Source organism: Ammodytes marinus (genome assembly GCF_949987685.1).
Source record: "Ammodytes marinus genome assembly, chromosome: 14".
NCBI classification, from domain to species: domain Eukaryota; kingdom Metazoa; phylum Chordata; class Actinopteri; order Uranoscopiformes; family Ammodytidae; genus Ammodytes; species Ammodytes marinus.
In genome coordinates this window covers 13,831,789-13,884,459 of record NC_137218.1, presented here as the reverse complement: position 1 = coordinate 13,884,459, position 52,671 = coordinate 13,831,789, and the positions used below count along the sequence as shown (strand labels likewise).

Genomic DNA, 52,671 nt, shown 5'->3' with positions numbered 1-52,671 from the left:
GCGCAACATAATGGCATGCGTCTGCTTGAATCAGACAGCCAACACATGGCATGTGGGTGGGTGTGAATAAGAGCTGAGAGTCCCTGCAGTCACTGGTTGAGGCTGTTTAGCCAGTTACAGTAACCTCAATGTGTTAATGGTGTAGGATTACTCAGGGCAGACACACCCCTTTTTACAGAAGAGGGAAACAAAGCTAAGCACAAACAGGAAGAATCCTGAACACAGGAACAGCCAGAAAGAGTACTCTTTGTTGGAGTGAAAGTTAGCTGAAAGTTTTGATTAGCAGATGTGTTTTCAAAAGATACATTTGAAGTAGCGCCGTCAAGCAGTTTAAAATCTGCTCCCACTGCTAGACACATTTTCATATACTGATGCATCTTACTGAGGGTTTGGTTGAAGCAAAACAAAGCAAAATAAAACCAAGAAAACACTGACAAATGCAAGGGAGGAATTGATGTCCATCATGATGTAAAATGGGTTAGCTAAAAGTCATTCTTCGTGGCAAAAAAGTTTGTAGGCCTTAAAACCCAAATGACCTCCCTACTCCTTATCTACAACAACAAATCTTAGAGGAAGTGCCGTGCAATGTTTTGGTCTAGCCCTAATTACGTGTGGTCCTGTAATACTGGCAAAGTCATCTTTACTCTCAAAGCTAAAATAATACAAGCACTCATTACCTAAACTCATTGCTATTTCGCTGAGCAAAAAGAATGCTTAACAAAAATTCTTGTCAACCTCTTACCGAGCATCTTTCCCTTATAAGCCCTTTTGCACAAGACAGACAAAAAATACACCAGTATTAATTCTTGAAGGTGAATCTTGACTTCCAATACTTATTAGTTCACCCTATCCTGCTCTCTTATCCTCATCGGTTTAGCATAGTTGCTATCTCTCAGGAGATACCGACCCTGAGGTGACTTCCTGCTGTTTATGCTACTATTGTCATGACATCAGCCCCATTAAGTGCCTCACCCGAGAGCTCATGTGTGAACGTGCAAGAACAACACAACTTTCATATCCTCTTTTAAGAGACCGCACACAAGTTTGAGTGAATATAATAAATAACAGGACCGTGTGTCTACATTTTCATCTGTGTACAACACAGAATGTTCTTCTTTTATAAAAACAATATCTGATTAAAATGTTAATCTATATTTTTCTTAAGACAGGTAGATATTAAATATTTTCCCCTTTATTCCAAGGCAGTTAAACCCGCTTAATAGAAACCGCTCTTAACACCGATTAACTTATCCTTGATGGATATATCATTAAACAAAAATCACATACTTTCTAACTTCTTGAGAGAAAGGTACAATCTGAAGTGATTTGTGTTTAAAATCTGCAGGTTTCTTGAAATATGCTTCGCCATCATCCGTCTGGGAAGGAAATAGTTAAGGGGTGGCAAATAAGCGTGGGCAGGCATGGTGCCAAAGTCAGTTAGAAAGGCGTGCCATCCCCTAGGGGAGTACAATAGCCAAATATTAAGTCTTACACACACACACACACACACACACACACACACAAACAGGAGATTGTTTTTTTGTCCTGTCATTAACAGACAACTCTGGCTAACCAATCAACCACAGGAATGTGTTGACAAAATAAATCAAAAGCAGGGAGTTCAATGAGATAATATACAGACTTATTCCACAAACATGTGCTATTTTTAAATCATTCTGTCTTTAGATTTATGTTGTATACTGTATGTTAGTCTACAATAAGCTTATGGGGGAAAACTGAACTTGAGCTACTGTTTGTTTACTGGCTGTGGCTGCACATTGGCAGATGGGTGATAAAAGACTCCATATAGAGGTTCTCTGACAAGCTACTCATGTGTGTCGCCCTCTTGTTTGCTATAGAGCTGATTAGTTGGTTATAAAAAAGTTATATGAGTAGACGGTTGATAACAACAATCCATGTAAGGTGCAGTAGGTGTGTTGCAGACAAGATAGGACAGAGCTTCTAATAAAAACCCTCCAACAAATGCATTTTAATTATTGAAATAACATGCAAAAAAAGAAAACCTGGAGTTGGATTCTTATGCCACATCCATAATCATAATTATTCCTTTTTTATTATCTTGACCTCATTTCTTCTCAGGTTAGTCAGCACATGAATCAGCCTGAATATGAATTATGAGCTAAGAATCACCTTCCACCCACTGTGCAAACATGCTTTGGTTGACTGAGACAACCAAACAATCCCAAAACACACACACACTCGTGAAAAACAGGGTCATAGACTGTTCTTAGCCTGAATAACTGTGTAAACAACAAGTCTGTCATAATAATTTTGTCGAAGCGCTCTTCCAGTCATGCATGTCTTTCCTTGTCTATCGCATTTGAATAACTTCTGTTTACAAACACCAATGTTCCTCTCATAACATTTAGTCGCTATTTTATCATGTGTGATGGTCTCCTTGTTTCTGTCAAACAAATAAAAAGATATCCCTGTTAACAGGGAGTACTGCCTACCAGCCAAACTGTCTGAAATATAAAACTATTTCTTCTCCTAAGCAGAAACGCTGGTAAAAAGGAAACTGCAAGGAATGTGCCATGATCACTTTTGGGGGCATATTATTATCATTAACAATCTCCTTTGCTTCTTTACTTCCTCTTCTGAACTATTCTACTACATTTCTCATTGTCGATTTAGTAAGAAGCATTAGATGTGTTACCTGTAAAAAAAAATGATACTGACCGTATATAAAAAAAAAATTTAAATAGTGCATCTAACTATATGTTTAATTGTGCCTTGAAACTTACTACACCAGATGCTACTAGCAGACACCACACACCTTTTTTGACTTTGTGGTCTCGGAGGCAAACCTCTCCCTGCTTCTCTGGTTATCATCCTTACACATGTGACTTAAATTGCACCCTCTGAGACCTCTGCTACCACGGAGAGCCTTTTATTTCTCCTGTCACTCAAAAATGTTGCCATGTTAACAGTAGCCCAGATCGCCCTCAGATGCTCAGCAACCCGGTCTAACAGGAGGCCTGAGGACATAAACAAGTTTACTTTGGGCTTACGCACTTTAGCGACACTCCAGCTCAGGGGTTCACTGGGCTGAAGGGTGAAATTAATGACAGGGAGTTGCCCCACGCGAGAATCATATGCCTTTGTGTCAAATAATGGAGCTTTGCATCACAAACTTTTGTCCAACTAGTTGAGATTTAAAAAGATTTATTTGAAATTTGTAGCACTTGTCAACACCAGCACCAGCAAAACAGGACTATTTTTAGTGGGACATGTGGGTGGTGTTGTCGGCCAAAGCAAAGACCAAGTAACAATGACTTAGACGCATTTTATTTAAAGCTCCAACAAGGAACTTTGAAATGTTTAAGAAACAGTCTGATTTTTTACTCTGATCATAATAAATGACCTGTAACAGAAAACAAAACCATCAGTGAAAAACAACGCTATTTTTATAGAGCTATTGTTAATGCTTTTGCACGGGTTCGTTTTATCCAAGGAACTTTGACAAAACGATTAATAGCATGTGTTTATGACCGGTACTAAATCAAAGTTTACTTTGATTCACCATTGTCATAGTATCATTATTTATCTTACATTGTCCTATATAAATACATTACATCATTGCAATGCATCCTGCGGTCTCTCTTTCACTCATAAATGAATGTGCCGCTAGCAAGCGCTTGGTCGCTGTTGTCGTTAAAACAATACTGTTTGGATGAAAGGTGTCGGTAGAATCAACAACAACTGAAAGTTCTTCATAGCTGCTTTAACATCCATTAAAAATATTATTACTGATGCTTATGACGTTATAGATTATGGATCTAGCATTGATGATTGGTAATGTAACATGCATTGGTGGAGTCCTAAAACTGGTTTAACAGCCTCATGCTCTCATATAGTGAATGTCAATGCATGCATTTTGCTGATTGACTTGTGCACTCAGGGCCCTGCTTCGCTTCTCTTGGCGGTGATTTCTTTAACATGATTGCAGCCTCCCTCTTGACATGCTTTGGAGCCTGCGGGTGCCTTTTAAAGCTGTGCGATTATCATTAACAAGGCAGTGGTAGCCTGATTGTTGACTAAATTGCCATTTCCTTTTTTACTTCCTTTGAATCTCTGAAGAAGCAGGAGTTGAGTGTGGGTGGCAGATCCTAGGTCTGACAGTAGGCAGCAGGGCAGCAAGGGTTTCAGCTCATACCAAAACAAAACATAATCTACTCAACAGAAAATGGTTTGGGTCTTTCGATTAAAAAATCTCAGAAGAAATGTTTCAAGTAAACTTGAGTTCTGGTTTAGTACATCTGTACAACATATTTGAGTCCTGCCACTGCCCTCACAGCTGATTGTAGTAGTACTACACTAGTGACAGTGGTTGTCCTCCACCTTTGTCTTTTCTCCTGTCATCATGAGGCCTACACACTAGCTCTACAATGGTGCCCCCTTGAGCCCATTACAGAAAAAATAAATCCACTTGTGCAATTAGTCAGAAATCTGGTTCAGAAAACACTTCCATAAATTATATTCTTACGATGTTTGCTTTTGGTCTCTGCGGTTCCTTGTAAGATAAAATCATCATTGTATTTGGCTAAACGCCCAAGGCTTGAGAATACATTCATTTGCATAGATATTAGCTCTGGAAGTGCACATACAAACACAGTGTACACAGCATGCCCATCAGCCTTTCCATACACATTTAGAATTGTGTTATGCAACACTGTCTCTGGGATATAAGATGCGGACTAAATTCATCAGCAAACAACCTCAGAGCTCAATCAAATATAACAGCAGTGATACAACATTATCTCAAGTCCAAACTCAAACACACAAAACACACATAAGTCAAAAGAATTAACTCTCCACCAAAACTCTATCATTATACAACACAAGGCTCAAACAGGCTTCTCAAAACACCTTGAGTAAATGGGTATTTATTCTGTTGTTTTCAAGAACCTGAGGCAAAGTCAGACAGGGTGTCTGTGTACCTATATCTGTGTGTGTGTGTGTGTGTGTGTGTGTGTGTGTGTGTGTGTGTGTGTGTGTGTGTGTGTGTGTGTGTGTGTGTGTGTGTGTGTGTGCGTGTGCGTGTGTGTGTGTGTGTGTGTGTCTGTCTGTCTGTCAGACAGGGTGTCTGTGTACCGATATCTGTGTGTGTGTGTGTGTGTGTGTGTGTGTGTGTGTGTGTGTGTGTGTGTGTGTGTGTGTGTGTGTGTGTGTGTGTGTGTGTGTGTGTGTGTGTGTGTGTGTGTGTGTGTGTGTGTGTGTCTAGCAGAAAACAGGTTATATAAGCCAGTGGGAGTGAGGTACTGTGTCGTATCTATGGAAACTTGCTTCACCAGAACTAAGTAATCACTGGCCAGTATACTTCACTTGAACAACAGAGCTAAAATACCACACTGTCTCACTGGGTAAAAAAACAAACCTGTTCATGCAAGAGACCATAACAATCAATTTGTGACAAACACTAGCAACATATGAAACCACAGTGTCCCTGCTTTGAACCAACAATATCTGTCACAATGTCATGTGCTACCTCCCCTCTATATCCATCCTGTTTCATGTCACCCTCTACTGTAAGCTTACCACTTAAGACAAAATGCAAAGAATATAAAAAGATAAATATAGTCTAGTAGGCATTATGTTCATGTCACCACCGATTAACTGGTAGGACAATTTGTTTCTTGCACAAAGACAGACTGGCACCGCTGCCACCACCACATTCTACCACCATAAATTAACTTCTAAAATAGGGTGTAGAATGTGTATTCATTATTCAATTTTATTACCCAATATGAAAATATATCTTTTGAAACTGACCGCACCAGCTATTCTCCCAGGTTGTCAAATACAAAGTATGCTGTTAAACAATTCACCGGACTGGTAAATGTCCAGTTATAGTACAACTGGAGACATAATTCTACAATTAAAGTAGATGGCCTTGCGTCTCTTCAATAAAAAAATATATGTAAATATATGTATGTATATTATATATGTCATCACACGTGTCAGGGAAGCGCCTTTACAGACATGACATGCTGTCTGTGTGTGTTACTTGTAGCGTAAGTCCAGACACAGACAGAACAATGGAGGTAACTGGGTCGCCGTTGCCGACTGGCTGTGTCTAACAGCTGGAGAGATGGAGAGGGTGTATGGGGAAGAAGAAAGTGGGGGGAGGAAGCGTGTGGAATAAGGAGTGGGCCTTTTAAACTACTCTACTAACTTACCTCACAATAAACTCCTACCTGGCTATTCATCGCAAGTTCACAACACAATATAACACAGTAAAAAAAAAACATAAATCAACATATAAGATGCTCCTATAGTGTGTGGTACTGTCTGCTATCTGGCTGTGTATAGCCTACTACTGTATGAGTGCATGTAAATAATACATGCTTCTACACTGGCTTCCTCTTTAAAAAATGTTCAAGATGACTCCTGAACATCTCAGCTGCAGAATAACAAAGTGCACAGCTAGCCTACTTTAAAGCAAGTCACTGGACCAATGTGAAGGCTGTGTTTTAATCCAAATGACATTGAGGACACACATCACGTCAGTGAGTGGACCAAAGGCTCAGACATGGTGTCAGACAGGGACAGTCTGCTACGTTACACTACGAGATATTAAGCTGTGTAGGCTATTATGCCTCCAAAATGTATTCATTAGCAACTAGCAAGGGTAACTTGGGTGGTTATTCATTAATGTAAGCTACCTAGCTGGTGGCTAACTCGTAAAGTAGCATGTTATCGCTCAGCGCCATCACGAAGTGTGTAGCCTATTTACAGTCTGTTGTCAACATAAATGCTGTTGCTTGGCTTGTCTGCCTCTCAAAGCAGCGCCGCTTTGTTCGTTGTATGAGGGCTACCAGGGAAACGTGGACGCCACATTTTATTTAATATAATGGGCGTCGACCACTATAACCAGCTATTTATGGAGCTAACTCGGTAGCCAACCAGCTAGTACAAGCCCCTGTCCCTGTGGTAGTTATATCGATGGTAGCCTATATCAAGACATTGGTCTGTTGCCTTTGTGGTCAACACAGACCCATTAAACACCACCCGACACAGTACCAGCGCAACATTAAACTGAACGCTACCTTTTCTGCGTCGACCTCGGCGACTATGGGATCATCTCCTGGCACAAATTCTTTGTTTATGTGATTTGGTGGGTTTTTTTCATCAATCCGTGTCGTCTCTCTCCTCCAGGAGTCGTGCCGCCCCGGCTGACAGTACTACAGCTCTGGATGACAGGGCCCCGCCCTTAGCAACCAATCAGATGCCGAGGTTCTGGAAACTGAGGCAAAGGACGTCTCCTATTGGTTGGCGGCGGTGTCCATCAACTTGTCGCTATGGGCGCACCTTGGTCCAAGGGCAGGACACCTGCCATGTCTGGATGCTGAACGCCGGAGGTGCGTTCAAATCAAGTGATGACAGAGCTGGAGGACAACTCTTTAAAGTCATGTTGCAGCAGCAATATGGAGGCGTTTACCACAGCCAGCCGCACAAAAAATCAACTGGTGTATTAGTAAAAATAAATAAAATTGCCTATTTAGGGGTGTAGCTGCCACGAAGTGAGATTATTGGGTCAGCGAGGTATGTTGAGTTTAATGAGTTTTTAATGTTTATAGTTCTCTTAGCAGGGAGTGTTCAGAGATCGAATCACACATGGCACATCTGTGCATTGCATGCAGGTACACAAAAGCTGCTGCATATTAGAATTGCACTTTTGTCAAAAATATTCACATGCATCAAACATTTCTAATTTGAGTCTATTGGTTATTTAGCACAGGTAAATTTCGATCATAAAACATTCTCTGAAGCATGTTTTTTTCTTTTCTAAATAAAATAGCCTATTTAGGCTACTGGGCTTAATATGCACACATCCAAATAAGGACCTCATGAATAGAACATTTTTTCAATCTTTAGTGTGTGCATATACCAAGAATAGTGTTTTTATGTCATGTTGCCTAAAATGTAGCCTACAATCATTCCTAACCCTTCAGCTACTGAAGCGATACATCTTTATTTATATATTAAATACAATTTAATTATATGGTTTTCCTATGTTCATATGCAGCAACGTTGGTTGGTTATTCATGGGAACATGTAGAACATGTAGGGCTAGATAATAATAGAATTTTAGAGATAACCTGCCTAAATGTCTGTGTCATGTACATTAGTAGACGATAACTTATCTTGGAATAGGAATAGAAATAAAACCATCACGTTTCAGCTCAGCAAAAGATGAACAAAATGTTGATTCATCTATCGGGTTCTTTAATTCATAGGGGAGAGTGGCCTAAATTGTGCCGGTGGGGAAGTTGTGCCACCCCTTGTTTCTAGAAAACCATAGAAGAAATTGGAAATGTGACCACATATTTAAGAAGAGCCATCCATTTAACTCATCCTGTAAAGAAGGGAGAAACATGGAATAAGATATAAGCACATTTAAGCTCAAAAAACAGTTTTTTGCCTCTAAAAGTAAAATTTCCATGATCAAGTTTTTTGATTATTGTGTCTGAACAATTATAGACACGTTTGAAAACATTTGACATATGTTTTAGTGCTTCAGTATGCTACACTTTGTGTCTAAATAGTTAGCACGATGTCAGCCCTAAACTGCTGCATCATGCTTATTATCCAACATTCTGGGGTTGGGGTGATTTGTGCCAGAGGGCCTAGGTGAGTTAAGGCCAGGACACACCGGCCCGATAATCGACGTCGTAGAGTCGGGAGGGGGCGGGGACACAAATCTGTTTGGTGTGTGCCGTGAAATCGGTCGTCGTAGATGTCGTCGGGCTTCTTTTGAGCCGATTGAACATGTTCAATAGGGGGCGGGCAGTCTTTCAGTTGGAGCAATTTGATTTGTGGAGGGCTAGCGAATCAGTGAAGCCCGGAAGTGAGGCGGGTTGCACAAACACCTAACAACAGTTAGCCATCGTTTTAATGTGTTTGTTTGTTTCGTTCAGCGAGTACTCACATGCATCAACCCTTGTTGACTGCTCAACACCATGCTCGACACTCTCTGCTAAAAATGGTGCTCTTTATGGTCCATAAATATAAATACGTATTTCTATCTATGTTTATGGTCTAGAGAGCAGTCCCATCATTTCCGGCTTCCGTATTTTTTCGGGCCACAATACAGATTAGCGCCGCCTGCTGTTATGGAGACATTACGTCCCGCGCAAGCGCAGAGCGTACGGAAAGTCAGCAGTCGGTTTGGTGTGTTCTTTGCACTTTTTCGGCCGCGACGGGAAGACTGGAGCTCCCTGGATCGGCAGTCGCGATTTTCGGGTAGTCGGATTGGTGTGTACTGGCCTTTAAAGGCAGAAATGTAGGGGGAATCGCATATGCCAGGTGGCAGTTGGTTCTACAAGGGCGGAGCAGCTAGTGCAAAGTACATTTCTGAGAGTTGTGCCATTGGCATGGCTGTTTACGCTGGTCACCAAAAGAAAGTTATTGTCTACAGTAGCTCAGAAGAGACTGACATCTCCATTCCACTTAACGACACCACTGATGAGAGTTCAGATGGCCAGAAAGATGATGATGGTGACTTTGTCATTGTGAGCTTTGCAGGTAAAACCATTAGATCTGCTAGGCCTTGTTTAAGAAAAGTGTCCTTCAATCTTTGTAAAATATTTACTTTATTTACTTTAAATAAACCTTAAATAAGTAATTGTCTTATGGATTTGTCTTGCATTACAGTTTATGAGATATATATCAATGGCACAATTCAGCCCATGGTATTCTCTCCAACGGCACAACTTACACCACACCGGGGGCAAGTTGTGCCACAAGACAACTTTTTTCCGAAATCTATATTTCTTCAACAGTTTATTCCAGATCCAAAGTTTTTATTGCGAGGGATGCACAACACCCTGAAATATATACATATTTGAGTTGAAGACTTTACTGTCAAGGCCTCACTTTAAAGTCACTTTGAGTAAAAAGTGGAACAACTTAGGCCACTCTCCCCTACAATAGAATGGCTAACTCAGCACAACGGAAGTGTGTGTGAGTGCATATGATTTGTATGCCTTGCTAGTTTAGGAGTAGACCCGTTCTTGTTTTGTTTTGGCTATAACCCCTTTAGGTTACATAGCCTTATCGGATAGCCTTATTATTGCTCAAACAAAAGGTCAAAAGTTCAAGAAGTTTGTTCCGACTTTTTAATATTTCAGTCAGAGAGCCATCTCTGTGGCAACAACCGATAGACTTGACTTACAAGACACACAACAAACACAATGAATATACAATACATACACAAAGAAGATGTTCTCCTGTACCAAAACAACAAAACAAGATATGTGCATATCTGCACAGCATAACAGGCAACAATAGTCCTTACTTCATCAGAGGGGGTTCCTCTGATTGAAATACAGTCATTAAACCACCTCTTTGTTTTGTTTCTCTTCCAGCATTGTTGATGATTGTCATTTGATTAGAGCAAGTGTCAAGGCAGCGTAAACATATGCATATTATAAAAAGTACAAGTAGAAACATGGACCAAAGTTGGACAGTAGAGGGGTGTAGCTACCACAAAGCGAGATTATTGGGAGTTTTCAATGTTTAAGGTTCTTTTTGTAGGGAGTGTTGAGAGATCGAATCACACATGGCACATGTGTGCATTGCATGCAGGTACACAAAAGCTGCTGCATATTAGAATTGCACTTTTGTCAAAAAATATCCACATGCAGCAAACATTTCGAAATTGATGAGTCTATTGGTTATTTAGCACAGGTAATATTCGATCATAAAAACATTTTAGTTTAGTTTAGCTTTTGGATTTAGCCAAAAACTAAAGTGATTTCCATGTGTCTATCAGGGGAAAGTGTCAAACATAAATGAAATGTTTGATTGTAGTGTGTTTAAATATTCTATATCAAGTTTAAAGTTGAAGGGACTGCAATGTACAGTTGTCACTTTTGAAATAAATAATAGGCACTGAAAGTTAACAAATATATTGTTTTACAGATTTAAACAATTAACAGCTTTTTGACAGAATTCCCCTCCTGCCCCCCTTGTAACAACACTCTTGCCTTTCGCTGAAAAATGTTTTAAATATATTTTTCATTGTTGTCAATGATAACTCCCTGTTCCTCTTGACTGAAGTAAATCGCATGCAATCGTCCATTATCTTTGATTTAAGTTTCATGTTGTATGGAGCCACCAAATGCGTAGAATAAAAGCCTGGCTATATCCAAGTTTCTACGTAATAGGCATACACCCCTCAGGCGACATTTGACAAGCAAACTGAATTGAACACATTCCTCTCTTAAATGTAACGTGGCATTATTTAACAAAGGATTAAAAATTGGGTCAATTGCACAATAAGGTTGAATTCAGATTACACACATAAAATCGTAACAACATAAATGAGCATCAGTTTACAGGAACGGTAAGTAAGCGGCTGCTACACATAACTGATACACGGCATTTAGTGATTGGCAATGGCTCAATCTCTTTCTGTCACTTTCTGTGTTTTTTTTCAATTGAATGGTTTCGCTCATAGTTAAGGTGCTTTGTACAGCTAATTATAGTCATTCCTTAGCCCATCAAAATCCACAATGGAAAATGTGTTTAATTTTCACATAATTCAAATGCTAAAGCCCAGTTTACATTGTCATTTTCTACATTCATTTAGAACAGGGGTGTCCAAACTACTGCCCGCGGCCCGCTTTTTATTGGCCCGCGGCCGATTTTAAAGATATAATGTAATATGGCCCTTTGAATTTTTTTTTTTTTTTTTTGCATTTCTTAGTTAACCCACTAGTGCAGGGTTGTCAACTGATTGATTGGCCCGTGGCACATTTTAAAAATATAATGTAATATGGCCCTTTTAATTTTTAAATAATTTAAATGCACTCATTGCATTTCATGTCCCATAAAAGAAAAAGAGCACCAAGCCCATCCCAGAGGACCCTGCATAATATTTTATTTTAAATTAATATTATTATGGAAAATCCATGTGTCCTTCTCCAATAGCTTCTAATTCATCTGGCACAGTGTCTCCATTTTTTTCATACAAAATTCTTCAGCTTTAGCCTCTTAATTTCCCTCTCAAAGTGCACCAGATTCATGCATTTCACTTTAAAAACTTTAAAAAATCTCCCGGGGGGGCATACCCCCGGACCCCCCTTGGAGGGGCGGGATCTCGGCAGGCTACTATTTTCACCCAGCTGGACATTGGACGCAAAAGCAGAAAACACTGGGTGTATCAATGGCATTTCACAAGAGGGGGGATGTATCTGTTTAATGTGCAAGTAAAGTGTTGCCGTGAAGAAGGATTACAATGTACGAAAACACTATGAAACTAAACATCAGAGCAGCTACATGTCCTGATAAATGTGTTATTTTTGCAAAGTGGCCCGGCCCTTCGTAGATTTTTCTGTATGTGGCCCTCAGTGAAAAAAGTTTGGACACCCCTGATTTAGAACGTTTTTAATTTCCTACTCCCCTTCAATAAAAACCTGTCAACATGTGTTTTTCATTTTTTTATTGGTAAATTTAGAGTAAAAAATAATCACTTCATGTCAATTTTAAAAAGAGACTTGTTTATAACTTATTATACATATTATATTAAATAACGTTCGTGGAACACAAAAATGTACTCCTCCCTTTCCATATCATTCTGTGTAGAGGAAGCCCTAGACAAAGGGCTAATACAAAGGGGAATGTAACCAGGAAATCACACCCAACAACTGTTGGAGCAAGAGAAGATTACCACAAAGAGAGTAGAAAAAAGCATAAGCAAATAACACAGAGGGCTGACGGACAAAGCATAAAATAAGTGTAAAACTTAAATCGTGTCATTCATTTGACTTTAAATGCTATAATAGAATAAATTCAAATGGAATGGTAAAATTGACTTGACTTTGGGTTTTAGTTGGTTTATAAAATAAAAATGTGAGCTGGGTTTTGGCATTAGAATCCTTTGTGCTAAAGAAAACTGCTGATTTGCATTATTATTTGAATCATGCCAGCACCATAATTCAATAATATAAGTTTGAGTGTTACATTTAATGCAGTCCAAGACTCCTCCCTTGTTTGTGTTAAGACTGAAACCATTTCTCCCAGACACCCATTTCACAGCTCAGCATCTGATGAACAGCACACCGACTGTTTATCCTGTGTTGTTGGTTTGATCGCTGGCTCCTCCAGCCCACGCGTCAAGAAGACTTTGAGCAAAACACTGAACCCTAAAGTGTTCCCTGTGTGTGTATATGTTTCGGATCAAAGTGTAAACTGCTTTTGGTAAAAGCGCATCAGTCTGTTTTTTTTTTTTTTTTTTTTTAAATGCGGAGCACGTCAGAGCATGATGAGACGACTCTGTGATTGTAAAGCTTGTTCCACTTGTTAAATGAGACTGCCTGTCCCATTAAAACGCATCAGTGCTGCTGTCATGTAGGAGCCATAAAGATAGGCTATATCCAGCTCTAAGGCCCCTCAACCCGTAGTTTACTAAATGCCATTGCCAGGGAAGTTGCTCCCTCCCTCAGGCGTAGCGGGGATCTGCAGAACCAGTCAGGGACACCTGCTGGACATAGGCTGGTGGCTGGTAGAAAGAAGCCCGGGCCGTCTCCATGAAGATGGTTGAGGAGGTGAGACTTTTGCGGTCCTTTTTCAAGCTGTGCCTTCTCTGCCAACGACATAGTAAGAGTTCCACCTGCTCCCTGAAGAAGCTGGTGGTCAAGGTGTACACGATGGGGTTCAAGGCGCTGTTGATGGGTAGGATGAAGATCACCACCCAGCTGCTGATGCTGCCTAAGAGGAGAAGACCAAAGTCTACATTTTAAGCAGTATACATAACACTTCATGTTTCTTATAAGTAAACCATTCAAACAGTAACAACACAGGATGCAGTTTTATTTCTTACCAGGTATCTCCATCTCAAGGAGTGACATGGTTTTCACCAAGAATATGGGAATCCAGCAGAGGGCATCAGAGAACACTATGAAGAAAAACCTGTTGGCCACGGCCACGTCTCTGTGCAGTCTGCTCCTCAGGTCTGTGGCATTGATGCCAGTTTTATAGATGGAGTAGAACATGCTGGAGTAGGAGAAGACGATCACCAGAAAGGCCACCAGGTTTAGACCTGAAGAACAATGCACACACTATTCATAAATGCAGTAGTGAAAGAGGCATTCACATAGTTTACTAAAGTAAAAACAGTATTAGTAGGGGAGAACGAGGTTATGTGTCACACGGGTTGGTTGTCACATTTGTTATATCTCGACACCAGAAGGCGCTGTCTGTGAAATTTTGGTATGGAAATATCTAGAATTGGAATAAGAGGTCACCTACATAGTCCTCCTTGGAGTTAGACAGCTGAATTTGAGGTGAGAGGAAGTTTTGTGTTTTTCATGTCAAATCAAAATCATTTAGCTCTTCAGTATTTTTCTTCTATGCTTTTACACAATGAGTTCATAACAAAACACGTGTTACCCTTAAACAGTGTTAAGGGAAAGCTATAGTTTAGATTGTTGTTAGCTATCTAACTAGTTGTTGGATGGTTGTAAGCCTTGATGCCAACAAGAAATTCCAGTTGGGATTGGTCGTTACATTTTTTGGGGGGTTGGTTGTCACATGTTATCCAAAGGCTGCAGCCAGAAAAGGAACCCAATAATGAAAGAGAATGTCAAGCTGCATCCTCACTGACACCCCCAAAGAAGTAAAGTATCGAGCAGGAAAAGGCAGCTAGCATGCAAAAGAAAAAAGGGCAACAAAATCAAAACAACCCAGTGCATCCCAAACTAGACCAGCTGCCAAGGCTACTGCACCCCAGTGCACTCCACCCCAGCTGGGGAAGAAGAAACAGAACAACAAGAGACAGTGGGACGAGTCTTCATCAGATGAAGAGGATAGTTTAAGTTTGGTTTGTATGGAAACGTTCTCCAACAGCCTTTCAGGGGAAGTATGGGAGAAGTGTTGGATGTGCAACCAGTGGGCACATAAGCTCTGCTCAGTTGGAGTGAGCAGACCCTACATTTGCCATCACTGTAACTCAGATAGTGAATGTGTGTAGCCTAGTTGAGTAGGCTATTATTGTTAGACCTATTTGGTTTGTTCTTTATGTTGTTACATAGGCTGGTCTTAATATCGGTTTCCTATTCGTTTAGTTCTTGCTCATTTTGTGTTACGATGCAATAAGTTATGTAGGCCTACTTGTCAACTTGACGATGACGATGCAATTAAACTTTCAAATTTAGTTCTGCTTTCTTGTCTTCTTCTTAAGATTTTTCCCATAAAGATAGCATTGTGACAAACAACCCCATAGTGTGTGACAACTGACCCCTTGATGGGGTTGGTTGTCACAATGTGTAAGGGTGTCTTTGATGATTAATTTCTTTATTACAATAAGTTGGAAACTGAGAGGGATAAACATTTCAAGCCAACACATTAAGCTTCAAATTAATGACTATTGAAAGACTTTTTGGTGATGAGCAATTCACACTAGAGTAAAAAGTGTGCCTACCATCCCTGTTCTCCCCTAACTGCCCTGCGTTTAAAATGATGCTGAATAATAAACACAGAAGTAATTTTAGCTATATGTACTAAAGTGGAATTATTGCTTGTTCTGCAGAAAACAGGCCACGTTTCTGATATATAATTATAGATGACACAATTAATTTTTTTAATACAGATGCATCAATCAGTGAGCAAGATTTTAATTTTGGTCAAAGCGGTGCAAGTTTTAATTACATCTTGTATAGTTGGATGGGTTTAGTTCAGTGGTTTTCACAATAGGGGTCGAGCCTCCTTGTGCAAAAGGACTCAAGATAAAACTGGGAGGTCGTGAGATGATTAATTTGTTAGGGAAAGAAGAAAAAAAACATTTAAACATTTAAAAAGTTTAGAGGACACATTTCTATTTGAAACATGACAAGAAGGCCCAACTAGACTTAAAGCTACTACGAGTAAGTCGGCACGTTGGCGACACCTTTGAACAAAAGCGGTAGTATTATTATGACGCCAGCTGTCGTGAAGCTGTTTTCTAGCTCGTGCGGGCGTGCAAGATTCAAATAATCAGGAAGCAATACGGTGCGTGTCCGTGTGTTGAAAGTGTGAGGGCACCGGACTCTTTTCGGCTCCGTGAGTCTATGGGTGACACAGCATCAACTAATGCCAGTAAGTGCTAAACACACCTGATTGCAATGAGTTGATACATTGTCACCTCTCACGGAGCTGAACGAGTCCCCGTGTCCTCACACAAAGCGAATGAACGAGAGATGGCAGTCAGTTAGTATGGATCACGATGAAGTAATGTGTTTATGTTGTAAATAATGACTATTTCAGATGAATAATGGTCATCTGATGATGCTGGTGAGGCAAAGTAAACTTTGTTTTAGTAGGCTACCGCTCATTCATTTAGGAGTAAACACTGCAGTCTAGGTTCGCTGCGTGAAATTGTGTATACGTTGCTTGGCAACGCCCTCCCGCCCGACTATCACTCTCCCTTTTAGCTTTTCTTCATTGCATTTTCTTTTTTTTCTTTTATGGTTCAGCCCCGTTATCAGTCATTATGACGACAAACAACTGTCTCAAACAAGGCTCCCGCTCCCCTTCCCTCACCTGGAGTGATAGGCTTCTCAATTCACGTTCCTGCGCCACACTGAAATCTGTGACCAATACGGATATGTGACCATAGAGCATGCACGCGTGAACCGAAAATCGGACTGAGTGTACGACCAGATCAAATGCAGTAATAAAAACTATATAAAAACGTCTTTCTTTGCACTGATGGTCTCGTTTGCTGTTAAAGGTAATTTATGATTATGAGAGGAAACATGAGGCTATTTAAAAGATATTTAAAAGTTACTCGTTGCCGCTTTAAGTAAAAAACTAGATATTTCTACTTTGTTACTTTCCACCACTGCAAACATCTGCAAACAACAGACTCAAGTATAGTAGATTCACTTAATTGTACATGCAGAAAGTAGTAGTTTAGCATGACAAACTGAGGCACCCGATGAATTATCCCACGGATCATTATTTTAACATAGTGATGCAAATGCTGGCACAAATTTAGAGCATGTTCCATGTTTCCTTCATTAGCATCTCCAGACATGCACAGATCCTCGAAGAGAACATTGAGTAATAACAACCCAGACTGATGATGCATTGTTAATGGGGCGCTTGTGTTTGCCGTGTAATATCCCAATCTAAGGTGCAATGCTGCTCCCTGTGTTGTTAGATGATTGGCACACAGTGTAACAATCACAACTTAAATGGGATCAGATTGCTCTATAATGATTACATTCAAAAAGTTTGATTTCTTAAAAACTTTCTGTACCTGATATATAAATAAATATTTAGTCTCCATGTCTCCATGATAAACCACACAAATCTCAATATTTCTATACACATATACGTGTATTCTTATTTAGACTACGGAGGTAACTTCAGGCACTTAAGAACACAGTCATCACAAAACAAATGTAACATCTTGTCTAAAAGGAGTATTTACAATGCCTTTGGGGTGGGGGAAAAACATTATTTTTTTTCTCCAAAATTACCCAGAAATATCCCTGTGGAATATCCTTTCGCAGTAGGTTTTTCTTGCCTGTCAGAGTGCAGGGGAAAGCAGACGCCATTACGTCCATAGTAGTTTCCAAACACATCCTCATTCATCAGGGGCACGGCGGCAATGATGAACCCCAGTAGCCAGATAGAGGCCAGGACCACCTTGCAATGGGATGACAAACGTGATGTTAATTATAATATTAGATGATGGGAGTACCCTTCAAAGCTTACTCCAAAGACAAGGCAAGGCAAGATTATTTATATATCACAATTCAGACAAAAGGCCATTCAAAGTGCCTTACAGGAGTATAAAATACATCAAGATAAGACATTAGAAATTGCATTTAAGTTAAGTTTTTAAGTTAGTTAAAACAAAGAAAATACATCAAATAAAGATTTGACAGCGTGTTTTTCATGGATCTTTATTAATCTTTTAATCTCGACTTCAATAAAGTCACGCTCGCACGCACACACACTGAGCACTCAGCAGAACACTAAAAAAACAAAATAGCCTGTTTACTGCTACTATAGAACAAGCAGATGCAACCTTCTCACATTATAGGGCTGTATGACCATTTTTACACACAAAGCAAGGCGAGCGAGCAGATGTTATAAAGATATTCCCATATCAAAAAAGCACAAACAACAAAAACGATCCAATCAAATCAATGTAAAAAAATATGACATTGAGCAGAATCATTTATTTGCTGTATGAGCAGCACATAGCTCACCCCAGTCTGAAGTTTGCCTGGGCGCAGATTGCTGAAGGGAAAGACAATGACCAGGAACTTCTCCAGAGTCAGGTAGGTCAGCAGGAGGACAGACACCTGAGGGAGAAAACACCCACTATTAATCTAAAAGGAACATGTTAAACTCATGAAGTACATATAGGGACAACTATTCCATATTCCGTAAAAGCACACCATAAACTCTTTCTTTACTAGTGGATATGTCGGTCACCTCTGCATGACACAAGTGAAACAGGGACATGCTCAATCACAGGTGCACTACGCAGTTTCAGGGGAGGGGGATTTGTTTACATTTGCAGGGCCAGCAGTTTGATAACAAAACATATTTACATATTGTAATTCTTAGTTTTGCATAATTCTATCATCATCATGAATCAAATAATTTTAAAGGAATCTGTAACCAAACGTAAGACGTAGTCTAGAGTAGGCCTATGTTTGTAAACCAAACTCTGGGCCCTGCTGCTGTAAACAACAGTGAAACAGATACTTTTCAGGAAGCTCTCTAACTTCAAACAGTGTTCCAGGGATCCAACTTTCCTATGAGGAAAGTATGTTTATTATGTTATGAGAATATACCTTAGAAAATGTTCACTTCTCTGACTCCCCCAAAGTTACATAGTGAACCTCCATTGCTCTGCTAGTGGGCAAAAACTTCACAGAGAAGAAACATGGTTATATGGTATATAAAGAGTTGAAATTGCCCAGAAAGTGTCACTCCTCCCTGTATACATCATAGCCTTGAGAATAAAACTATGTATCATCTGGATCTGGAGGATGGGGGCTGACAACATGCTGGACGCGGCGGCATCATCAGAATAAGAGTGTAAGAGCTCAAGAAGAATACAGATAAAGCTTGGATATGTATTGCAGCGAGTGAACACAGTGTATTGTCTGTACGTGTGATGAGGTACTGGGGTGTTAATCCGTATTGATTTTACCTCTGTGGAGAGCATGGCCAGGAATCCGATGGTCCGACACTCCACACTCTCCATCCAGAGCAAGGCGTTGCGATTGTACTGCCCGCGGAATTTCACATCGAACACGCCGACGAAGAACAGGTACACACCCATGAGGCAGTCTGCACCTGAACGATAAGAGACGGGGAGACACATGAGACCTTTGATGGAGAGAGAGAAAGAGAGAGAGAGAGAGAAAGAGAAAGAGAAAGAGAAAGAGAAAGAGAAAGAGAAAGAGAAAGAGAAAGAGAAAGAGAAAGAGAAAGAGAAAGAGAAAGAGAAAGAGAAAGAGAAAGAGAAAGAGAAAATAGGTGAGTCATTGGATCAATACACAACTTCAGGAAGCCACCATGACTCATTCGTTTAACCTTGAACATCATATGTGTTCTTCTTCTTTTGCTTGCGCCTGGCTGCTGCACTGGAAGGATGATAAGATACAACTCCTCGACTCCTTTTTTTCCCTTCTGAGGATCAAGCTTAAGTATTGTTTGAAAAGTTACAGTAAGGTTTGGCAGAGTGTGGAGGAACAATAAGAAGGGAAGGCGACCAAGTGGAGTACTGCTGACACAGGAGAACCGAGCAGAAGTGAGTTGAATGACAATTTAAAAAAACTGATTGAATACAAAACACGCATATGATGTGTGCACTGAGGGAGAGAAGTCAAAATGTCAATTAAAAGGCAGTGGGTCTAGGAGTTCTACAGCAAACCCTCTGTTCTATGTGTAGCCTCCTGTCTATCTGGTCTATTGTTTGTTGCAAGTACTGTTGTTTTGAATATAAGGTTTAGAAGAATGATTTTTCTGCACATCGTTACTGAGTGTGAGTATAGCAAGTGTTGGGTTTACTCACAGCATAGAACTTTGATGCAGACAGCATGCAGGTTGTTCTCAGCTCGTATCAGTGACCTCATGCCGATGACCAAGAGGTTACCAAAGCAGGTTATGAAAGCCATGACCCACACTGACACACGCAGCACCATGTTAGCCAGCAGGTCCTCAAAGGAGGAGATGCCATCTGTGTTGGGCTTACAGGACCTGACATGAGGTGCATAGGAGCAGTACTGGAACGTCTTGAAGTATCTGGTCGTGGAAAATACACTTAGATAAACAATGACAACAGCGAGAGATACAAAAAAAATACATCATGTTTGGTTATTTAGTGAGGACAGTCCCGTGTAAGGATTGTACGTACATGTGTGAGAGATTCTTCATAGGCAGAAACATCTTAGTCTGAATATGTGGGATTTCTATCCCCTCCAGGGCCCTGTGGAAAACGGAGTGTGTTATACCACCGCACACACTCTGCAGCCAAGCTCTTTATTTTGAGAGTGTGTGTATTTTGAGTCACTCACAGAGACTGAAGATGTGTCAGGTGGTTGAAGTGGCTGGGGTGAATGTGGAGATGGAGATTGTCGGAAATATTTCTGAAACAAGAAACAGATGGGGACCGACTCAAAACAACCTGCCTGATTGTACTGTAACTCGTTGCTTAATCATGGTCAAAGTTTTTTTGTCTTTTGTTTTAACTAAAAATAAAACAAATATTTTTGCATTTTTGCATATTAATTACATATTAAAACTGGAGTTACATACGTATCATTCTGTATACATACAGTTACCAACAATATACAGTATGTTTGGATATTTGTGGAGTGCATTGCAAGCCTATGATCAATTTAACTTATTTTAATAATAATAATTGATTGGATTTATATAGCGCTTTTCAAGGTACTCAAAGCGCTTTACAGGGTTCCAGGTTCAATTCGTTCACACACAGTCATACCGGTGGTGATAAACTACGATAGTAGCCACAGTTGCCCTGGGGCAGACTGACAGAAGCGAGGCTGCCATTCCGCGCCATCGCCCCCTCCGACCACCACCTCAAACATACAGCAGTCATACACAATCACACGAGGCAAGGTGGGTGAAGTGTCTTGCCCAGGGACACAACGACCATGACACAAGTGGCCGGGCGGGGATCGAAACGCCAACCCTAGGATCGTTGGCCAACCAGCTTAACCACCTGAGCCACAGTCGCCCCATTTTTTACTCATTTAATCACTATGCCCGACATCTATACAATGTAATTTAAAGCAGCACTTGAGTACGCTACACCTTATAGCAATAAATAACCCAAATGTTGTTAGGTACAGTCTTTACAAAACTATACAAATAGGTTATTGTTGTTTTGATTGTTAGTTTAAAGTCATTCAAACCACAACATTCTCATAGTATAACACAAAGACCTTGGCTCTCGATACACCAGTCTGTAAACTCTGAGCTTAAAGAGAAACTAACTGGATGCAGCATAGTGACAACCCACGCAAAAACTACAAAATATCACATCCAAATTTGGCACCCCACACGTTTAATTGGAGGTGCAGGCTGATCTATCTGATCATTGTATTTCTTTCCGTTTCATTTTGGACGATGGAAAATACTACACAGAAAGAACGTCATGACAGGAGTGAGTCACTATTTTAACGAGCAAAATGTCCGATTGATATCATTCTTCACTCCTGGGAAATCATTAGTACAGAACAGTGGTTAAATCTGAGCACCATCCAACCGGTAAATCACACCAGACAAGCAACCACCACCTACGCTTTAGCCCTGTAGCAGCTGGAGAGACCACACAAAGACACAATGACAAACTGCATTCTGTCAAGCTAGTTCAAACGTATCCTTTAAGGGAATTCAGACGTTTATTTTTGTGACAAGGTAACTACTAAACACATCACTACTAACAGGCACCTGTCTTAATCTTTACACCTAAAAGTAAAAGCACGGCAATGTTATGGTTAGTGATCTATTATTTTACAAAAAGGTGAAATAGTGTGCATCCATACAAAATTGTTCAGACAATCTCTAAAAGATGCAACTGTCCAATACATCTGAGAAGAAGCATCTCTTGTGGACAAATACACATTTTTTCTTCTTGTTTTACACTAAATACACTTTGACATGTCATAGCACAAGATGAATACACATACATGGACTGTACTAAGAGACACAGATACCAGGTTTGACTTTTCACTCACAGGTTTGACTTTTCACTCACAGTTTGAGGAGGGACTTGGAGAGGCTCTTAAAGGTGTTTTTCGGCAGCTCCCTTATCCTGTTGCTGGATAGATTTCTAAAGAAAATGAGAAGTGAAAAAAAAGAAGAAAAAAAAAGGAAAGCAAGATCTCATTCATTACCAAATATTTTCCCAACTTTTGATTTTCTTTGCAGAGCTATATCGGAACATCAAACATAAAAAAATAAAAAATCTAGGAGAACACAATGTTCTCTATCCCATTCAGTTCTTGCATACAACACACAATTCTTGGTAATTCTCTTCTCGTCTATTATTTATATACTCCATTCAAATTTTGTTTTATGGCATCATTTTGGGCCAAGGCAATACTGTTGTTATATCTCACTTACTGGAAATCACTACAGTCTCAGATCGTAAACACAGACACTGTTTTATGGTGTTCTTTTCTCTGTTCTTGCTTTTAAAAGAAATGTCTAGACGAGTATAAGTATTCCAGTGAAACACAGTAACTGATTACACCTTCCACCTCTCATTACTTCTTGCATTATGTGATAATGTGAACAGAATGATAAAGATAGAAAACAAAATGGGCTTATACTCACAATTCAGCCAGCTTCCACAGAGACTGGAAGGTGTTTTCGGGGACACTCCTGATCCTGTTGTCCATCAGTAACCTGAACAGGACAGAGCTTATTTTTTATTTTCTCTGTAGCCCTTTTAGATTCTAGTAATATAAAGTGCATAACAAATAAAAGGTATTATTATTATTATTATTATTATTATTATTATTATTATTATTATTATTATTATTATTATTATTATTATTATTATTATTGATGTGAGAATCCATGTGCAAAGTGATGCCTCAGCCCCCTGTTGCGGATTCCCTGCTGGGACTAACTGCGAGCTCATTTGTTGAATCACCTGAATCCCCCACAAAGCTCCCGTTAATACTCGGAAAAACAAACCTTCTCTTGCACATGCAAGTTCATACATCCAAGCTCAGATGCTGACCAGACAGGAGTGACATTGGATTGGATGGCGGTTAAATGTGGAGTCAGTGATTCTAGAGAATGCTTGTTGACAAAATCACTGAATAAAGCCACACGATCTGCTACCTGTGAGTGTGTGTGCGATGGAACAAAAATACAATGTTTATATAACAGCCTTTACAAGTTCTGTTAACTGGCATGTTACTAGCTACGATGGGCCCCTTTGTTTACATACCCTTTGTTTACATACCAGTTTACAGAGCCTAGGCTGTGCACCGCCACTGAATATTTTTTCACACACAGTACGGACAGGTAGCAGATGATGAGGACATATTCACTGATTCTGACAACAAGCTTTCTCCAGAATTGCTGACTTCACCTTAAAATGCCTTGCTCAAGGGACATCTTAACAGTGCCAGGGAAGGCCGAACAAACACTTGTCTACCGAAATTGAGTGACGAGATCAGTCTGCCCCCATCTATTTCATTACATCACAAAGTATTGTTAAGATTGACCATGGTAAAAAGAGAAAGGTCCCAAATGATCAGAAATGTCTTCAATAAAAAGTTAAGATGATATAAAAACAGAGAGGCATAGCATGGCAAGCAAAAATAGAAAAATAATAAATTAAAATTACATAATTAAAATATAACTTTTAGGCATTTCGATAAATAATTGAATTGTGTTCAATAACGTTGTAATCTTGCTCTAATCAAAAAGGATTGTCTCGATCCTTATTACTTTGATTGGCAGTAATGCACGGAATATCAAACTTAACAAACCAATTAAAAGAAATTGGATTTTTTATTTTTGTCTTGATTTTAGCCACAAAGCAGAACAGGATCCTAAAAAACAGATTGCGGTTCTGCACCACTGAGCACTTAAGACTCCACGATGCGCTGAGCAAGCAAAAGCTGTGCGGGGAAAATTGTATTTACATAAACTGTGAATTAAACAGTGTGGTTTAAAGTCCTCCTGATGTTTCTTTTATTAAAGCCGCAGTCCCAAGTCAGCTAGATTGTCCCAGATGCATAACGCCAGGGAGTAATTACTCGAATTACTGTGCATACACACATTAGTAAAAAAAAACATAAACCTCTTTCATCGTTTTGTTTGTAATCACAATATGATGATAATTAATGGCAGAAACACAGTTGCTGAATCAAGCATTGATTGATTGTGTGGTGCGTCTGATGGAGCTAGCGCCTAATCTGTAATAGTTTATTGTTTCCTAAAAACTTTAAAAGCTGGAATGGAACTTCTAAACTCCAAAAAATGTGTTTTAAGCGTTTGAGTTTTATTGAGTTTCAAAGTGTGGGATACTCACAAAACTTCAAGCTTGCTGCATGTCTTCAAGATAGAGTAGTTGAGAGTTTGAATCTGGTTTCCTTCAAGATCCCTGAAAGCAGAAAGAAAGGGGATGGGATGCGAGGCGTGTACACTTAGCAAGATGTAGAAGAACATCTGATTGCATTTAAAAGATAGTTAAAACAAAGATCAAGTATAGAATACATCAAGATTGGACATTAGAAAAGCGAATAAAAAACAAATACAAATTAAAAAAAAATTAAAAAGGAAACAGAAAAGTCTTCAGAATTGATTTAAAAGAGCTGAGAGTTGCAGCAGACCTGAAGTTTTCTGGGAGTGTGTTCCAGATATGCTGAAAGCTGCTTATGAAAGTAGTAACAGCATTATGTGTACAGTGTTTCCGTTCACGTAAAAATAAAACAGTGACAGACGTTGTTTGCTTTGGAATATACAGTCATATGAAAAAGTTTGGGAACCCCTCTCAGCCGGCATAATAATTGACTCTGCTTTCACAAAAAAAAAGATAAAAGTGGTATGTCTTTAATTTACCAGGAACAGCTAAGTACTGGGATGTTTTCCAAACAAAGATTTTTTGAAAAGCAGTATTTGGTTGTATGAAATAAAATAAAATGTGAAAAACTGGCTGTGCAAAAATATGGGTACCCTTGTGGTTTTGTTGATTTTAATGCCTGTAACAGCATGTAAAACTGATGACTTTAAACGCAAAGTTGGTTGGATTATGTTGTTAAGCCTTGAACCTCATAGAATTGTCTGTTTAATCATGAGAAAATGTATTTTAGGTGCCTAAATGCAAGTTGCACTTCTCTTTGACTCTCTGCTGAAGTGAAACAGAATGGGATCATCAAAACAGCTCCCAAAAGATCTGAAAAACAAAGATTGTTCATTGTCATGGTTTAGGGGAAGGCTACAAGAAGCTTTCCCAAAGGTTTCAATTGTCAATTTCGACTGTAGGGAACGTTGTCAGGAAATGGAAGGACACAAGCATAGTGGCAGTTAAACCCAGGCATAGCATACCAAGAAAAAAACAGGAGCGGCATAGGTGGAGGATTGTGAGAATGGTTGCACACAACCCACAGATCACCTCCAAAGACCTGCAAGAACATCTGGCTGCAGATTGTGTATCTGTACATCGTTCAACAATTCAGCGCAATTTGCACCAAAACATCTGCTTTTTATAAAGACCAAATAACTTAATTGTTGTCTCATCAGTCCAAAGCATTTTCTTCCAATATGAAGCTGGCTTGTCTAAATGAGCTTTTGCATACTCCATGCAACTGTATCTGTGGCGTGGGCGCAGAAAGGGCTTCCTTCTCATCACCCGGCCATACAGATGTTTTGGTGCAAATTGCACTGAATTGTAGAACCATGTACAGATACACAATCTGCAGCCAAATGTTCTTGCAGGTCTTTGGAGGTGATCTTTGGGTTGTGTGCAACCATTCTCACAATCCGCCGCATATGCCGCTCTTGTACTTTTCTTGGTCTGCTAGACCTGGGTTTAACTGCAACTGTGCCTGTGTCCTTCCATTCCCTGACAACGTTCCTTACAGTAGAAATTGACAATTGAAACCTTTGGGAAAGCTTCTTGTAGCCTTCCCCTAAACCATGACAATGAATAATCTTTGTTTTTCAGATCTTTTGGGAGCTGTTTTGATGATCCCATTCTGTCTCACTTCAGCAGAGAGTCAAAGAGAAGTGCAACTTGCATTTAGGCACCTAAAATACATTTTCTCATGATTAAACAGACAATTCTATGAGGTTCAAGGCTTAACAACATAATCCAACCAACTTTGCGTTTAAAGTCATCAGTTTTACATGCTGTTACAGGCATTAAAATCAACAAAACCACAAGGGTACCCATATTTTTGCACAGCCAGTTTTTCACATTTTATTTTATTTCATACAACCAAATACTGCTTTTCAAAAAATCTTTGTTTGGAAAACATCCCAGTACTTAGCTGTTCCTGGTAAATTAAAGACATACCACTTTTATCTTTTTTTTGTGAAAGCAGAGTCAATTATAATGCCGGCTGAGAGGGGTTCCCAAACTTTTTCATATGACTGTAAATAAGTGGATATGAGAGCTGTCATAAAAGCTGCAGATAGCATGAGGTCATTATAAAACCCATCCGGCGGGTGCTGTCCAGTCTGCACTCGCTGACCAAATAAATCGTTAATGGAGCTGACTCGCCACATTAGCTGAGGACAAGTCCAGAGGACCACTCGTCTGCCCCATCACCAGACTAATTTGTTATTACATATGCACGCATGCACGCACGCACGCAAGCACACACACGCACAAACAAAGTCTGTTTGGTGACTTCCTTAGAGCACAGACATTGACTCAATCAAACACATGTGACTACACACCCACCCACCCCCACACACCCACACACAAACAAGTACACTGTCAGAGCAGACTCACAGCCAGTCCAAGGCAGGCATGTGTTGACAGAAGCTCGGGTGAGGAAGCTGCTGCAGTGAGGTGCCCACCATTGATCTGAAGGAAAGGGAAGGAAAACATGTTATTGCACAACAGACATTAAACCCCGACATAGCACCACCACTGGAGAACACAGGTCCATCCCTGTCAACTCTCATTTACAGCTTGTATACCTGGAGGACAAAAGGTTAGGTGACTTGTTTTGAAACAGAAAGAAAAAACGGATAAGGCCAAAGGACCAAATATAGAACAGAAAATCTGTAACAGATATGTAAGAGATAAGGAAATTAAATTTCAGTTATGCAAAATAAGCTGATCTCACTGCATGGACATTTTGCACTGCTGTCTAATCCTATTAACTTCAAACAGTTACCCTGCAACTATAAATAAGTAAAGAACATTGTCTTGGAAAACAGAAACCCATGTCTGTGTATAATTACAGCAGCATCCAACAATCTAAAAACAGTAGTGCAGTGTGGTAGAACTAGAGAGAGTCAGTCCCAGAATCGACGGCATTTGCACTTGTTCTTGTTATGTCTAGGTCTCAGACAAAGCGGAATACAGTTTTATGTCAAGACTGGTCAAGATCAGATCTGCAGGAATTTCAGTTAATACACACATTTTTACAGCATATACCATATATATCATATACTGTATACAGCAATAAAATAAGTGAATACATGAATCTTTATTTGTATTTTTTGTGGGTGTTTTTATGGGAATGTGGCAAGCAATTCATCTTTGCATGACACAGTTTCCCAGTTTTGGGAGTTTTCATGTTGATTTCTCCAATGTCTGTTTGAAAGCTGAAAGCATTCAGCAAAACCCTCGAATGCACAAAAGAAAAAACTGAGCAAAATTGTTTTTTTTTTGGAAAGGCCAATCTTTTCTTTTTTCTTTTTAATTGAATATGACTTTTGTTGTCGTAGTGTTTTTGAATGCATACAACACAGAGCGATTATAATGAAAACTGCATTAACACCGATTATTGGAATAATGGATTAAACAAATTAAAACGATGTACCCCAGATCAATTTCAAATCTCTGTCTCAAGTCTCGGCAGGAACTGAGATAAGCATTAATGGTTGCCTGAAAGCATTTGGTTTGAGAAACTGTCTGCAACAAATCGCAAGCATATGATATGTAGCTAATGGGATAAAGATTAAAACTGTCTGATACGGTCTTTGAACTAAACGGAATGAAATCTCCATAGACAGTGATAAACTATGATAAAGCCTGAAGTCTGATCTCAGCTCCCACAGTTTTCACATTCAAAACAGACCTTTGAAAATTTGGGATGGCAGCATTTCAGACTGGTGTGTGAAGGGAGACGAAGCAGGGACAAGGGACAACAAACTCTCCTCTGATTGTGCAGAGGGACAGAGAAACCAAAAGGAGAAACATATGGTCACGCAGTCACTCCTGGGAGGTACAAACATTATTTGAAGCGGCAGACAAAGAGCAGATTTAAAGTGCTTTTATCCATCACGCATGAACTCTAAAGGGACATTTATAGACCTGGGTACTTCTTGTTGTGGACAAAGTTGAGAAAGAAAACACAGAGAGAGATGAACTGAGGGGCAGATAAGCATCCTAAAGAAGGACCGGGAGAAACAACATCTCACTAATTGTACAAAGAACAATCAGATAAAGAGACGAGACAGAAGCACAATGTCAGGATGGAAACAGACATGGCTGTAAGAAAAGAAAAAAAGCTTTTATTATTTTAATGGAAGGTCTACTGCTTTATTTTCAGTTTTAAATATGTTAATTTTAAATGTATCATCATACAGTTTCATGGTCATCACCTGTTCTAAATGTGTTGCATAAATACATTAGAATTGTCTTGACTTTCTGGTTCATGATAGACACATACAAATGGATATTTTTGACATCTAGACAACTCAACATCCATCATAATAGTCGGCTAAATCCCTCCATGCTTGATCGGAATCATTACATAGATGCAAGAATGAGCATGAAATGAGGTGTGAAATGTAGTCATAATGGCAGAGTAAAGCAGAGCAGACAAGCATAAAATATTTTGATCTCCTGTGGGTGTTTGGAGGTAGGAGTTTCGGCACACTTCACACCTTTAGAAACTCACACAACACACAATGATTTACATGAATTTCAACATTTTGATCAAATAAATAAACTAATTAAACAGGTAGAGTAAATGTGGTTCTCTCCTTTTCATTCATAAAGATATTAAAATATCATATATTTCTCTTTCAGAGAACTCATAACATATTAATTGGAATATTTTGAGAATAGATATAAGTCAACAATGTAATACAGAAGATTAATGAGAAAAACAATGTAACTTACAGGTACATAAGAGACTGGAGCCCAATGAAAGAATCCTGAGACATGATGCTCAGTGGGTTATGATCCAACATTCTGCAGAAAAAAACAAAACAGAATTAAATAATGCAATTATGTAACCAAACTCAATACATTTGTATACTGTTATTATAAGAATGGTTTTGGGAAGGTTTTGAGGCTTACTTGCTTTCTTACCAAGGTAAAGACGAGAAGATGTATATGCTCAATAGCTAAAGCCGGCAGGGGATTAGCTTAGTTTAGCATAAAGATTGGAAACAGGGGGAAAACAGCTAGCCAGGATCTGTTCAAAGTTTAAAGAAATGTCATTGGCCTTATTTGGGTATTCTGAACACTTCCAGTAATGTTAATGCAACATTTTGATTTACAGTTACGCGCTATAACTGTGACTTCCTGGAGTCTCCGCTGGTTGCCCCTGCTACTTTAACATTAACAAGATATAGCATGTGGATTTAAAAAATATATTTGCTGTGCTGGTATTATTTTAATTTTTTTTCTCACATAGACAGGCTAGCATTTTGCAAAGCTTAGCTAACTGTCCCTGACTAAAGCTAATTTTTTAGCAAATGAGACAACCTTTTGCCTTAAAATCTGAAGTGTTCTGTACTGAAATAAAACAGAGGTGCAGTAAAGCATACATACATACATAACCCTTTTATATATATATATATATATATTTTTTTTTTTGCTCAACTGTTTGACAGGAGGTTGAAATATTTGAGTTTCCCCTGAGTGGATTTGTTTTTGGGAGGACACAAAATCCCAAATTGATATCTGAAAAGGAGGTTCAAGATGATTAAAAAGACTCCCATGGAAAAGAGTCATGAGTATCGAACATGACTACACCATAAAGACTCATAATAATTACTGCTAGAACTATGTCTGTCTTTGAATGTGCTCTTGTATATTTTAATAGTCGCACCGTGTCCTTCCATTTACATTCATAAATAACCACAGTACACAACAGCTCCCATGTTTGTGTGTGTGTGTGTGTGTGTGTGTGTGTGTGTGTGTGTGTGTGTGTGTGTGTGTGTGTGTGTGTGTGTGTGTGTGTGTGTGTGTGTGTGTGTGTGTGTGTGTGTAACTCACAGCCACTCTAACTGATGGAGATCCCTGAACACACCAGGACTAAGGGAAGATATCAAGTTCTGACTGAGAAACCTTTGGGAAAGAGTGATAAGCAGAGGAAGAGAGGACGGATGAAAATTCATCTTCTAAAAGCAGTTTCTCTAGCTCCCAAAGACCCACACAGTACACATAACAAACAAACAATTATAATGTTTTAAAGTGATATATACCACACACTGTGTAGACAACAAGTAGTTGATACATTGACTAATTGATATTTGCAAATATTTTGATGACACATTAATTGTTTCAGTCATATTTCAAGCAATAAATGCTGAGCATATTCTAGTTTCAGCTTCTCAAATGTAAAATATTATACAGAGAGGCCACAGGTGACATAAAGGTAAAAAACATGAAGTGTGTAAGTAGGCTAAAGATATTCCCATTTGGTGTTTTGATGATGGTGCTGGAGAGGACTGTCCAAAAACCTCCCATAGGTGTCACTTAGGTTGAGATGCTGTGACTGCAAAGGCAATACATAATGTTCGTACTCATCAAAGCATTGAGTGCCCTCTTGTGCCCTAAAGATGGGTGATCACAAGAACGTTGTATTGATTTGCAGTGACCCTTCCCTCTGGAGGGACAAGTGGAGAGGACTAAAGAAGAACAAAATCCACATAGCTGTTACAGTAAAGATTGAAATATAGGAAAATGCTGTAAACTAGAGTACGCCATGTTTGTTGTTTATTTTATTTTATTTTATATTTTATTTTTGTATTCCTTATCTTAGTGTTTTTTATGTGTGTGTATGTTCATCAAAATAAATCTATAAATAATGTAGGGGAGAGTGGCCTAAGTTGTGCAACTTTTTACTCAAAGTGATTTTAAAGTGAGGCCTTGCCAGTTATGTCTCCAACTCAAATATGTACATATATTTCAGGATGTTGTGCATCCCTGGCAATAAAAACTTTGGATCTGGAATAAACTGTTTAAGAACTAAAGCTTTCGGAAAAAAAGTTATCTTGTGGCACAACTTGCCCCCGGTGTGGTGTAAGTTGTGCCACAAGAGAGAATACCATGGGGTAAATTGTGCCATTGATATATATCTCATAAACTGTAATGCAAGACAAATCCATAAGGCAATTACTTATTTAAGGTTTATTTAAAGTAAATAAAGTAAATATTTTACAAAGATTGAAGGTCAATTTTCTTAAACAAGGCCTAGCAGATCTAGGTGGTTTTGCCTGCAAAGCTCACAATGACAAAGTCATCATTATCATCTTTCTGGCCATCTGAACTCTCATCAGTGGTGTCGTTAAGTGGAATGGAGATGTCAGTCTCTTCTAAGCTACTGTAGACAATCACTTTCTTTTTGGTGACCAGCGTGTATACAGCCATGCCACTGGCACAACTCTCAGAAATGTACTTCGTACTAGTTGCTCCGTGCTTGTGACTGCCATCTAACAAATGTGATTCCCTTACATTTCTGCCTTTAAATCAAGGCTCAAAACCAATCTTTACACCCTGGTTTTTCCTGCCCATTAACTATCTTACCTCTGCACTACTATCTTTGTTTATATTTGTGGATGTATGGGCTTTATGTCTTTTGTTTTTGTTATTGTTATTTTACCTTCATTGTTTATCCACTGAATGCACTATGTACAGCACTTTGGACAGTGCAAACTGTCATAAATGTGCTTTTATAAATATATTTTACTTACTTACTTACTTATAACTCACATAGGCCGTTTGGCACAAATCACACCAACCCCAGAATTTTGGATAATAGGCATGATGCAGCAGTTTAGGGCTGACATTGTGCTAACTATATAGACACAAAGTGTAGCATACTAAAGCACTAAAAATGTGTCAAATGTTTTCAAATGTGTCTATAATTGTTCAGACACAATAATCAAAAAACCATGATCATGGAAATTTTACTTTGAAAGGCAAAAAACTGTTTTTAGAGCTTAAATGTGCTTATATCTTATTCCATGTTTCTCCCCTCTTTACAGGATGAGTCAAATGGATGGCTCTTCTTAAATTTGTGGTCACATTTCCAATTTCTTCTATGGTTTTCTAGAAACAAGGGATGGCACACTTCCCCAACCGCACAACTTAGGCCACTCTCCCCTATTTAAAAATAAATATTAGAAAATGTGAACAGGGTACTTACAACCTCTTTAGATTGTGCAGTCCGCTGAAGGCATGTTCGGATATGGACTGGAGGCTGTTGTTTTGTAGAAACCTGGAAACAAGAAAAACAAAATCATAATTCAGCTCTACCACTCTAGGCACTCAGCCCTCTCATAAATATTAAGTTTATACAGCTCATTAATGCAGACATACGCATCAAAGTAATTAATATAATACTTGACAAATATCCTCATTATCATCTTTGCTCTTCCACTTTTAAAACTTCAGTGAGAGTGACAGAGTGATTCTCTCATCAGCATATTCTCCACACATTAACATGGGCCGGAAAAATGTGTGCAAATTATCACACCTAAAAACACACTCCAGCAATTATGTGATTCAAAATTAGAAATGCGTAGCTTTGCACAAACTTGTGTCATAGTTGTTGTGTCCTTTGGCAAGACACTTCACCCACCTTGCCTCGTGTGAATGTCGATAGTTAGCCTGCTATCGGTGTATGAATGTGCGTGTGAATGGTAACGTGGGAAAGGAAAACAGGTCTCCCTTGCAAAAGAGTTTTCGGTCTCAATGGGATTAACCTGTAGAAAAAAAGGTTAAAAAAATGTTTTGTGTGATTGTGTGTGTGTGCTTGCCTATCAATCCGAAGCTAACATAAACACTTGCCTGTGTTTGCCTTAGGCTAAAAAATTACGACATTTCCCCCTGACCAGGATAATATATATAGTCTAGCCTCTATTAAATAACCTGCATACAGATCCAATCACCTGTCATTAAAAAGTCAAAGTAGAAATAATAAATATTTTAATACACAACAAGCTGATAAAGAGACAAACCAATTGAAACGTTTAGACAGCGTTTTAGAATGGCTGCAATTCAAATTAAATAGGTGAAAGTACAATATAGCCTAATTAAAACAGTTACAGGTAGAGTTCGGCAGATTTAAGATAATATGTCTAAATTTGTTAAAGGATCTGAAGGTATTTATTTTAATTTGTTGATGTAAATTGTTCCAGGAGTCAGGGGCACTGAAACTAAATAATGTCAGATATGAAAGCAGGAAAACACAACAACAACATTTGCTATGTTTTGCTGTTTTTTCTATTTCTGTTTCAGTTTTTTTAGAGGTTTTAACTAACCTTGATTTCCTAGACTTCAGTTTATCATTTTGTTAATCAATTATTATGTTGAATGTGTTTGTCAGTGATGGTGAGGATGACAGCTGTGGCTCTTTGCAGTTTGTCCCAATGATCTATGCTGCTTTTCTACAAGCATTTTAAAAAGACAAGATGATGCAAATGATAGGAAAAAGAGACACCAGAGATGATGAAGAGGTAATAATTGAACAGATTTGAATAGGCAGCTTATGTGGCATTTATACTGTTGTCATAACAATCACCTATATTTATACAATATCATTACATTCTTATTTAAGTATTACACCAACAGTTAATATAACTTGTAGATGGCAGAAACTGACCCTCAATAGCAGTTAACATTATGATATCATTAAGACTATAATAGCCAAGTTTGGATGTGCCTTTTGTTTTTTATGTGCCGCAATCTGTCTCACTCTCTGACAGGCTTACTGCACTGCAATGAAAACACGTCACAGAAAATTACCTGGTCAGGTCTGCAATCACTATTTTTGAAATAACACTAATCATGTTTAAAAAAAAACGTAACTCTAAAGCTAGATTAAAGCTAGTACATTAGGACTTATTTAGCTTTGTATTTACTACATTTTATTTAAGGTTTTTAAAGAGAAAAACAACTTCTTTACCTAATTATGTAGAACGTTGTAGTAAGGTGTTCCTCACACCTGGTGCTTATTGTAGTGTTATTGGATACGTCATTACCTATGTTAATTCATGCAACTCACTGCAGATGTGAGTGAAATAATTGGCATATTGTTATAAGAAGATCAAGTAGGAGAAAAATATATTACCATTAGTAGCTAATTGTGAAAATGAAAACTGCTGAATAAAAAGGATTTTTTTTGTGCTCACATAAATGTCAATTTAAATTGCTCAATGTCTATTCATCGTTTCATCAATGTCTGTACCTGCCTTTTTATTCCAGTAATTGCTAAATGGTTCTGCTTTTTGCCTGTTTTCTTTACTGGCGGAAACACAAGAATGATGACCAAACCAATCAAAAGTGTTACACTGTGAGGACGTGGAAAGCAGGATCAAGATACTCACAGTCTCTCTAGGTTGGTGTATTCTGAGAAAACAAAGTCGGACAACACTCGGATCTTATTGCTCCTCAGTGACCTGTGAAAGAAAAATGAAAAACACAACACACAATAAATGTACATAAACATCCGAAGTGCATTTACATTCAGATAGAAGAGAGAGAGAGGACCAAAGGCCTGAAGCATTATGTGCTTTGTTTGAATCTCTAATGAGACTGAACTCATTTGTTACGCTTACACATCACATGAAGCTGTAGTACGACTATTAAACGAAAATATACACCCTTGAATGCACCTTAGGGTGCACAAACAAACACACACACACACTTCATTCACACACACAAATAATATTAATAATTCTTTTAACAATAAAACACATTGGTAATATTAAAAACTCAAGTCACAATACAGATTAATGAGAGCAACAAATCTCAAGCTAATGTCAGCAAAGATAACACAAAAAGCAGCATTGTTCTTCATATTCAACAATGGGCTTTCAAATTCGCCTATAAGTGCAAATATATCAACTCCGGTTACATAACAAGATTGTTACAATCCTGTCACTGTAAAAACATTTTCATACAGGCAAGCTAAGGATGGCTGTTCATTTTATTTATACAGCACTACATCAAATCGCACACTATAAGAGGGCTTTACCCACAGGCATAGACGTCGATTACGGGGGGGATGGGGGGTACATGTACCCCCCACTTTTCGTCAAGACTCATTTTGTCCCCCCCACTTTTTAAGCCGGACATGGAGTGCGTCCAGCCGTATTAAAACACAGCGTCAAGGTCTCTCTCTCTCTCTCTCTCTCTCTCTCTCTCTCTCTCTCTGTGCGCGCGCGAGACCGTGATTGGCCGCCGCCTATCCTTGTTTCGGTGGTTCATGCGCCGTAGCTGGGGGCAGAGCCGCTCCAGCCCTGCCCGACTCGCTGGCTCTCCCAGCGGGGAGAAGCTCCAGTGATGCCCGGCGCGCAGTCGCCCTCTCGACCGAGCGAATCTACGAGCGGCCGCCCCCCGCCAGATCTGTCTTTTCAGATATGCTTTTCAGTCCAGAGATTCGACTATTCGGTGGCCGTGCGGGGCAATTGTAGCCAACTTATTCCTGTCGGGTTTTAATTAGAACACAGCACTGTGTCGCAAGACTGACTGCGTGCCTATAGAGAAAATGTAGCCTTAATGTGAGGGGAGACAGCCGCTGAGATTCTATCTAGCAAACAAAGTTACAATGAATCAATCACCACCGTCACATGGACAGTGTTTAAATAAAGCTTCTCTTTATCATTATCAATAGAGCTAAGCAAATGGTGAATATTAAGCCTGCGGTGGCATCTGTAAGCGCGCAGTTTGCAATTTATGTTCAGCACCAACTGCAGCTGCAGAAGAATAATAAAACATCACAATAAATGTGTCGATTCATCTGACACGTCTACACTAATTACTCAGATAGAATAAAAACTCTTAGAAAATACACAAAGTAACGGTCCTAACTCTCTCTCTCTCTCTCTCTCTCCTTCCTTTCGGCGAAGGTCCCTGGCAGGTGTGTGTGTGTGTGTGTGTGTGTGGGGGGGGGGGTGCACGCACGCGCATTAATCAAGGACACACACACACACGCAGCTTTACTTTTGCGCGCGGGTAATCTGGGTGCAATAGCCTTCATGTTTAACAAGTACTAGAATAATACAGCATCATCATTCACAACTGTAAAAATATTGACCTTAGGCTACTTGATCAAGTTAGCGCAGCTGTCACTTTATTTTCACATGTTGAAACCTGTTATACATTCTGAAGTATGACAGTATCATCGTCTCGGCTGTTCTTTGTTTGGGTACAGCCGTGGGTAAAGAAGGCGAGGTCAGCTCGACTAGCTTCCAAAAATCTCCGAGCACTCGCGACTTCAAAAAATTATTGCCTTTATTTTATCTCAAAAAATAACAAAACTGTCTTATAAATAAAGTAAAATATACTGGGAAACGAATAAGCCATTTTAAGCAACGAGTGAACTTAACCTTCCTCCTGTGTTAACTTTCTGCTACCATCCATGGTGTTAGCGGGTCGGTTTCGACCCGTGTCTGAAATCAGTTGTAAAAAACACTAAAAACAATTATCTATCATCCTTTTTGTTTCTCATCTCTTGGTTACATTGTTAGGCTTCCTTATCCATGAAAATATTGTTTTTAATATTTTTGGTGTAGGCGGCTGGGCCTTTTTTTTTGTCAGTATGCGCCTCAATTTCAGTTTAAAAAATGGTAAAATGAACCTAAGAGAATCATATATATAAATATTTGGTTGTTGTGTTACCTGATTATTACTGAGGGGTATGAGAACACATTTCTTAACAAAATTAGTTTTATTTATTTTTTCATATTAATATTATTGACCTTTTTAACATCTATGGTGTTACTGGTCAATTATGACCCATAAATATTTATTTCAGAAAAGAGCAAAAAAACTTTTATTTCAGCATTATACAAACACACAATGAAAACCAGAACAAGTCACAACACAAAATATAGATTTGTAAGGTCAAATAAACAACAACCAATCAACAAATCAAACTAATTGAAATCAATTACTAGCTCCAAAACTAGTAAAAAGAAACAGAGTAAAAGTCTCTGTGTGCATGTGTATGTGTGTGTGTACAGATGTGTGACAAAAAGCAACACTTTTAGTGTTCTTTGCAGAGATATTTCTTGCAGGTAAAGCACAATCCGTTTATCTTTCTGTCCTTAGTGCTTCGGCAGACCTGACACCTCTTATTTTTAGAATCAGGTGGCCATTTTCACCAAAAACATGATCCAGAACTTGGCTCACTGTATATCTCCTCATTTTTGAATACTGCAAATAGGAGATGTGCACTCTGCAAGTCACTAACTCTATACTGAATTGACTTCACATGTCTGGATATGCCCTTCTGTTTGTTTCGCTTTTATGCAGGTATAAGGGCAAAAAAAGTCAAAATGAGAACCTCCCCAGAGCTCACATGATTGGGAGAGGAGCTAACTGTCATTGTGTTGGCTGACAGTGCACTTAAGATTTCAGTTTTGGCTCTAGTTATTGTTTTTTACATCTTATTCTATAACCGGGTCGAAAACGACCCTAACACCACCAGTGTTATAATTTCCACCAGAGCATTTTATAATTAAGTGAAACATTTTTTATTTTTTTTATTTTGTTGAAATAGAGGTTCCTGACAAAGTCAAGAAATTTTGAAGCAATAAACAAAATGTAAGTGGTTCTTTTATGCATTTGAAAACCAAAACGGGTCGGTGGCGACCCTAACACGAGAGGAAGGTTAATAAGCGGTCGAAATACTTTTTTAAACCACCGCCTCTTTCCCTTGACATTTAGTTTTCATCATGACAAACACACACCTGGCCTACCTGCTCGGTGCGGAAAGCCCGCCCACAAAAAACAAAGCAGTCTAGGCATAAACAGTACTATATAATATCATTATCATCAATTGTCCCCCCCACTTTTGAAAATGCACTCCAGAATGCCTGTTTGTCCCCCCCACTTGTTTAGCCAAATCGACGTCCATGCCCACAGGAACCTAATTGAAATCTCTCCAATTGCATGTGAGCACCTAAAAGCAAAAAGAACCAAAATATCATTGCATATTGATTTGTCCTTGCGGTCATGACTTATGACTTTGGTGTGAAACTTTTTAGTAAGGTAGTTTATTTATGTTACTCATGCAGATTATTATGTACTGTGTTATTAAAAGATCTTAAGAAGGTTGCAATATCCTTAATAGGGGCACCCTTAGCTCAGTTGGTAGGGCGTCCCACCCCGGGGCCGGGCCCAGCAGCGGACCCGGGTTCAGTTCCCGCCCGCGGTCGCTCTCTGCATGTCACTCCCCTCTCTTCCCCATTTCACCTCTGTCTCTCTGCACTATCAATAAAGCATAAAAAAAGTGCCCAAAAAATATCTTTAAAAAAAAAGAAGGTTGCAATATCCAGACATGGCCTATGACTCAGCTGATACCAGAAGGGGCACTGCCGCTTACATTTAGTTGATGGACATGTTAGACATAAATCCCTAAAAATATGTGGTATGGCCAAATATATCCTGACTTTAAATGTGAGTGCTCAATCACCCTAACAGGCGTTTCTTTTAAGAGTTATTGAAGAAATGTCGGTGGCTGTCAGACTTACATGTAAGCCAAAATAACTGCCTACATTGAGTTGCTACCATGTGATTGGCTGAATAGATATGTGCATTAACAAGCAGGGTTGCCTGCATCTCACTAACTCACTACATAAAATGACCCAATTACAGCTTTCACTTGACTTTTACACTTTCAAGATTTCCACTTGTGCAGATTTGTGTTACCAAGATTACATGTTTTGATTATCAATTCCCAGTACTTGCCTGAATCCAACCCTTACCCAAAAATCAGCTATTACCAATTGTGGACATGGCTTTCAATCCCGGATAGAACAAGCAGTCCCAGATAAACTGGTCTAAGGTCGCTCGTCCCTCAAAGAGACTTAAGCCAGACTCCCACACAGACACACACACACATGCACAATACAGTCAGGGGAGACTTACAGCCAGGTAACATTTGGAGACAGTAGAGGAACATCCTGCAGGTTGACCTCAACACACTCAACGTCGGTCTGTATGCAGTCACAACTCTCTGGATACTCCTGTAAGACTTCACACACACACACACACACACACACACACACACACACACACACACACACACACACACACACACACACACACACACACACATGCACGCCAATACATTTGCCAATACATTTGTTATCATGAGCTTTCCACATGTAATACAAGTTTTTCTTGTCAGACACAAATACTGTACAGACACAGACACATACTTACAACACTCATTCTGGAAGTACTGGTCCACAGAATTAGCATTCTGTATTGTCTGACCAAATAAGTCGGCAAACCCGATGTTGTCCCCTACAGAGGCAAACAAGGGTACAATAGTTATCTGCATGCCACAGACAGAGAAGAACAAGCAGCTGGATGGTGTTGATTTCACTAGAAATAATTCTTGGCTGAGGCGCAAGATTATCACCCGCATGGAGGCTAAATTCTCTTTTGATAAATCATTGCAGTGCTGGAAGCCAGCTCTTTGCAACTTGGATGACTTCTTGAAAAGTTGTGAACTGGCACCATCAGAGGTTGAACTTTTTAATTGAGAGTCAAATGTAATTCATAGGAGACTGCAGTTGCTCTGGCATGATCTCGAAACATTTAAATACCAGTTATTAAATAAATAAAACAAATGTCAGTTCAACCATACAGATTTAACAGGGACTAGATATAGTTGATTAATGGTCATTGAGACCAATTCAATGCAGCCACTTAAATTCCTGTTCCAGACTAATTGTATTTGACTATCTGAATGAGTCTCTGATCAGCTTTAGATATTTTTAAGTGAAAAGCAGGTGTTGCATCAGCAACATAATTATTATTCCCTGCAGGATTTGCCTTCTATGAATATACTGAACCTTCTGTGACACCATTCTCTAACAATGACCTAAACTAACTCTTTGAATATGATCCTTACCCCCTCACTCAAGTACGGAGCAAATAATCTGCTGCTGAAATCAGGCCTCATATCTTGTATCTTGTAATGTATCTGCTAAAGCTTAACTACATTTGCTGACCCCATGCACCAAAGGTGTGTGGGTTAAGCCAGTTTATGAGCGAAAGTTCCTTCAGGACCGATTAGGAACAACCTTTATATACATAATAAAGATTATTTGAATGTACTTATTATTTAAAATCTTTCAGTTAATTACCTTTTGACTGAGATTGCAACGTGATAAATGTATTGGCTTGTAACAAAGAAAGGACACTCTTCCTCAACAAAAGGTATTCATATAAAAAAAGGAATTATAGTAAAGGATATGTGTGCATATTGATCTACTGAATGACACAAAACCAACCTTAGCATGTCACTGTAAAAGAAACAAGTGTCGCTGTTAAAAACAACGTTCAAATGTCAGATACTCAGCAAACACAAGTCTGAAGTGTTTACGCAGAACTCTGATCAAAATGTTCAGCATGCAAATATTTACAGAGGAGAATTAGGAAGGAACAAGACGGCTGTGAATAACTTTACTGCTAATAAAGCCCAGAATGAGTTTCTGTGTGTTGGCAGGAAGGCACCACCATGAACAAACTGAGGACACATTTTTTCTTCTTCTTGATTGAGCTCAAATAGAGAATTTTTTGTTTTCCTAATTCTGCACAATATACAATGTGTTTCAGAAGATGATGTTTTTAGGATTATTTTAAATGAGATAAGGAGATCAACATCACTGAGATTTAGGGTGACCAGATCCCAATTCACCAGATGTGGGACAAAGACTACGTTTGTGCGGGACAATGTGCCGTTTTTTTTTTAGCAAAATAAACTTGTGTCACCACCGGTAATGCCAGAGACACGGCTTTCTATATTAAAAAACACTATCTTTAGATCAGCGCGCAGCAGTTAAGTTACTGTTAAACAAACTGAGCATTAAGGCTGCAGCTTCACATTAAAAGCATTTCACTGGCTTCACATTAGCATTTCACTGGACAAAAGTGAGTTTATTTTGAAGTAACAGCCCACTGAGCCCAGCAGCGCGACACAGACAAACAGAGACACACACACACACACACAAACGGAGAGACGCACACTCACACACACACAAACGGAGACTGCTGTCTCTACACAGATATCCGATAAATGCCAGATTATAAAACACGCATTTAAAAAGGGGGGCTCACTGTCAATAACAATGCGGGACAACGTCTCAATTTGCGGGACGTGTGAAAAGTAATGGAAATGCGTGACTGTCCCGCACAAAGCGGGACATCTGGTCACCCTACTGAGATTGAGAAACAACCGAAACAAATTGTCTGCATCTAAGTAAAAGAAAACTCCTAGTGTACTTTTGTGTGTTTTTTTTTTTTGTACCAACCCTTTAACATAGCACGTTAAATTAAAAGAAAGTCAGTCTGGCATCAGCTATATTACATTCACAGAAAATGGCTATTTTCAATACGTATGTTAAATATGAATCTAACCGGCAGATATCCCAAGTCATACCAATCTTCTCATGAGAAGCAAATATGTCTGTTCCCCACAATATGGAAGATGTTATGTTGAGTTTAATATATGAGTTGAACGGAGCAGTTCTCTGAAACTGGGCATCAGCAAAGACAAGTTGTCTTTTTAAACGACTCAACTTGGCTCTTGTGTTCTCGATGTTTTTCTGGCCCAGATTTCTCTCAGTGAATTAATAGGTTTCAGGGATAACAGTGTGGTGAGGATTATTTGTGACAGGTTGCAAGGATTCCGTGCGTCTAGAAGCAGTTCGCAGGTGTTTTCAAAGAGATCTAACTGTGTTTGCTCTCAGAATAATTGTGTGTGTGTCTGTATCTCATTCATTTGAATCAAATTGACATCCAATGCTCTGGTTAACATTATCTAAATAAATATTTCATAGAACAATGCCTAAATGAAACAAACTACTCTTTTAAAAAAAATTAATACGGGGTATAATGACAAGTTACTGTTTTTCATTTCGAAACTCAAAATAAATTTGAACAGAAGTGGCATTTCTGAATAATACCAAGCCAAGTAAAAAATCTGCAATCTTTTTCTTTCTTCCCCCTTGCCAAATCTACATAGACAGGAGGACGTCTGTGAGCACCTGCTAAATGTATCAACAGTGCAACGATGTCATCCTCAATTCCTTACGTGATTAATATTTAAATTGCAGGGCTGCCTTGATTCATAAGCTTGAATGAGGTAAATAAGCATAGCTAGAAGCTACTGCCTCAGCCACATTCAGCATCATGACATTCGTTGTTCTCCACACAATGACTTCAATGACTTTATAATTAACTGTCACTTTGAGCTTCACTCAGGAAGTTGGTTTAGGTTACTGACTGAAAGCTGGGCTTTGATTTCACTGAAACACTCAGTTCGTGTTCCTCTGTGAATGGAGGGGGAGTGCAGAATCTCTTTCCAATCTCTCCAGCACCTTACCTATTTTTTTTTTATTTTTTTTTTACAAATTCTCCAGCTCTTGGGTATGGTGGCTTTGAACAGATTTAAGTCCTCTCTCTTGCTCCATTGCACAGGACGGGATCAGCTCTGCCTGAAGTCCACAAGCTTTTCTTAGCCTTTTCCTCTGTTCTTGCTGATCACCTTTGAGAGTCAGATCCATTTGCTGGAAAAGCTGCAAGGCCTCACTGTGGTTGAGCTGAGACTGTTCCCGTGGGAAACATTTTGGTACAATATTTGATTTGTAATAATAAAATGTTCCACTCTCATCCATTTTCCTTCCCGTGTTTAATGAAGGACTCCAACGTGCACGTCCTGTTTATAGTCAAGAAGCTGTAGTGACTTAGTGGTTAAGTGCAATGGAAGTAGATATTTGTGGCTGTGTTTTTTTGTGTGTGTCTGCTTTCATCTAAAGTTTGTTTATTTAGTTGGACTAACATCTGGTCTGACTAAATCATAATTGGACGAGAGAGAAGGAATCTATTGAGCTCTCTTCACAGAAAATTGCCATCTGTGTTTCACTTACCACAGTGCCGCTCGTCTGCTCCATTCAGACAGTCTTTGTGTCCGTTACACTGCAAAGCCTGTGGGAGGCACTCGCTCATGTTCCCGCATGGGAAATGTCCGAGGGGGCAACCAGACCCAAAGTCCATCCTGCTGGCCGGCAATGCTGGAGGACAAATGCAGGACAGAGACTGAGGTTAAAAGATAATGTTTTACAATTACATTTCTATAGTCAAAAGTGTTAGTACAAATGCATATATCATACAGACTAACTTTGTCCTGTGTCACTAAGAGCATGAACATGTGTGACTGCATGGTGTTAGTTTCTTTAATTGTTTGCATTTTCTGAATGGAGTTACTTCATAGTGGCATATGAATAGACAATAATAAACAGTATAGCGCTATAAAAGAACAACCCAGAGGAGATAATTTTTCTATTTTTAGTGTGTTCTGTAAATAAACAAAACAGGTCAAAATGTCAAAGAAAGCAAAAGCAATTAAAGCTGTCATCCAGAGTTTGACAGAAGTGACTGCTTCTTTTCTAAAATGATGAACAAAATAACTTGATTTCTCTCTACTTTTCCCGTCGTGTCACCGCTGAACACATCTGACAGACAGACAGAAACATTTGTTTATCTTAAGTAATTTGGTTTTATTCAAATAAAGATTAATCATTAAGCACAGACTCATAGGCTAATTTATTTCCACAAGTCAGCCGCCAGACCCAAGGCTGGCACTGAGTTATTTGGCATGTTCAGTTAGTGCAGCTGTCTCTAGCCCAATAAAACAAGCCATGAAAATAACCTAATTATTGTCTGCCAGCTAACACAAAGGCTCTAGTCACATCTGCAAGGGCCACATGCAGCATCACTCCCTCTTTATAGCACTGCATATAAAACGACCTAAAAGCTCTTCCTTGTACTTCTTGGAAGTGTTTTTTTTGTTAGTTCGTTTCACCAGTAATCAGCCAATAGTCACACTAAATCACATTATGAGTCACACATATTTTGAGATTTAACGGCAGAATTCCCCTCTGAGTTTGCTGGAAAATTACCGTACTTATGTGTGTGTTTTAGAACATCTCTCCGTACACATGACAACGCAAAATACACACCACAGAACAACAATGTGAACATTGTGCATTAAGCATCTTCTTGAGCAAGGGTGGCACATGCTCAGTAGAACAATTTGTCCCTGTCCCCACAAGTACAGAAGTACTTTAGAATTAGAATTTTCAAAACACACAGGTCTAAGTGTCCGGTTGTGATGTTTATGTGTTGTGTACGTGCAGGGGCGTTGCACCAAATTCTGGGCCCCTATACAGGAAGTCCTGATGGGCCCTCTGAGAGGCGGTCTTACAATACAAACATGTAAAAGCTATGTTTGTCTATAGTCCAAAACGTATGAGTGACTGGTCCCTCTCCGAGCCAGATAACAACACAATGTTTCTATTGATGAATGACAAAATCATTACGTGTATAACACAACCCCTGGTCTAATGACTCTTAATAACCATGCACACACACAGTGTTTCTCACAGGAATTTGGGAGACTGTGTTGTGGACCCTGGACCTTCTAGGAGGGTCCGGGGGAGCATTCGAAAATCATCCGGGGGAATGCTCCCCCGGAGCCCCCTAGAAGGTCAGATGCTCATAATTACCGAGTAGAAGTTGAATGCGTCATAACACAATACATTGCAGCCTCTGGATGGGCGCATAGGCTACTACCGGAGCACTGTCACACAGTAATATGTCTGACATTTCTTCTTTCTGCTTTTTGGTCATAGACATAGGCTGTGTTCGGAAAGCCATACTAACGTCCTACTCATACTCATTTTGACTTCAATTTGAGTATGTGACGGTTGGGTATGCGAGTTTGGGTATGCGAGAAATTCCCGGATGAGTACTAACTTCCGGGAAGATTTTGGGTATGAATCGATTGTATACTTTTCCTACTCAACCGCCCCACAATGCACTGGGTCAATTCTACCCGCCCAGGAAAATGAAATATTTTCGAGCAAGTTGCTAGGCAACGACATTGTTTGGGGTCCGCGATCTGACAACTGTACGTGCAGTCATTCATACACTCTTACAATAGATAAGAGATGAAGATAAATACCTAACAACATTAGAGTTACTAAGTGAAATGAGTGATGTGAGTCTGATAGTGGAGAGAGATCAGAACAGATCGCTGTTCCACACACCGCAGCTCGTCCAGCTCAACTCAGTCAGTGCGTTTACATGCAGACTCATAATCGGATAACTAAACAAATAAGACCTCAACAGGACTTTTAAACTGCATGTAAACACCTTTATCCGATCTACTTCGGACACAAATCGGCACAATAACGGACAAGAAAAGTCGGATAAGAACACCTAGATAATTCGTTCATTGTCGGCTTTCTCTCTGCATGTATACAGGGATTGGATATCGCATATCGGACTTCTCGTTCTGTGCTTGTGTGCCTGCGCGTGATAGGCTACACCATGGGTTATTGACGGAAGGGAACCGGACGTGGCTCTAAAACCACTTGTTGAAAGCATGGTTGAAAGGGCTACAGCGCCACCTAGCCATGCATCGGACATTTATCCGATTTCTGAAAGGCCATGTATACTCAGACAAGTGACACGGTCCGTTCGAGTGTCTTGTTCGATATATGTGATAATCCAATCTAGTTGTGCCATGGAAGCGCACTGACAGACAGCTGAGTGCTGTCTGATGATGATCCGGACACAGAGCATCGGAGGGATCCTCCGCCTCAAAACATAATTATAAAACAAGAGGTCTAAAACACAGATGATGAACACAGGACTGTAAACATCTAGTTGAATATCTAACCTGTGGAGGGCGGTTATACGCTAAACAGCGTCTTAACTGCCTGAATTTTATAAGAAGAAGAAATTCTTCATTGCTTGAGTATACTTCAACTGAAAACGTTTTGACGCACCTCGCATACACAATCGATCTTTGAGTAGACAGTATGAAGTATATAGATGGTGAGTATGTAGGATGTAGGACGCTAGTATGGCCTTCCAAACACAGCCAGAGCCTTTACACTGGTTGCGTTCCGAATCGCATAATCTTTATTTTTTCTATTCTACATACTACATCTGACGATAAAAATAATCTAGTTAGGATGCAGTAGGCATACTATTGGGACATACTTTACTCTCTTATTTCATCATAACATTGCGTCTTGATCTTGCCTCTTGCTTTCATATCCGTCGCATCCCCGTTTGTTTTCATATGGAGGCTTCGTCGATGTGACGTCACTTCACGTGCGCACTGGATTGTGGGTCAGAATCGCCCAAATAGGATGCAGTTTTCTACACTAACAATCTTGGCCGCATGAAGTAGGACATCCGGATACTTCTAACCATCCTAAATCTGGCCACAAGAATCGGGACATCCTAAATATTTTTTCTACATACTATATAGTAGAAAGTATGCGATTCGGAACGCAACCATAGATTCAGTCAGACACTAATTGGTAATGAGGAGCAGCTGGGAAGGCAGGCTGATTGAACGATGTGTCACAGGTGTGCAGCAGGACAGGGCCCCACAGTTATGAGTGCTTGGTGGACACGTAATTAATGAACCTCTTTACAGGCAAGACATTTCGATTTTTCAAAGCAGGAAAACAGAGGAAAAGAAACAAAACATTCTGCAGGCTCATCGCTACAAGCAACCCATTTCATACTGTTTTCATATTGACATTTGAGACAACAAATTTAATATAGCTGCTTTAAAGTTAGAAAGGTTCTTTCTTCCATGTAAAAAAGAAAAGTAAAAAAAGCATTTTGTTTTTGATTTATGCGACCTCACTGGTTCTTGCAGTTCCTAGTGTAATGTGTTGACCGCAGTTCGCAGCCAATGTTCCCCTGAACATAAAGTCCTCGAGACATTTCTCAAGGCTACACTTGGTTTGGTCAAAACAGCGCAAAGAGAAGTCGCAACATGTTAATCCAAACTCTTTGAAAGACTTCATTTTGATCTAACGCTTTGATCCCTGATTTTTGTATCACTCTCGTTTCCTCAGCGACTCCCTATCCGGCTGAGTAACACAGCAGGAGTAACTGATCAAGATCGCCATGGTGCAGTGATCACATGGCATCCGCAGTGTGACCTCTGCTGAGATGCAGATGTCGAATATAAAAATGAAAACAGACACTATAAAGCACTGCAGAAGAAACAATATGGTGTTTGGTCAGTCTATGTTTCCCTCATCTGAAAACATGAAAGATCTCCTCCAACTAGAGATACAGTTTTAAAAGCTTGCAGACTGTTCTCCAGATTTCACTTTTTCAGTTACAATTATTTATGATCTCATTTGGTATTCACAGTCATGAAGCTCAGTGACCCATTTTTTAATATCCATTTATCCTTGACAATTCATGCTGTTGTCACCTTCAAAATAAATAGTCTTAGATTAAAACGATCAGCGTACAGTGCACGTTAAAACACATATCAAGTTGTTCATTCCATGTTAAAATTAAATGAACACATCTAGCTGTGTGTCCACATGCCTGTTTAAACTTTTATTCATATTATCATCAGCTGCATCTTCTGCCTCTATTCTTCTAAAGGGTTTAAATATTTATCCAGGGACATGAACAGAAACATTATACCAAAATGTGCAGCTTAGTAAACACTGTAAATGTTTTACAATGTTCTTATAATTTCTAATAGTTTCTAAAATTAAATGTAATGCAATCAGTACCAGAAATAGTTTTTACTTCTCCACAACTAAATTCATTTTATAATACATGGGCTTCTGCCATGGTAGGTGTGAACGCAATACGCAATCTGTTTGGACACTGACACACATTTACTTTGGATCTGTCCTCCAGCACACACACTGGAGATGGAATTAAACTGACTATGAGTTTAAAGAGCTGACGTTCAGTGAGAACGATCGGGCTGCAAATCCCACTCTGTTGTTCACCTAATAAGGATGTAAACACCCTTTAAAACTGAGTCAGCACTTTACCTCTAAACAGTGAATTTTTTATTTCTAACCTGATTATTGTCCTGGGCAATATGAGCCAGAACAATAAAAAGTGTGAGCACAGTACAGCGCTCTTAATAAAAGAAAAGGTCAGAATAAAATCTCTGTAGATAAATTCTATCAGACAGTTGTCATAGGAAAAATACACACGCTAAAAGGCATAGAGCAAACATCATAACTAAAGGAATTCTTATTGAACATCACAGTTTGTGCAGTATGAAAAGCAGACTGAAACAGATTGAGAACCGATCCACATCAGGCAATAATACTTCTTCTTAGACACATAGATGTCTCTTAATTATTAGTCCCTGTCTGTATTGAGTATTTATTTGTAGTTGTGCGTGGTTAAGCGCTTCAATTGTCGTCTCACAGTGTGGAAGACTTCCATCTATGTTGTCTTATTAAAATTAAATGTAAGCCTGCGGTGTTTGATGCTGTGCAATTAACGTTTTCAAAACAACTTCAACCAATGTCAAATATAAGTTAATTGAAAAAATCTTGAGAAAAACAGCATCTAATAAAAAAGAAGAATAACACCCATTGTCTGCGGGCGGTGCACGGCTATTCTTTCCCAGGTCCTTTACATTCTATTTCATCTCTGCCTACTATAATAACAGATTTGTAAAAAAGAAATTTTTGCTTTGCCAAACGAAATAAGGCAATTATCGAGACGATCTTGAGTAAAGTTTCCACCGAGACTGAGACATAGTAGAAAAGTCTATTTCAATCAGTCCCTCATACTTCCTAGACCAGAAGAGCGGATTCAATTTGACACACAAGACTGTCCCTGTTCCCAGCCTTTATTAAGCCCTCCAGTCTGTACCTAGGTGTTTATCAACTCTACCTTCTCCTCAAGTGAGTGATGATTATACAAATATTCTGTGATTTTGAACCGAATTCACAATCTTGAAAACTTGATTTTGCTTATAAATCTTGCTTAACCTTTGAGCTCTTTATTACCAAGCCCAAACATACATTATGGTAATCATTTAAATTGATAAATTGAGTCAAGAATTCAAGAATGAACTCAATCTAAATGAGCAAGATTTTGAAATAAGCAGGTTTTTTTATGTTCATGGCCATATGAACAACTTCTCATCAATAAATGACAGTTATCCTATTACCGTTGTCTTATGTAATATCGGCCCAAAATGGTGATGTTGATGGTTGTCTGAATCCTGATCAGCGCTGCATTGTCGCTGCAGCTGCTGCATTTAATTCTCCTGTATCTCAGAGCTGGAGATTTCCTTTGAGCCGACGATTTGATCTGACACACATCAGCAGCTGCCTGCTCACCTGGTGTTATCTGGTACGGCTTAGGTGTTAGAAGCCTAAATACATCATCTCAAATACGTATGCAAATGGTTGAGGGGAATGTCTACAGGGCACTGTGACTTGATTCAGTTTAAACACATAAACTCCACAGCATTCCTGACACTTAATTGGAGACGTCCTCTGTTACGCCAATATAAGATTATAGATTATAGACCTTTTTTTTCAAAAGGTTCCTGGCTGAGGTAATCACATGGTGCTGTGAAGTGTGTGTTGTTGTGTGTAGTCTTTATTGTTTTGCTGTTTACTGATACTGAATGATGCATGTTTGTTTTTGTTTGGGTTTGGTTTTCGCTTTGTTTCTTTTTTAAATTGCCCTCTTGGTGATTTAATTTGTACACTGACTCTTTCCAACTATCTTTGATATCTCTTACTTATCGACCCTAGTGAATCACTGTAACTGTCAAGTTTTAAAAAAGCAATAAAAACATAGAGTTTACCAAGTTAATTTCAGCAACCAATGAGGTAAGACTGTGTTACATTTTGCAAGCATGCCAATATATCTATGTCACCAATCACAATTAATTTCCTCAAATTGACACTGTATGAATTTGATGTAAACTCAACAACAAAAATAAAATAATGTGTACCATTTAGGATAAAACACATCCAATATAATGCATGGAATAATGTATATTCAAAAAGACTTCATCCAAACATTTTGACACAATAGGGCATCTGAAGATGAGTCACAGGACCCGTGGATGGAAAACTGTGGGTGTGCGCATGAATGAATAAGACATTAATCAGATATTGAATTTTGTGATATTTTGACACCAGCTAATTCCCCATCACTGTCTAAAAAATAATGACCCAAAATACCAACATCAAAACAACTGACAGATTAAGATATCATACCAAGAACAAAGAAATGTCAGTGTAATGTTACATTTTTAAGATGTGCTTTTGACTATTTACTTTTGATGATATGCATACAGTTATCTGAATGAACTAATGTCAACACTTAATTAAGAATTTCATCCATGCCTATTCATTTAAACCTCACTAAATCTCTGATTTTGGAAAGCATCCTAAATATATACCAAATATATAAATATATAGCCTATTTGTAAGGACGACAGTGATCATAGCCTTCTCTTCTCATCTATTGAACAGCAAAGACACATCTCCAACTCGCATCACTACAGCCTTTATGCAGTGTTTACTAAATAGTTATTCTCACCACAGGGCAAGTGGAGGCAGTGGCGTTTCCAGGAAATTTTGACTGGGGTGGCCAAGGTGGGCCACAGAGCTAGAGTGGGGTGGCCATCGCATACCTGAATGAATAGCATGTGATATGCTGTACAGCCAATTCAAAGATAATTTATAATCCCAAATGCCCAAATCATGTTAGTATCCATTGTAATGTTTGTCAGAAAACTAATCCCCTGAAGGGGGTCGGGGGTCTGGGGTCCCCCCCCCCCCCCCCCAGAAGATTTTTTTGTGTTTTTAACAGCATTCTGGTGCATTCTGGCGAAGAGAGTAAGGAAAAAAGTCAACATTTATTTCAGTTCAGATGAATAGTAAAATTAGCAAGACAACATAACTTGCTAGCAGCCAGATGCCTAACAACTTGACAGAGGGACGGATGACCACTAGCTTTTGACCAAATATCTTGCTAAAAAAATAAACCTTTATTTATGAAATTCTGCCCTTACTACGAACATGTTACACTTGCTAACTACAAACTTTTATTTTTTTATTCAGATTTCAAAAATCTGCTGGGGCACATGCCCATACTCGTGCATGGGTGGCACGCATGTCACAAGCACACTTATGCTGTTTTCAAGACCTTTGCTGACCAGAGACCAGTTCTAGTGGCGACAGTCCTACCATTAATTTAGTACTTGAAAATTGCAAACTGATCTCATATCAGTGGATTGGAGTGTTTGTGTGATGAACGTGGCAACTACCTATCAAAAAAAAGTTAAGAAAGAAAAAAAAATACATATCATCTCCGAACAAGGCAACATATCAGGAAAAAAACAAAAAAAAACATCCTAACTGGGGGGGTGGGTCGTTCAGTAAGATTTCAGGGGGGGGGCATGCCCCCCCCCCCCCCCCCAGGCCCCCTCTAGAATCGCCACTGAGTGGAGGTGTTAAACACATAGAGCCATGTGTTTATTGTGGAGTCTTATTTAATATAGCCTATAGGCTAGAGAGCCTACATTACAACCTGTAAATATGAATGAGACCATAGAAAGATGACTGTATACAAATATCAAGTATGTCAAAGAATAATCTAGGTCCATGTGTATTTACCTCCGATCTCAGTATGGGCCAGGTGGACGAGCAGGATGAAGACCTGTACATCCATCCTGACGCTCCGTCCTCCCTCTGCGCTCAACATGATCTGGCTCTGATGCCTCGGGGGAAAAAAATCCGGACGGGTTTCCCGCCTTAAGAAAACCTATTGGGCGAGCTATAAGTCAGCAGAAGTCTGTCCAGTCTGTTAGTGCATGCCCGGCACTAATAAATGACCGAAAAAAACAAGAGAACTGAAGAACATCGGATACATCATGAAGAAGTAGCAGCGAGGTTAAGTCAAACCGAGCCCGTGCGCAAAAACAGAGATAACCCCTCCACGACGTCCTCCTCTGTGAATACTATGCCGAAACGCCACCCTCTCTCTCTCTCTCTCTCTCTCTCTATCTCTCTCTCTCTCTCTCTCTCTCTCTCTCTCTCTCTCTCTCTCTCTCGTACGCACACAAACACAGGTCCATTCACCTCCTTTCTCTCTCTGTGCTTTTGAAAATACTAGTAGTAGGCATATCTCTACATTCTTTGGGCCTTGCCCCAAGCATTCAATATGTGAAATGCCTGTGGTGGTGTAGGTGAGTGGCTTCAGTGAAGGTGACAGCAGCAGAAGATGAAGGCCATGGTTTATTTATTTTTAATATATTTAGCTTTTTGAGGAACTTTTAGCAGCAAGTCCCTCTAAACAAGTGGGAAAAAGTCCAAAGAACATCACCTTGAAAGCTGTATAAAAACACAAGAAATGTTCTTGTGTCTATA

At 39.3% G+C, this 52,671-nt stretch overlaps 1 protein-coding gene across 1 annotated transcript; it reads right to left on the bottom strand.

The window, feature by feature from the left end:
* Positions 1–10,128: 10,128 nt before the first annotated feature.
* Positions 10,129–52,204, bottom strand: rxfp2a (relaxin family peptide receptor 2a). The gene is made up of 20 exons (XM_080040368.1): positions 51,919–52,204; positions 43,339–43,482; positions 39,623–39,706; positions 39,326–39,431; positions 34,777–34,848; positions 32,595–32,666; positions 30,440–30,511; positions 29,336–29,407; positions 26,987–27,061; positions 24,560–24,631; positions 22,843–22,914; positions 22,262–22,336; positions 20,553–20,624; positions 20,393–20,464; positions 20,051–20,280; positions 19,184–19,329; positions 18,228–18,323; positions 17,490–17,658; positions 13,850–14,068; positions 10,129–13,737 (listed from the first exon to the last, which is right to left on the bottom strand). Exons 1-20 carry the CDS (start codon positions 52,004–52,006, stop codon positions 13,469–13,471), a joined length of 2,277 nt encoding a protein of 758 aa, XP_079896494.1. The 5' UTR covers positions 52,007–52,204; the 3' UTR covers positions 10,129–13,468.
* Between the last annotated feature and the right edge of the window lie 467 nt (positions 52,205–52,671).

What these genes read in the sequence shown, in the direction of transcription:
- rxfp2a (XM_080040368.1), bottom strand. Translation starts at nt 52,006, where the DNA reads ATGTTGAGCGCAGAGGGAGGACGGAGCGTCAGGATGGATGTACAGGTC. An exon ending in ATGAAGAATCTCTCACACAT is followed by an intron (nt 20,281 to 20,392) that starts GTACGTACAATC and finishes TTCCACGACCAG; the next exon opens with ATACTTCAAGACGTTCCAGT. An exon ending in TTCCACAGGGATATTTCTGG is followed by an intron (nt 14,069 to 17,489) that starts GTAATTTTGGAG and finishes ATTGTTCTTCAG; the next exon opens with GTCTAAACCTGGTGGCCTTT.